This window comes from Argiope bruennichi, chromosome 11 (genome assembly GCF_947563725.1).
Source record: "Argiope bruennichi chromosome 11, qqArgBrue1.1, whole genome shotgun sequence".
NCBI lineage: Eukaryota > Metazoa > Arthropoda > Arachnida > Araneae > Araneidae > Argiope > Argiope bruennichi.
In genome coordinates, this window is record NC_079161.1 from 36,810,577 (window position 1) to 36,882,665 (window position 72,089).

Genomic DNA, 72,089 nt, shown 5'->3' on the forward strand with positions numbered 1-72,089 from the left:
TGCTGACACCTTTGAAATAAAACTGCAAACGCACCTCAAATCTACGGCTAAAGAGTCACATCATTAGAAAAACTGAATATTTTTTTTCTTTCTTTTATCAAAATATTATAATTAAGTAAATAGAAAAAATATGGATCATAAATGTCACGCGCTTAGAATTTCTTGATCCGATTCATACAATCGTTGTACCAGGAAGGTGAATGAGTGAGAAACAGACGAAAGAATTATATATCCCTAAAAATACTACCAGTCGAATATAGCATTTAATATTACGAATAACGTAATAAAATCTGAATAATAACTCCGACAAAAATGGAAGTTCAGAAACACAATTAAATTCTACTTTTTATTTCTTGTGCGCACGCTTTGTAAAAGCAACGCAATTCGAAATCAGATACCGAGACTATAAGATCAACAAATTGGCACATTTCTCTTATATTTAAGAATGCAAAGTTTTGAGAAAATTGCTGGTATTGCAAAATTGTCCTCCATACTCTTTATTTAGTTTTTTCGGTTGTTTGGTTATTAAAATTAAGACAGGAGCCAATGAATATTAAAGGTAATTTAGATGTATTCCGGGGGAAAAGGTCGTCTTATGTAGACAAAATAAATCTCGGCTAATTCTTATGAGTATTTTTTTTCGTTACACACTACAATTTCTATAATGCCGATTGAAAGGTTGTACCCTCATAAACTTCAAATTACCGAAATAATTTTTATCTGAGACTCAAGAGTAACTGATGTTACAATTGTGGTCTCAATTATTATATTTCATATTGCTGTAATGAATCAATATGCAAAAAAATATTCCTGCGAGACAAAATATATAAAATCATGGCAAAAAACGCTATACTCAGCATTAATATTTTATTAACAGCTGCTACTCTTATGTCCTGCTGTGAGTCTCTGCTCTTAGAGCAAGTTAAAATATTTCAAGTTCACTCCTGAATGCCACTTAAGATCACCAAGAGAAATTTTCATTTAAAGGATTAAACTTTAATTCCCAGAAATATCACAAGTTTAAACTGTCAGATTTGACAATCAAATTTTAGTGATCATTTTAACATTGTATGGTGTAATTCAAAGTTCTTAAAACGCACCGCGAATTTATATTAAATAGCAATAGAATTGAGAAATTTCCTTATTTTCTTTTAATTTATATTTATCATTATCTTATCTTTATTTTATTCTTATCATTATCTTTAATTTATCTTTGTTCATTATCTTTTCTTTAATTATCTGTTTAATTATGGTAAACTTCTTATTTAAAGCAATACAGGACGATTTTGGGACGTACCTCGTAATTTTGATCCGCGGTCAGTTGTCGAGGATGACACCTTAGCTGGCATTCCCTCTGCAAAGTTCCAAGCCATGCCATTGGCATTTTGCTGAAGGTATAATTCGCAACAGAAAAAAGAACGAGTTGCGAAAAAAGAAAGAACTGTCTTTCACAATTACGAATTCAAATATATATGTTTCAAACGCAATTCAGACTTCTTTTTATGTATTCGTGTTCATACTTCATAAAAGAAACGCGTTCACAAAACTCTTTGGTCTAAAGACGGCAACAGCGTACTGTCTTTTTGCTACATCTATGATTATAAATTCTTGAAAAAATTATTTGTGTTGAAAAATTGACGTCCTTGTTTTGTTTATCTCTGGATGTCTATAAAATGTGTCTTGGCGCAGCATTACCAACTCTGGTTCTTGTGCTATAAAAATCCAATCTCCAACGAGATATAGAGCAAGATAGCGAGAGCAATCCAATGTTGTCATTATCTTGTACGTCCATGATTTGTTTTGATTTAGTTATCATACCAACTAAGGCAATAATGTAGATTTGCTGTCATAAAACTTTTTAATACAACTGAAATGAATTAAAATTATTGATAAATTCGTTTTTTTTCCCTCTACGATAAACCAATGATCAAAAGGGCAGTGGTGGCCTGGTGGTAAGATCTGAGCTATGTGAGGTTGTTCCAGGGTACTTTTGGCCCAGACTTCATGTTAATGGACGATAACGCGCGTCCACACAGAGCCCAGATCGTTGATGATTTTCTTGAGGAAGACGTTATTCGACGTATGGACTGGCCCTCGAGGTCTCCGGAACACTATCCTATTAAACATGTTTCGGATGGTCTCGGAAGAACCATTGCACAGCGTAACCGCCCTCCTAGTTAAAAGCCGCGCTTTTGGGAGAATGGGCTCCATTGCCCCAAGCATTTATTGACACCCTCATAAACAGTATGAAAGCTCGTTGTGAAGCCTCTATAGCAGTGCACGGTGGTCACACTTCATATTATACAGGCTTTCCCCGAGATAAATGCTTATCTCTGGTTCATAAAGTTACGCTTTTTGATATGCCCTAATTCTTAATTCCCAATTAAAATCTTTTCCGTGTTGTTATGTGTCTATGTTCTTTCTTCCATTATAGTGTACCTATGTGCCACATTTCGTGGCAATACAATGAATAGTTTTCCATTTTTCACAGATTTTATGTTTGTAACTTTAATTTTGGATATGAGTGTATATTTCATATGCAATCAGTCAAGCAGCTTAATTTCTTCCATAAACTAAAATGTAGGAGGGTTGTTTGACACTGTAACGGTTAAATCTTTGTTTGTTTAAAGTTGTATTGCTTTCGTTTTTCTTTCCGATTGAATTTCTCACTTGTTATTACAATTATTTTCAAAATGATTCATTTCATTTTGATTTCAGACAAATGGCCAACAATTTTTGCTGTGCATTAATAGATTTGTGATAAGCAGAATTTCAAAGCATTTAGTAAATATTTTGACAAAAAAAAATATTATCGGCCGGAAAAAAGTGAAATTTTTCTAACAATCCCTATATATGATAATGGGCTTTAATGAGTATAAGAATAATATATATTAATAAAATAATATATTAATAAAATTGTTATCTTAGGATTAACAAATGCCACATTATTGTTCGGAGAAATAACCAGCTTGATATTAGCATTTTTATTACAATTGTTTTTGCGTTGAAAACTTTAAAGCTGTTTAGCTCGGTTTGCTTTTTTTTGCATAAAAATATTTAAAATGTAATATAATTTTTATAAAATTATACTTTAAAGGATTTAAAAAGGAATACACCAAAATTTGGACATACACCAAGTAACAAAGTGATTTCAGTTTTGAAAATGAAATATAATCTTATTCTTTTGATAAAATTTTCCGTTACATAAATTTTTTTATAACGCCAGTAAAATGGTACATTTAAAGTCACCGTCAAAATTACTTACAGAATATACCCTCCAAGACATTAAATGTTTTTCTCAATATTTTAAAGTTATACTATGATAGCTTAGACATTCAGAATTTTGTAATCATTTTATGAAGATTCTGTCTAAAAGAGAAATACTGAAAAACACTTCCAAATATGCGATAAATAGCAATGAGATAAGAATATTTGAACACCATTGCATTTCTACTGCCACATTATTGCTAATTGAGTAAATAGATTAAATATGCATCATTAATGGCAGGTACTTATATTCTCTTAATGATACAAAAAATCTTAGCATCAAGAAAGTGAATGAGTTTGGGTAAAAGAAGAAACAATTCTAATTCTCTTGAGTAACTCCATACTCAAGTAGAACACTTAGAAACACTTAAAAAGCAATTATATAACAACAACAACAAAAATAAAGTGAAAATCATCAAACAACCTTTTTTACATACTTCCGCGCACTTTTCGCTCAAGCGAAAACGGCGCTATTTCAAAATAGTCTGAACATTTACAGCCGTGTTTATTTCTGTTGTGTTTATAAATACAAGTTTTTCAAAAAATTGTTGGTGTTGAACAATTTTCTTGAATACTCCCTTTTTAAGTATTTTTATATGCCCAGTTATTCCAATTAAAGAAAGAACGTATGGTTTAAATCCTAATACTGTTTTGAACTTTTACCGAATGAGAGGTGGATAGAATTAAATTGTTGAGAAATTAAGTTTCTTTCCCCCGTAAGATATCAACATTCAAATATTACATCCACCCTCCTCCTTAAAAAGAAATTTTTCTATAAGATGTTAAAAATAATTGTTTTGTTCTAAAATCCTTGGATTCAGCTATGGCCCGGAACTAAATATATAACATTAATGACATGCGCTTAGAATTTTTTAATTTCAGTCAATCAGTATTTGATACAGGAAGGAGAATGAGTTTGAGCGGCAGACGGAAGAATTTTATTTCACCAGGATGACTCCGACACCAGAGATGTAATATTACTTAAAAATTAATAATAAATCCTCCAATAGTGACACTAAAAAGAAATTCCTGAAAATCATTAAACGCTTTATTTTATATTCTTGAGCGCACCGAAACGCAATCTCGCTGCTGTAGTGTGGAAGTTTAGAAGTGGGTGCCAGCTTAGTTGTCTTCCTCGCCATCTGACCGCGGTTCAACATTATGAGTTCCACCCCAACATAGACCTAGTGTTGCTTTAAAACGGCATGTTAATATAGCTAAACTAAATTAATCCGAAAAAGCAAAAACAGCGATGTTTCTATATAGTGTTCGGGCAAATAGTAACCATAACTGTGCTTGAATTAGATGTGTGAAGAGCCTAAGTGACAGGCCCTTCTACTCTGAGGTAGCTAGAAGCAGAGCTAAAAACAGAAACAATGTACCGTTGGGGTGTAAGTTGACTAGAAAAAGGATGGCTTATATACTAACAAATAAATCAATAATACATACTGATAGATTTTCTAGTTACCCAAAGATGTCAGAATGAAGTAGAGTGGCTACTTTTCTATTAATATGAAAACAATGTTGAGATCAATTAACATTATAAAAGAGTGGTACGTTTTTTAGAATTAAAAATATTATTTTTACGCTATTGAAATAAAGTATACAAAAAGAAAATCTTACAAAGGTCACAACATTCTAGATCTAGATTTTGACGAGTTTGTTCGCTTTAGAATTCTCGGACTTCCATAAATAATTTTTTGACAATACGTGTCTTTACTTGAGAACTTGATGACTTAAAAGTTCTCACGCTAATTGGAAAAAAAATTAGCGTTTTGTTTTTATCAAATTTTGTACATAGTTATACATGTAGAAGCAGTGCTTTCCTAACGCATACATGTAGCAAAAACCAAAAACGGTGCTCCAACTGCTATCACATTTATAAATATAGATTCTTAAAAACTTGTTAGTGTAGAAAAATTTGCTTCCATGCATTTCTTATGTATTACTATTGTTGTAGTGTGTGTATGTTTGTTACAGTGAAAACCCTAAATCACTGAAAAAGCTAATTAACTAGGGAAAACGTGTTTTAACTGACAGCTCTAGGGAGAACCCGATTTCACTAGGAAAAACGCGTTCTTATTGACAGCGTTTGGGAGATCCCGGATTAACATGTTCCTTCCAATTAAGACAACAACCTACAAACTCAGTCATAATACTCTTTTGAGCTTTTGACGGTTGGTAGCTGAATAGAATAAATTTGTTGAGAAATTAAATACTTTTCCCTACGGAAATCCCAAGGGTAATGGCCAAATGTTTCATATAAACTGCCATGAAAATGTAAATATTTGAATAAAAGATAATATTTAAGTGATTTCCCTCAAAATGTTTGGATTAAGCAAACTTAGTTCTGTGGCACCCTGATATAGTTTCTCACACTGTTGTTAGAATGGTATCATTCGAAAGAATGAAATACTTTTGAATAAGAAACTTACAGCAGAAATATTTCCGAGAAATCAAATTTAATTATTTCAATTTTATGTTTTACGAATTTATGAGCTAACAAAATTTATTTTCATAATTTTAAGATAAATATTTGAACTTTTATATTCATCATAAAAAATAATATGACTTGAATTTTTTCATAAGGAAGTATACAATAACACTCGAATAAGAGTGTCCGCCCTAAAGTGACGGAAGGGCAAACAAGATAAAGAAAAAGCGAGATAGGCCTGAACTCTATATACTCATTTCTTTGCCCACCAATACGTGAATACAACGCTTTTGTATGCAACACAACAACTATCAATTTCTTAAGATTGTTTTCCAGTTCCCCACTCATACCAATTCATATCTCCGAGACTTTTATTTTATGCTATTACACCACCGTTTAGTCTCTGTTTAGCGCAAATTTTAGAAATTTTTTTTTTATTTATTACCCATTTTGAAATCTTTACTGTGGTGCATTTAAATAAGAATTAAGCCTACCCCAAGAACAATTGAAGGCTATTGTACTTTATCTGCAAATACAATCTGAAATAGTTGAGCAGTTGTTCCTAATTACACACTAAAGAAACAATGGACAATGCGGTATTCTTTTCTTGTCACAACTTGTATTTCGCACCCGACACGTTCGAGTATCGTAGCAGACACTGGCTTCAAATGCCTTGGCAAGGTTTCCAATACAAAGCATTGTCTTCCTCATTTAATTACGATGAAAAAAATAATAGGCCATAAAGACGCGAACCGGATTACCGGGAGTATAATTTTGAATATCCTACACATTTTTTTTACTCATACACGATAATATAATTATAAAAAAGTAACAATTTATATGTAACATAATTTTACAAAATTAAAGCTTAATGTTCTCTAAATACCAATACATTAAAATTTGAACATAAACCAAATAACATGATTATTTAATGGGGCATGGAAAATAACATATCAGTCCTATGAGTAGTGTTTTTGAAAATGATTATAAAATGATGCATTTCTGATAGCCTAAACAATCATCAAATTACTTTTTTTTGTTTAATACCTCATTTATTACTAATCATAAAATTTATTGTTTAAAACAATGATGCATTTTTCTACACATTATTATTGTTCACTTGATTGTAAAATAAGGAAATGCCAAAGACTTCTGCGGTAGCAAAAAATATACAATCAAGATAAGCTTATCGATGCAGTATTATTTCCTTATTTTTCCTTATTTGGTCCTTATTCTAAACTCTAGGACTAAGTCTGTGTTCCTATCACAAGGATTTTTTTTTCTAGCTGTCTCATTGAATTTCACATACAAATTAAGCCCCCCCCCTAACCAAGAAAAACTTTCCTATACTATGTAAGCGCAGAGAGTCAAATTTTAGCGATCATGCCTTCAATGTGAATGTTTAATACCTGTGAAAAGAAAAAAAGAAAACAGCAAATGCACCTCAAATCTGCGGTTAAAAAGCGGCATGATTTAAAAATTTGTATGATTTTTGGTTCCTCGTTGTGCCAGAGCGGTGAATGAGTTTGAGAAACAAATGAAAGAATTTTATTTAACAAGAATGACTCCGAGTCCAAACGGCACTTAACATTACGCAAATGTAATAATACCTGAAAAATAACTGTAACAAAACTTCATCTGAATAAAAAAAGAGATTATACGAACTTTTATTTCGCGTGCGCACGCTTTGCCAAAGCAAAACCAGCACTTTTACAAATCCATACGCAGGAAATTTATAACAATTAAGGTCCTACTCTTATATTTAAGAATGCAAAGTATTTAAAAAATTGCTGGTATTAAAAAATTACATTCCGTACTCTTTATTTAGTTATTTCGGGTAATTGGCCTTTCCAATTAAAACAAGAACCAATAATTGTTAAAGTTTACTGAGATGTAATCCAATGGAAAAGTTTATTTTACATAGACATAAAAAATTTCAGCTATTTCTTATGGAAAGTTTTCATAAACTTCAAATTATCGACAGCTCTTTATCTGAGATTCAATTCTGGTATGAATTATTATATTCCACAGGGTTGTAATGAAATAATATGGAAAAAATTCCTGCGGGACAGAAAAAGATCAAATCAAAGCAACAAACGCTTAGCGCAGCATTAATATTTTATAAATAGCTTCTAATCTTATCTCCTCGGTGAGTCTCTGCTCTTAGAGCAAGTTAAGAGCAGAGACTCACCATAGATGGATAAAAAAAATGTTAATGACATTCGATTGGATTTTTTTGGGTTGATGAAGGCCTTTTTTAGGGTCAGTTATATTAACGTTCCGTTTTAAAGCAGCACTAATGCTATTTTGGGATGCACCTCGTAATTTTGAACCGAGGTCAGATGACGAGGATGACACCTGAGCTGGGCGCCCCTCACCAAACTTCCACGCCACACCAGCAGCAGTTTGATGTAGGCAAACTTCGCAACAGAAAAAAGGACGAGTTGTGAAAAAAGACGAAATAAACATATTTCACATTATCAAATTCGAACATTTAGGTTGTAACTTTAACATTAAATAAGAGATAACCATTTCTTTACAATAGAAAAAAAAATGCATTGTTTGAAATGCATATTAAACTTTTTTTTATGTATTCGTACGCATGGTTCGCAAAAGCAACGCGCTTTCATAAAATAGTGGAATAAAGTTCCGTGACGGTTTTCTCTCGTTTTTGCTACATTTATGATTATAAAATCTTGAAAAAATAGTTCGTATTGAAAAATTGGCTCAGTTTATTACCATGGTTTATCTACCATGGTTATAAAGGGAGGGTTATCTCTCGTTATCTACCATGTGTCTCGGCATGATATATGCCAAATATGTTTTTATGGCACAAGAGCCAGAGTTGGATCTTGTGCCATAAAAAATACAATCCAATCCAGAGCTCTCGTTACTTTTCACACACATGTTGTTTTTTTTTTGCTTTAGTTATCATATCAACTAAATCAAGAATCTATAAATGAAGTCATAACATTTTTTGGTACAATTTAAATGGATTAAAATTATTGACAAATTCGGTCAATTAAAATTATTGACAAAACGAAAATTGATATATTCGGTATTTTCATCTAAAACAAAACCAATGATCAAAAGGGCCGTGGTTGTCTGGTGGTAAAGTCACGGCTTCGGAGCCAGAGGGTTTCAGGCTCGGGACGCTATTCCACCGATGAACCATCGGTTTTCGTCTAAATCCGTCAGGATCAAAATTACTCCAGCTGGTGTGGTGTGAAATTTTGGTGAGGGAGAAACTTGGAGAGTTGAAATTTTTTTTCCAACCTTCCTTTTTAAGTATTTTTATGTTTTAGGTTTATTCAAATAAAAGAAAGAACTTATAAATTAAATCATAATACTGACTTGAACATTTAACGAACGGGAGGTGAATGGAATTAAATTGTTCAGAAATTAAGTCACTTCCCCCCATAAAATATCAAAATTTAGATATTTCATCATTATCATTCAAAAGAAAATTTTAAACAAAACATTGAAAATTCTGGTTTTCTTTCAAAAACTTGGATTTGAGCTGTATCTGTTCAGAACTAAATATATAACATTAATGACATGCGCTTATGTATTTTTTAATTTGATTCAAGCGATCTTTGTTAGAGAAAGGAGAGTGAGGTTAGGTAACAGATGAAATAATTATATTCAACAAGAAAAATTCTGAAACCACGTGAGCATTTAACATTGCTAAAAAAATTAATAATATTACGACTTTACAGACACAAAAGAGAAATATCCGAAACTCATTAAATATTTCGCGAAATCAAAAGCAGCGATGTTTCTGTACAGTGTACGAGTGTAAACTCAACCACAATGGTGTTTTGAATAAAATGTGTGGAAGATCTTTAGTGCCTAGGGTACTTCTACTTAATTTGAGGTTGCTGCCATCAGTGGAAAAAATTGAAGCAATATACCATTGGTGCGTTAGTTGAGTAGAAAAAGGATTGCTTATATGCTCCTAAGATGAAAACTGAAGCAATTCATTAGATGCAATTTAATCTTCAGAACAAGCAATGCAGGTTTAAGTGGAAAAGTCCATCTAGTAGTAGAGTAAGGAAAGGCGTGTTTTCCATTGCAATAGGCAAAGTTAATTTGCTCCTTGATTGTGGAATTTTAATGAGTTTTGAATTTATTGAAGGTTAGACAGAGTTTGAATTTATTGACTGACAGTGATCAATTTCTTGTCAAAGTTGGTACAAAATTTGATATATGTATACATTTTGGATGTTAAATCTGTGTACCAAATTTTCTTCTTCCAGCTATCTTCGTCTGGAAATTGTCATGTTAATTCAACTAACAGGGTACACGCATTTCCTCTAAATAAATTTCGTTCAGAATTTGATAGAAACATACAAATTGAATGTTAAGGCTATATACAGAATTACATTCGTCTAACGCAAATTATCCAATTCAGACACAGACCTAACTCCATATTTTCTTCGTATTTAGAAAAATCTAAAACTTGGAGATTTGTCAAATTTTCGAGAGCGAGGTATTCTTGCATTACCAATAAGTACTATTTGTGTTTCAGAAACAGTATTATACATTGTGCTTATATATATATATATATATATATATATATATATATATATATTAATATTAATTGCTTATTTTCAAAAATTAATTTGGTAACAGTAAATTATGCCCTATTACTAATATTCATTGCCATCAATATGAAAAAATGGAACGCATTTTAGAACATAGATTACACTAATTAAGAAAAACGAATTAAAAAAAAACTTTTCTTCATAATTTTCTGTGCATGCTCTAAAATCAAAAAAAAAAGGAGCCGCACTTAAATAAAAATGTCAATCTTTTGTTCATAGAACACACAATATTCTGACATGTAAATTAATATAAAAAATTTTTTGAAGGAAATGTTGGTGCGTTTTAGTAATTTTCATCTTCAAAAAATTTTCTTTTTAGTAATTTTATGCGATAGTATTGTTTCTTCTTTTAATTTTACAAATAATATGTCAATGCTACCATGCTAATTTTTCTATATATATTTATACATAAGAATGTCTACTGTTTGAAATTTTACATTTTTTAAACTTTAAAAGGCCAGCTGATAAATGAAATGTAGTTGTAGAAAACTTTATTATTTAGGCACGAAATGCACGAAAGATTAAAGACATGAATTTTGTTTTACAATAAAATATTTAAATATGAAACAATTTTGTAATAATATTCGGAATTCTTATTTCAATTAAGACATTTGAATTTCAACAGCCAGTAGGCGATCCTTTATCTTATAATACTACATTAATGAAGCGACACTAAATTTGATCTCTATGAAATCACAATGTTTAAGATACTTTGATTTGTTAATGCGTTAAATTTTACAATGTTTCCAGTTTGGTAGAAATATTCGCAATTCTATGAATTTTAGTTTTAGAAAATCTTAATTTCGCATCAATGCTGCCGATAAAGTTTTATAATCCCGACAATCAAATTTTAAACATTAAACATTTAGATAGAATGAAAAAAATTTAGCTTGATGAAATTTAATTATCTTGATGAATTTTATTTGATTAAATTTAATCTTGATGAAGCAAGATTAAATTTGATCTCTCTAAAATCACAATGTTTTGGTGTATTAGACATGTTAATGGGTTTAATTTTACAAATATTTCAATTTTATTGAAACTTTCGTAATTCTTTGACTATCACCTTAGAAAAATCTTTAATTTCGCCTCAAAGTTTCCGATAATCTGTTATACTTCCGGGACTCTATCTATAAACATTAGGCAATTAGGATTAATGAATTTAAAATTTGTACATTTAATTAACCAGTATTAATTAACTTGCATGGAACAATACAAAATCCAATTTTAAATGTAGTTCAATTATTTCTACAGTTTCTTAGCAAAATACAGCAGTTTTATGGATTGACTTTATTATTTCTATTTGTTTCATTTCATTAGTTTTTAGGTAATATAAATGTACGAGAGTATTGTAATCTTAGAAATATTATTATTACAGATGTTTCTGAAATGTTTTTTTATGGCTTTTAATGTAATGTGCTTTATAATGTTTTTAATCTGACATAACATAAAATATCTTATTCAATTATTTTAATAGAAAATATTATTATTATTATTTGTTTTTGAAAAGAAATTTAATTTCGTTGTTGATGAGTCAGGGAAATTTATTCATTATAAATTATAACTATCTGAGTGCGTTTGATAATTTTATCGTCGGTCGCATAGAGTTTTCAGCATTTCAATTACCATGCAATTGTTTCAACTGATTCTAATGCGTTTTAATAATTGCATGAAGTGCCATTTATTTTTTGTGCTTAGTTATTTATTAAATTTACCAATCTAAATATTCAATAAACAGTATTGCAGGAAAATGCATCAAAAATTCCTTAGGAAATAAAAAAGAAGAGTTTTGACCTAAAAATTTATGATTATTACATACTAACGTGAATCAGAAAATTTTCAGAATGTAAATGTTATATTTATTCGTCCGATTTTAATTATACTTTTCAGTAAATAAAAATTACTCTAAAGTATTTTATTTTTAACTACCTTTATACAACAATATTACGAGTTGTCAGTAGTATTTACGCCTCCCAAATTCAAGTATACTCCGAGTTCATGTTCTTGTAAAATGTAAACATCTCCTCCCATCTTCTCTCTCACCCTAATTGTATAAATAAGCGCATCCTGGCGCATGCGCAAAAACGTGGAGGATTTTCTAATCCAAGAATGAACAATAGAATTTTTTTATGTTTCTACATTAAAAAAAACCCCTTTAATTTAACAGATACGTTAATTTTTAAAATTTTAAAGAAAAGCTGAAAATTTTGTTTTGATATTAGAAAAGTAAAATTTTGTTAACACGTAATTTCGAAACGAATAGATGGAATTAATGAAATTTTTTTGCGGGTATACTTCTGCTGTAATTTTAAACCGTTGAGTGTTGAACTGAGTGTTAAAAATGAGTGTTGAATTCAAATATTTTAAAATTTGTTCACATTTCAATACCTAGACAGTCCCTTATGAAGGTTATAATTCAAAGTTTTTAACCCATATTGAAACACTCATAAAAACAAACATAGGGTACAAACATTTTTAACGATAAACAAACATTTTTAAAGATATGATCATTGTAAGGATCTTACACACATAAAACAATAATTGTAAATATTTTTTTTAATACAGACTGTTCTATAAATAGGACAACGGTCCAATACACTACTGAAAATTATAAACTTTGAGTTATCTTACCAAAAAGATTTCATAAATGGAATTCCGAAAAACAGTCTCTATATAGTCTAACATTGCACATTTTTCAAATTGTTATACTATTTTTCTTATTTGAAAGTGCACTTATAAGATTTTTTAGTACAATCTGAAAGGTTTAAAATTGTTGAGAAATTCGATTTCTTTCCCCATGCTAGTAAACCAAAGATCAAAGTCTAGATGTTTCATTCTCTGAAATCATTTGGTTAAACTACCTTAAAACAGGTATTCTAATTTTACTTATCAATAATGATCTGTTTAATAAGATCAGATGAGATACGACACATTTTAGTTTAAGGTACTTTAGTCTTATTATTATCCCTGGAAATATATAAAAAAGTTTTTATTTAACTAAAGTAATTTTTTCATCTATTTTAAGATCAATTTTCTACTGAAGCAAAATGAAGTGCTAACATGATATCCCATCTTCCAAATCTAATTCAAATCACTTCAATCCTTCGAGTAAAGTAAATTTGAATTTAAAATAATATATATTTGGAAAATAATGCACTAACACAATTTACAATTCAAAACTCTACTAAAACATTTCGTTAGTTTGAAGTGGTCTCTTCAATAGTTTTTCGTATATTCTCTAATAAATGTACCTGTGTATTACAAAATGCATGCCATTGACGAAGAGTGGCCAAGAAAGAGCCTATCAGCGATGCGATCTTGGGTAACTAATCGTTAGAATGAAGTTTTTAAACAAAGACAAGAAAACCGAATATATGTATTTGTTCTTTATTTTTTAACTAATTGAAACCAAAATTTGAATCTGAATTACAGCGGAAGTCACAAAATCCCATCCTAATCGTATATAATTAAATCATTGTGTTTTCGGTTTATGTCGTTTACATTCTTTTGAAATTGCAGTATAACACTCTATTTACAGTTTGTTGAATTCGATTCGACATTTGATAGGTATCCACAATGTGGATGCAAAATCTGAGTGCCAAATATCATCTACTTACCTCTCTTAATTATGTATTTATTATTAACTCATATTCGCTCGCCCAATCGGACTGGCAAAAAGGTTTCTTCTGAATGTCTAAATAGATTTATTCAACATTCGGTAGAAATCTAATTCGGTAGGAATTCTGCGCAAATCCTATATACTTTCTTATGTCTATCTTAAAGCGTCTTTGAGTTATCATTTTCGCAAACAATAGATTTGCGTATTTTCAAAAATGGGTTTTCCGCTCTCATAAAGGTTTGAAATTCGCAGGTATGTGAAAACCTAAATTAAGGAATTTTGACGACTGCAATGTTTCCATTTTATACAGTTAGTGTACAAGAATGTAAAATTAGGCTTGTTTTATGTGAATTCGAAAAAAAAAATATACCGTTTTATTATGTTAATACTAGCACAAAAAATATTTGTACTTAGTTTTAAAGGCAAAAAATATTTGTACGGTTACCTTCCGGCTTTATTATTCCATTCTTCACTACACAGTCGTAAGAATGTATCACTAGAAAGAATTTGATGTACTTTGAAACATTTTTGAAGTAAAAATTCAATAAAGATTTATCTGTATATTGAAACAGTTCACCTGACGCTTTCGATAACCAACGAAAAATTTTTCAATCAAAATTTAAAATTAAAACAAGATACATTTCCGGAAACTAATTTTCATAAGTTTACCTCTATTGGTTTCCAAACCTTAAGGTAAATAAATTTACCTTTGTAATGTGAAAAGAAAATGTCAGGATTTTTTTTTCATTTTATTAAAGACCAAGATGAGTATTGGTCTGGACTTTTTTGATACGCATATTAAGATATTCTACATAAGTTTCCTATTTAAGAACAAAAAATAATGATAAATATGCAAAATAATTTTACAAAATTGAAGTAAAAAGCTGTAAAATTGCAGTGCATTCGTATTCGGACGTAGGCCGATGGCCAACGTCATTTTATGTAAGCATGAAAAATTTCAGGTCATTCCAATGAGTAGGTACTGTTTTCGATACGTTATATTTTTGCAATGCATATAAAACAAACAGTGTTTTAAAGGGCACCCTCACGAACTTCTAGTTATTAATAACTTTTTTATTTCAGGCATAAATGAGACCGCTGGTATGATTTCAGCCTGAATAAATTTCTCTTGTTCTCATATTATTGCTATAACATAAGAATGTGCGAAAAACTTTGACGGCGGCAAAAAGTATCAGAACAAACTTAAAGAAAGCTTTCCGCAGCACAACTTTCATTAATATTCGTTATACTTCATTCAAACTGAAGGTATCTATCCTTATAGAAAACTAAAATTCTTTCTTTCTGATTCGCTGAATGTCACTTACAAAATACGCTCTCAAAAAATTCAATGAAATATAAAACAATTTTTTACAGTGTAGACATTTAAATTTAATCGATTGGTTTTACATTTTTTTGTTTAATACGAAAACTCTGAAGATGCCCACAAATTTAAATTAAATTGCAAAGAAATTAGACAATTTAAATTATCTACAATTGCTATTATCAAAATATTATAACTAATTAAACGCATTAAATAAATAGCAGTTCTGATGTGAGCTTAGAATATCTTTACATCAAAAAAAGCATTTAATTTGGTAAAAGTACAAAAAAACTATATTTTCAAAAGAAAAATAATATTTAGTTTGCCAATTTCGCATTTTGCGTAACTTAAGAGAAATGCACAAACTTTTAAATTATGGAAGAAATGATACCATACCATCCTGAAGCTTACATGCATACGCTTTGCAAAAGCAGTGCTTTTCCAAGGCATTTAGTGAGCAAAAAAAAAAAAAAAAATGATTTCACACGTACTGCTGACTGTCGAAAAACTGGTTGATGCTGTAAAATTTGCTTCCAAGAATTTCTTTGGCCTTGCTTCTGTTATTGTGTGTGTCTGCTCCTTCCAAATAAGACAAAAACGTGCAAATGCAGTCATGATTCCCATTTCAGCTTTTGACAATTATCATCTAAATGGAAATAATTTTTGTTGAAAAATTACAGATTTCCCTACGAGAAGTAGAACATTAGTAATTAGATGTTTCATTCCAAACGCCATTAAAATATAAATATTTGAATAAACGATTAAAATTAAATGCTTTCCGCCAATATCTTCGGCTTATGCTTTCTTAGTTCTGTGCCACACTCGTACTGTTTCTGTCACAATTGAAAAAAAAAGTATAATTCGAAAGAATGAAATGTTTTTGAATAAATAATTTACAGTTAAAATTCTTCCGGAAAACTAAATACATTAGTTCAATTTTAATAGTACCGTAATCATCATTTAACAAATTTTGCCTTCAAAGTGTTAAAGCAAATGGTTAAACTTTTCTTCAAATAATAAAAAATAATATAACTAAGATTCTGAATTTTTCGATTTAAAAATAAAAGGTATTCTAGACATTTTGCACTCAAACACAGTTTTGTATGCACTTTTAAACATTAAATAATATTTTGTATGTAATACAGTTTCGCAAAATTAAAGTTTAAATATGTATAAATGGAAATACATTATAATTTGAACATAAACCATTAGAAAAGATCATTTTAAAGGGTAATGAAAAAATATTATATTTTTGTATGACTCGTATTTTGTAAAATAATTATAAAAGGGTGTATTCCGAATCAACCCCACTCGAACCAAATTATTCATAACCTTTTATTTAAAACCTGATTATGATACCTGATGTTGAGGTTTTGTATACATTATTATTGCCCATTTTTTGGAAAACAATAATATGAAAATATGTTATTGCGGTATCAAATAAATATAAAATCAAAACAACGCTTACCAATGCAAATAACATTTTATAAAACTATAGCTCTAAATCTGTGTCCTGATAGAAAGATAAAAAAAAAAACATCTCGTTTCCTCATTGAATGTCATTAAGAAAGTAAGCCCTCCAAGTGAAATTTTCAATAAGAGCTGAAGTATTCATTCGGAATGAGTTACATTCTGTAAATAAGACATTCGTACTTTAGAGATCATATTAATAATGTTCTGAGAAACAAAAATCTCTGCAAACAAGCCAATTATATAAGTAAAATAGCAATGATATGAAAAAAGTTCTAGTATTTTTGCTTTCTAAAATAACATTAATGTAATTAAATAAATAGAATAAATATGTATTATTAAAGAAATGTGCTGAGAATTTCTTGATTCGATTTAATAAAATCGTTGCGTCAGAAAAGTGAATGAGCTTGAGAAACAGACGAAAGAACTATGCCAGAAAAATGATTCCGAATCCTAAGAAGCATTTAACACTATGCAAAAAGTAACAACATCTCAACTATAAATGTTACAAAACATAATACTCCGAATATAATTTAGTGCTTCTTTTTTATTTCACATGCGTATGCTTTGTAAAAGCATCGCTAACACAATAAATCGCTCAAGAGTGATTAAACATAAACGAGCTTTGCTTTCTTAAATTTATGAATGAACAGTTTTGAAAAAATTGCTGGTTGTTAAAAGATTTGCTTTAATTCCTTTTTTATTTATTTCATGTTTTTCGTCTTTCCAATCAAAACAAGAACAATGAATGGAAGCATAATTCTTCTTTGAATTTTTAATAAACAGCTGAACGAATGGAATTAACTTGTTGAGAATTATAATTAATTTCGCCCACAAGAAAACGCTGAACAAGATACATCCTCCTCCCCACGGCAAGGGAACAATTTAAAATAAAAGTTTAAAATTCAGGGCTTACTTTCAAAAACTTTGGATTGAGCTACGCTAATACAGATATTCAAATAATAGGTACCTGTTAATACCGTAATAAGATCACTCATATGAAGTGGAACAGGTTTCAGTTAGAAGGCATTAAAATTTTAATAATATCATTGAAGATATATTTTCAGTTGATTTTAAAACATTATATCTCCATAAAATAATTTTTGATGCTACTTCAAATAAAATTTTCTGCGAATTTTATAATTTAAGCCAACATCAGGTGTCAAAAGATATATCTCATCTGCCAATGCTAAGTCTGAACGCACATCTTGGGAGTACAATAAAATAATAATAAGTTGGAGTTTTAATCTATCTATAATTGCATAAATAAAAAAAATACAGCTTTCAGCTCTATAACGTTCTTAAAACTATTTTTTAAGGGCGGTGGAGGGGTTAAACGTGCAAACATCAGAGTTAGTAGACAAAGTTATATTAATTGGAAGTTTGAAATTTTCTATATTTGCATAAATAAAAAATAATACAACTTTCCTCTTAAGAACTTTCTTAAAACTAAACGGTTTTTAAGGAAGGGGGAGGGGTTAAACGTGTAGCCAACATCAGAGTTAGTAAACAAAGCTAAATATACATATATATAGCATAAAAAATAGCACGCCATCATAGAAAACAAATGATCACAAAAAATAACTTGACTAGAAATTAGCTAGAATGGTTTCTCAGAAATATTCTCGTTTAACTTCTGGTAGTTCTGTACCACAGGCAAACAGCAGTTACAAATTAGCATGTATTTAATTTAATATATATATAAGCATGTATTTAATTTTATCATAATTTAAAAATCTGTGCATGCAATTATTACACAAGTATGAGAGTAGCAATTGCTGATTTTTGACTTTTTTTTTCCTACGTGTTTAAACTGAAGTTTAGAAATCGAGCTAGAATTGTAATAATTTAATCACATTCATATTTCTTGTCTGTAAGATTTTTATTTCTCTCATTTACGCAGACAGACAGACAGTCTACTACTTAACGAAACTGATTTGAAATTTCACGGGTACGTAAGCATCAGAATTTAAATTTCAGATCCATGTGTCCCTCCGGTTTGCAGTTATAATGTTCATTTGTTATGAACGGAATTTGTTCTCAATTAGTTAGAAATCAAATACCAAATTCTACTCGTCTAGCTGAAGCACTTTTCAGTTATCGAGTTATTGTAATATCGTGTATCAAATACTATTAATGACATTTTTAGCTCACATGTTTTTAAAAACACATTGATTCTTTTCGAATGACACATTTTCTGATTAATGAAAGATGAAAGAATAAAACTATTCTTTAATTCAAACGATTGTTGTGCTCTTGTTTAACACTTTTGTCTTAAGGCAAACAATTGCTGAGATACATCGACATTTTAAAAGAACGGAACATTTTTTGACAATTAACTCAAAATAAGAATTTTATTTTTACTTTATCGACATGAAGTATGCGAAGGTAAAATATTGTAATAGTGATGAATTTCGAGGTCTAGATCTTGAATAATTTCCTATTTTTTTTTTTTTTTTTTTTTTTTTTTTACTTCTCTGTCGTCGAAAAATAAATTTTTGATATTATGATCATCTATTTGAGCTCTCGATAACTCAAAAGAGCTTCAGCAATTTGGAAGATATTTCGTATTCGATGTTTATCCAATTTGGATAGAATTTAAATCTCAATTTATAATTTAAAATGTAATTAAAATAATTTACATTAAATCCCAGAATTTAATTTTAGCTATAGCATAGGGCTGAAAATTCTTCAAGAAGATAATTTAAAGACAAACAATTTTTTCTTGAAATGAGCATTTTGTATATTCAATTTTTTACTTTGTTGCAAAAACTGAAGCCATTTTATTTTACCATTGTTGCCAATTTTGGTGCCATGATCACTACGATAATTAATTTTTGTCTATGTGAAGAATTAAAAAAAATAATGTTAAAAAGAAATCTTTTGTTCTTCTTTGACATCATGTTTTGATTGCTTTTAACTGGATGTTCTTATATGCCCTATGAGTCATAATAGCCAATGGTTGATCAAGCATTCCACGTGAATTTATAAACATCATATTTTTTGTGTTATTTAATATTACTTCTTTATTAATGGGTATTGTATAAATAATTAAATAGTTTTCCAATCATGTTTTACTTCTCGCGTGCAATCGATTAATAAATGGGAACCTGTTTTAGGTGCAATTTTAATACGGTGTGTTACAAATGGCATTCAAATGCAGCTCAGACATTTTATTAAATTATTCATTAAATATTTCCTATATTGTATGTCTCGCAGTTGTTTTGCTGAAGTGAATTCAATTTTTACAAGACAATTACATTATTCTCTTTGCATTCAATGTTTTTTTTAAAATATATTTGTGTTATATATAATATCTTGAGAATTTAAACGGAACTCCGGCAGTGTCGAAAATTATCAAATCAAAGGTAAACACTTCCCACTGCACTAATATTTGGTTAATGAACGCTGATTTGAAACTTTATCTCATAGATCTCTCCATATAGAAAACTAATATTTTTTTCTTGTTGACTCACAGAATATCAGTTACAAAATATGACCTCCGAAAACAATATATGGTATATGAATGAAATATTTTTTTCGGAATATCTTGAATGCAATGGAATTAAAAATCTTAGTTATCTTTGTTTTCTAATATCAGTGTATTGCAGATAAATTGATATATTAATTAATTAGTATAAAGAACACGTGTTTAGAATTCCTATGATCTGATTAATAGGAATTTGGAACACGAAATAGAATGCTATGGGGAATGGACGAAATTTTACAAAAATTCATTCGAAAATCTTATTTTCAATTTAGAGTCCAATACAATTAGTGAAATAACAGAGAATAGAAAAATTTCTCTACCACCACAAGAATAAAAAAGCCTCTCAATTCCTAAGACAAACGAGGGCAGAAAATAACAATTCTTCACCAATGCACACAAGTGCCCATTAGACAGTTAGCCGCTATTCTCAAGCATTCAGGTAGGCAAGCAATGCGGACTTTCTGTTAATTTATAATTTATTAATATAAATTCTTGAAAAATTTGTTGGTGTTGAAAAATGTTCTTCCACGTGTTTCTTCCGTTGTGTTTTATTTATTTTTTCTGTCTTTTCGTTTCAAATAAAATAAGAACCTGTAAATGCAATCTTAAAAACGTCTCCATCATTTGTTTCATCCCACCATATACATAAAAATATAAATATATAAATATGGAGATAAAATTTACTGCAGTCCTTCTGGATTCTATGGAATACACTGTCTTAAGCTGTGTCGCTATAAACTAGCGTCTTTAAACTTGCATTCGTGAACAATGGTATTTGAAAAGATTTAATGTTTTTATAAACATTTTTGATATAACAATTCATAAACAGATCTCTGTATAAATTTCTATATTTGATAAACATATTTCTATATTTGATATATATATATAAACTGGAACAGATTTCTAAATTTTAGTCCATTTTTTTCATCGAATTTTAATTTATATAACAGAAATATAAATATTTGATTGCAGTCTTCACTTTCTGAATCAATGCTTACGCAATCTTAGTTCAGTGTCCTCGTGGTGTCGTTTCTCACACTTTTGATTAAGTAGTATTATTTGAAAAAGTGCAAGAAATTTACAGCAGAGGTATTTCCGAGAAATCAAATTTCATTTTTAATTTGGAAGTCATGAGCTAACAAAGTTTGCTTTCATAATGTTAAGATAAATGTTTGAGCTTTTATACACATTATAAAAAGTAATATAACTATAGACCTAATATATAGACGTATAATAATTTATTTCATTAAAATATACAGTACACTAGAGTAGGAGTATCCAGCCTAATATGACGGAAAAGAGGGTGGGTTAACAAAAAAAGCATGATAAACAGAATTCTATGTATTTATTTCATTATCCACCAATACAAGAAAACAGTCTTTATATGCAGCACAACACTTTTCAATTGCTGCACAATTTTTTCTCCAGTCCCCCACTCAACTTTTCACGACTCCTAACTCTGAAAGTTATATTTTGTGCTACTTCACCAGAGTTTAGTCGCTATATAAAGTGTAATAAAGTTTGAAATCTTTACTACGGTACATTTAAATAAACATTAAGCATACAGTATGAACAATTTACGAATACCATATGTATTGTGCAGTTATAATCCGAAACTGCAGCAACAATTGATGTCCGTTAAACACTGCGAAACATTGAACAAGGGCCTCTTATTTTCCTGTCCCAACTTGTCTTTCGCACCGGATAGAGGAAGCAGGATGGAGGAACGTAGCAGACACCGTCTTCAAATGTCTTGACATTGTTTCCAATGTATTCCAATTCCTCGCTTTCCTTCTTCAATTAAGATAAAAGAAAAATAGGTCGGGAAATGGGAAGCCAGCTATGTGCGAACCGGATATTCGGGAGTGCACTGTAGAACATTCTAAACATTTTACACTCATGCAAGATATAATTATAAACAAAAAGAAATAATTTATATGTAACATAATTTTCAAACAAGCTTAAAGTTCTTCAAATATCAATATATTAAAATTTAAACATGAACAAGAGAACATTTAATGGGGCATGAAAAACAACATCTCATTATTATGAGTACTGATTTTTAAAATAATTATAAAATGGTGCTTTTCTGATATCCCAAACTATCATCAAATTGCATACATTTATTTAAGATCTTATTTGATACTAATGAAGATTTGTATTTTTTTAAATGAAGATGCGTTTATGTATGCATTATTATTGTTCACTTCATTTTAACATGAGAATATGCCAAAGATTTCTGGGTGTGCAAAAGGTATAAAATCACCGTACGCTTAACGATGCAATAACATTTTATTAATGGTCCTTACTCTTAACTCTAGGACTGAGTCTGTGTCCCTATATTAGGCGAAATTTTTTTTTCCAGCTGCCTCACTGAATTTTGCTTACAAATCAAGCCCTACCCCAATAGAAAATTTTCCTACACTATATAAGAACAGAGAGTCAAATTTTAGTTATCATATCTTCAATAAGAATGCTGACACCCTTGAAATAAAACTGCAAACGCACCTCAAATCTACGGCTAAACAGTCACATCATTAGAAAAATTGAATAATTTTTTCTTTCTTTTATCAAAATATTATAATTAAGTAAATAGATAAAATATGGATCATAAATGTCACGTGCTTAGAATTTCTTGATCCGATTCATACAATCGTTGTACCAGGAAGGTGAATGAGTGAGAAACAGACGAAAGAATTATATATCCCTAGAAATACTACCAGTCGAAGATAGCATTTAATATTAGGAATAACGTAATAAAATCTGAATAATAATTCCGTCAAAAATGGAAGTTCTGAAACACAATTAAATTCTACTTTTTATTTCTGTGCGCACGCTTTGCAAAAGCAACGCTATTCGAAATCAGGTACCGAGACTATAAGATCAACAAATTAGCATATTTCTCTTATATTTAAGAATGCAAAGTTTTGAGAAAATTGCTGGTATTGCAAAATTGTCATCCATACTCTTTATTTAGTTTTTTCGGTTGTTTGGTTATTAAAATTAAGACAGGAGTCAATGAATATTAAAGGTAATTAAGATGTATTCCGGGGGAAAAGGTCGTCTTATGTAGACAAAAAAAAATCTCGGCTAATTCTTATGAGTATTTTTTTTCGTTACACACTACAATTTCTATAATGCCGATTGAAAGGTTGTACCCTCATAAACTTCAAATTACCGAAATAATTTTTATCTGAGACTCAAGAGTAACTGATGATACAATTGTGGTCTCAATTATTATATTTCATATTGCTGTAATGAATCAATATGCAAAAAAATATTAATGCGAGACAAAATATATCAAATCATGGCAAAAAACGCTATACTCAGCATTAATATTTTATTAACAGCTGCTACTCTTATGACCTGCTGTGAGTCTCTGCTCTTAGAGCAAGTTAAAATATTTCAAGTTCACTCCTGAATGCCACTTAAGATCTCCAAGAGAAATTTTCATTTAAAGGATTAAACTTTAATTCCCAGAAATATCACAAGTTTAAACTGTCAGATTTGATAATCAAATTTTAGTGATCATTTTAACATTGTATGGTGTAATTCAAAGTTCTTAAAACGCAGCGCGAATTTATATTAAATAGCAATAGAATCGAGAAATTTCATTATTTTCTTTTAATTTATATTTATCATTATCTTATCTTTATTTTATTTTTATCATTATCTTTAATTTATCTTTGTTCATTATCTTTAATTTATCTTTGTTCATTATCTTATCTTTAATTCTCAGTTTAATCATGGTAAACGTCTTATTTAAACCAATACAGGACGATTTTGGGACGGACCTCGTAATTTTGATCCGCGGTCAGATGTCGAGGACGACACCTTAGCTGGTATTCCCTCTACATACTTCCAAGCCATGCCATTGGCATTTTGCTGAAGGTATAATTCGCAACAGAAAAAAAAAGAGTTGCGAAAAAAGAAAGAACTGTATTTCACAATTACGAATTCGAATATATATGTTTCAAACGCAATTCAGACTTCTTTTTATTTATTCGTGCTCATACTTCATAAAAGCAACGCGTTCACAAAACTCTTTGGTCTAAAGACGCCAACAGTCTACTGTCTTTTTGCTACATCTATGATTATAAATTCTTGAAAAAATTATTTGTGCTGAAAAATTGACGTCCTTGTTTTGTTTATCTCTGGATGTCTATAAAATGTGTCTTGGCGCAGCATTACCAACTCTGGTTCTTGTGCTATAAAAATCCAATTTCCAACGAGATATAGAGCAAGATAGCGAGAGCAATCCAATGTTGTCATTATCTTGTGCGCCCATGATTTGTTTTGATTTAGTTATCATACCAACTAAAGCAATAATGTAGATTTGCTGTCATAAGACTTTTTAATACAACTGAAATGAATTAAAATTATTGATAAATTCGGTTTTTTTCCCTCTACGATAAACCAATGATCAAAAGGGCCGTGGTGGTCTGGTGGTAAGATCTGAGCTATGTGAGGTTGTTCCAGGGTACTTTTGGCCCAGACTTCATGTTAATGGACGATAACGCGCGTCCACACAGAGCCCAGATCGTTGATGATTTTTTTGAGGAAGACGTTATTCGACGTATGGACTGGCCCTCGAGGTCTCCGGAACACCATCCTATTAAACATGTTTCGGATGGTCTCGGAAGAACCATTGCACAGCGTAACCGCCCTCCTAGTACCTTCCAGCCGCCCTTCTAGTTAAAAGCCGCGCTTTTGGGAGAATGGGCTCCATTGCCCCAAGCATTTATTGACACCCTCATAAACAGTATGAAAGCTCGTTGTGAAGCCTCTATAGCAGTGCACGGTGGTCACACTCCATATTATACAGGCTTTCCCCGAGATAAATGCTTATCTCTGGTTCATAAAGTAACGATTTTTGATATGCCCTAATTCTTAATTCCCAATTAAAATCTTTTCCGTGTTGTTATGTATCTATGTTCTTTCTTCCATTATAGTGTACCTCTGTGCCAAATTTCGTGGCAACACAATGAATAGTTTTCCAATTTTCACAGATCTTATGTTTGTAACTTTAATTTTGGATATGAGTGTATATTTCATATGCAATCAGTCAAGCAGCTCAATTTCTTCCATAAACTAAAATGTAGGAGGGTTGTTTGACACTGTAACGGTTAAATCTTTGTTTGTTTAAAGTTTTATTGCTTTCGTTTTTCTTTCCGATTGAATTTCTCACTTGTTATTACAATTATTTTCAAAATGATTCATTTCATTTTGATTTCAGACAAATGGTCAACAATTTTTGCTGTGCATTAATAGATTTGTGATAAGCAGAATTGCAAAGCATTTAGTAAATATTTTGACAAAAAAAATATTACCGGCTGGAAAAAAGTGAAATTTTTCTTACATTTTTCTAACAATCTCTATATATGATAATGGGCTTTAATGAGTATGATAATAATATATATTAATAAAATAATATATTAATAAAATTGTTATCTTAGGATTAACAAATGCCACATTATTGTTCTGAGAAATAACCAGCTTGATATTAGCTTTTTTTATTACAATTGTTTTTGCGTTGAAAACTTTAAAGCTGTTTAGCTCGGTTTGCTTTTTTTTGCATAAAAATATTTAAAATGTAATATAATTTTTATAAAATTATACTTTAAAGGATTTAAAATGGAATACATCAAAATTTGGACATTCACCAAGTAACAAAGTGATTTCAGTTTTGAAAATGAAATATAATCTTATTCTTTTGATAAGATTTTCCGTTACATAAATTTTTTTATAACGCCTATAAAATGGTACATTTAAGGTCACCGTCAAAATTACTTACAGAATATACCCTCCAAGACATTAAATGTTTTTCTCAATATTTTAAAGTTATACTATGATAGCTTAGACATTCAGAATTTTGCGATCATATTATGAAGATTCTGTCTAAAAGAGAAATACTGAAAAACACTTCCAAATATGCGATAAATAGCAATGAGATAAGAATATTTGAACACCATTGCATTTCTACTGCCACATTATTGCTAATTGAGTAAATAGATTAAATATGCATCATTAATGGCAGGTACTTATATTCTCTTAATGATACAAACAATCTTAGCATCAAGAAAGTGAATGAGTTTGGGTAAAAGAAGAAACAATTCTAATTCTCTTCAATAACTCCACACTCAAATAGAACACTTAGGAACACTTAAAAAGAAATAATATATCAACAACAAAAATAAAATAAAATCATCAAATAACCTTTTTTACATACTTCCGCGCACTTTTCGCTAAAGCGAAAACGGTGCTATTTCAAAATAGTCTGAACATTTACAGCCATGTTTCTTTCTGTTGTGTTTATAAATACAAGTTTTTCAAAAAATTGTTGGTGTTGAACAATTTTCTAGAATACTCCCTTTTTAGGTATTTTTATATGCCCGGTTATTCCAATTAAAGAAAGAACGTATGGTTTTAATCCTAATACTGTTTTGAACTTTTACCGAATGAGAGGTAGATAGAATTAAATTGTTGAGAAATTAAGTTTCTTTCCCACGTAAGATATCAACATTCAAATATTACATCCACCCTCCTCCTTAAAAAGAAATTTTTCTATAAGATGTTAAAAATAATTGTTTTGTTCTAAAATCCTTGGATTCAGCTGTAGCCCGGAACTAAATATATAACATTAATGACATGCGCTTAGAATTTTTTAATTTCAGTCAATCAGTATTTGATACAGGAAGGAGAATGAGTTTGAGCGGCAGACAGAAGAATTTTATTTCACCAGGATGACTCCGACACCAGAGATGTAATATTACTTAAAAAATAATAATATATCCTCCGCTAGTGACACTAAAAAGAAATTCCTGAAAATCATTAAACGCTTTATTTTATATTCTTGAGCGCACCGAAACGCAATCCCGCTGCTGTAGTGTGGAAGTTTAGAAGTGGGTGCCAGCTTAGTTGTATTCCTCGCCATCTGACCGCGGTTCAACATTATGAGTTCCACCCCAACATAGACCTAGTGTTGCTTTAAAACGGCATGTTAATATAGCTAAACTAAATTAATCCGAAAAAGCAAAAACAGCGATGTTTCTATATAGTGTTCGGGCAAATAGTAACCATAACTGTGCTTGAATTAGATGTGTGAAGAGCCTAAGTGACAGGCCCTTCTAATCTGAGGTAGCTAGAAGCAGAGCTAAAAACAGAAACAATGTACCGTTGGTGTGTAAGTTGACTAGAAAAAGGATGGCTTATATACTAACAAATAAATCAATAATACATACTGATAGATTTTCCAGTTACCCAAAGATGTCAGAATGAAGTAGAGTGGCTACTTTTCTATTAATATGAAAACAATGTTGAGATCAATTAACATTTTAAAAGAATGGTACGTTTTATAGAATTAAAAATATTATTTTTACGCTATTGAAATAAAGTATACAAAAAGAAAATCTTACAAAGGTCACAACATTCTAGATCTAGATTTTGACGAGTTTGTTCGCTTTAGAATTCTCGGACTTCCATAAATAATTTTTTGACAATACGTGTCTTTACTTGAGAACTTGATGACTTAAAAGTTCTCAACTAATTGAAAAAAAAAATTAGCGTTTTGTTTTTATCAAATTTTGTACATAGTTATACATGTAGAAGCAGTGCTTTCCTAACGCATACATGTAGCAAAAACCAAAAACGGTGCTCCAACTGCTATCACATTTATAAATATAGATTCTTAAAAACTTGTTAGTGTAGAAAAATTTGCTTCCATGCATTTCTTATGTATTACTATTGTTGTAGTGTGTGTATGTTTGTTACAGTGAAAACCCTAAATCACTGAAAAAGCTAATTAACTAGGGAAAACGTGTTTTAACTGACAGCTCTAGGGAGAACCCGATTTCACTAGGAAAAACGCGTTCTTATTGACAGCGTTTGGGAGATCCCGGATTAACATGTTCCTTCCAATTAAGACAACAACCTACAAACTCAGTCATAATACTCTTTTGAGCTTTTGACGGTTGGTAGCTGAATAGAATAAATTTGTTGAGAAATTAAATACTTTTCCCTACGGAAATCCCAAGGGTAATGGCCAAATGTTTCATATAAACTGCCATGAAAATGTAAATATTTGAATAAAAGATAATATTTAAGTGATTTCCCTCAAAATGTTTGGATTAAGCAAACTTAGTTCTGTGGCACCCTGATATAGTTTCTCACACTGTTGTTAGAATGGTATCATTCGAAAGAATGAAATACTTTTGAATAAGAAACTTACAGCAGAAATATTTCCGAGAAATCAAATTTAATTATTTCAATTTTATGTTTTACGAATTTATGAGCTAACAAAATTTATTTTCATAATTTTAAGATAAATATTTGAACTTTTATATTCATCATAAAAAATAATATGACTTGAATTTTTTCATAAGGAAGTATACAATAACACTCGAATAAGAGTGTCCGCCCTAAAGTGACGGAAGGGCAAACAAGATAAAGAAAAAGCGAGATAGGCCTGAACTCTATATACTCATTTCTTTGCCCACCAATACGTGAATACAACGCTTTTGTATGCAACACAACAACTATCAATTTCTTAAGATTGTTTTCCAGTTCCCCACTCATACCAATTCATATCTCCGAGACTTTTATTTTATGCTATTACACCACCGTTTAGTCTCTGTTTAGCGCAAATTTTAGAAATTTTTTTTTTTATTTATTACCCATTTTGAAATCTTTACTGTGGTGCATTTAAATAAGAATTAAGCCTACCCCAAGAACAATTGAAGGCTATTGTACTTTATCTGCAAATACAATCTGAAATAGTTGAGCAGTTGTTCCTAATTACACACTAAAGAAACAATGGACAATGCGGTATTCTTTTCTTGTCACAACTTGTATTTCGCACCCGACACGTTCGAGTATCGTAGCAGACACTGGCTTCAAATGCCTTGGCAAGGTTTCCAATACAAAGCATTGTCTTCCTCATTTAATTACGATGAAAAAAATAATAGGCCATAAAGACGCGAACCGGATTACCGGGAGTATAATTTTGAATATCCTACACATTTTTTTTACTCATACACGATAATATAATTATAAAAAAGTAACAATTTATATGTAACATAATTTTACAAAATTAAAGCTTAATGTTCTCTAAATACCAATACATTAAAATTTGAACATAAACCAAATAACATGATTATTTAATGGGGCATGGAAAATAACATATCAGTCCTATGAGTAGTGTTTTTGAAAATGATTATAAAATGATGCATTTCTGATAGCCTAAACAATCATCAAATTACTTTTTTTTGTTTAATACCTCATTTATTACTAATCATAAAATTTATTGTTTAAAACAATGATGCATTTTTCTACACATTATTATTGTTCACTTGATTGTAAAATAAGGAAATGCCAAAGACTTCTGCGGTAGCAAAAAATATACAATCAAGATAAGCTTATCGATGCAGTATTATTTCCTTATTTTTCCTTATTTGGTCCTTATTCTAAACTCTAGGACTAAGTCTGTGTTCCTATCGCAAGGATTTTTTTTTCTAGCTGTCTCATTGAATTTCACATACAAATTAAGCCCCCCCCCCTAACCAAGAAAAACTTTCCTATACTATGTAAGCGCAGAGAGTCAAATTTTAGCGATCATGCCTTCAATGTGAATGTTTAATACCTGTGAAAAGAAAAAAAGAAAACAGCAAATGCACCTCAAATCTGCGGTTAAAAAGCGGCATGATTTAAAAATTTGTATGATTTTTGGTTCCTCGTTGTGCCAGAGCGGTGAATGAGTTTGAGAAACAAATGAAAGAATTTTATTTAACAAGAATGACTCCGAGTCCAAACGGCACTTAACATTACGCAAATGTAATAATACCTGAAAAATAACTGTAACAAAACTTCATCTGAATAAAAAAAGAGATTATACGAACTTTTATTTCGCGTGCGCACGCTTTGCCAAAGCAAAACCAGCACTTTTACAAATCCATACGCAGGAAATTTATAACAATTAAGGTCCTACTCTTATATTTAAGAATGCAAAGTATTTAAAAAATTGCTGGTATTAAAAAATTACATTCCGTACTCTTTATTTAGTTATTTCGGGTAATTGGCCTTTCCAATTAAAACAAGAACCAATAATTGTTAAAGTTTACTGAGATGTAATCCAATGGAAAAGTTTATTTTACATAGACATAAAAAATTTCAGCTATTTCTTATGGAAAGTTTTCATAAACTTCAAATTATCGACAGCTCTTTATCTGAGATTCAATTCTGGTATGAATTATTATATTCCACAGGGTTGTAATGAAATAATATGGAAAAAATTCCTGCGGGACAGAAAAAGATCAAATCAAAGCAACAAACGCTTAGCGCAGCATTAATATTTTATAAATAGCTTCTAATCTTATCTCCTCGGTGAGTCTCTGCTCTTAGAGCAAGTTAAGAGCAGAGACTCACCATAGATGGATAAAAAAAATGTTAATGACATTCGATTGGATTTTTTTGGGTTGATGAAGGCCTTTTTTAGGGTCAGTTATATTAACGTTCCGTTTTAAAGCAGCACTAATGCTATTTTGGGATGCACCTCGTAATTTTGAACCGAGGTCAGATGACGAGGATGACACCTGAGCTGGGCGCCCCTCACCAAACTTCCACGCCACACCAGCAGCAGTTTGATGTAGGCAAACTTCGCAACAGAAAAAAGGACGAGTTGTGAAAAAAGACGAAATAAACATATTTCACATTATCAAATTCGAACATTTAGGTTGTAACTTTAACATTAAATAAGAGATAACCATTTCTTTACAATAGAAAAAAAAATGCATTGTTTGAAATGCATATTAAACTTTTTTTTATGTATTCGTACGCATGGTTCGCAAAAGCAACGCGCTTTCATAAAATAGTGGAATAAAGTTCCGTGACGGTTTTCTCTCGTTTTTGCTACATTTATGATTATAAAATCTTGAAAAAATAGTTCGTATTGAAAAATTGGCTCAGTTTATTACCATGGTTTATCTACCATGGTTATAAAGGGAGGGTTATCTCTCGTTATCTACCATGTGTCTCGGCATGATATATGCCAAATATGTTTTTATGGCACAAGAGCCAGAGTTGGATCTTGTGCCATAAAAAATACAATCCAATCCAGAGCTCTCGTTACTTTCCACACACATGTTGTTTTTTTTTTGGCTTTAGTTATCATATCAACTAAATCAAGAATCTATAAATGAAGTCATAACATTTTTTGGTACAATTTAAATGGATTAAAATTATTGACAAATTCGGTCAATTAAAATTATTGACAAAACGAAAATTGATATATTCGGTATTTTCATCTAAAACAAAACCAATGATCAAAAGGGCCGTGGTTGTTTGGTGGTAAAGTCACGGCTTCGGAGCCAGAGGGTTTCAGGCTCGGGACGCTATTCCACCGATGAACCATCGGTTTTCGTCTAAATCCGTCAGGATCAAAATTACTCCAGCTGGTGTGGTGTGAAATTTTGGTGAGGGAGAAACTTGGAGAGTTGAAATTTTTTTTCCAACCTTCCTTTTTAAGTATTTTTATGTTTTAGGTTTATTCAAATAAAAGAAAGAACTTATAAATTAAATCATAATACTGACTTGAACATTTAACGAACGGGAGGTGAATGGAATTAAATTGTTCAGAAATTAAGTCACTTCCCCCCATAAAATATCAAAATTTAGATATTTCATCATTATCATTCAAAAGAAAATTTTAAACAAAACATTGAAAATTCTGGTTTTCTTTCAAAAACTTGGATTTGAGCTGTATCTGTTCAGAACTAAATATATAACATTAATGACATGCGCTTATGTATTTTTTAATTTGATTCAAGCGATCTTTGTTAGAGAAAGGAGAGTGAGGTTAGGTAACAGATGAAATAATTATATTCAACAAGAAAAATTCTGAAACCACGTGAGCATTTAACATTGCTAAAAAAATTAATAATATTACGACTTCAACAGACACAAAAGAGAAATATCCGAAACTCATTAAATATTTCGCGAAATCAAAAGCAGCGATGTTTCTGTACAGTGTACGAGTGTAAACTCAACCACAATGGTGTTTTGAATAAAATGTGTGGAAGATCTTTAGTGCCTAGGGTACTTCTACTTAATTTGAGGTTGCTGCCATCAGTGGAAAAAATTGAAGCAATATACCATTGGTGCGTTAGTTGAGTAGAAAAAGGATTGCTTATATGCTCCTAAGATGAAAACTGAAGCAATTCATTAGATGCAATTTAATCTTCAGAACAAGCAATGCAGGTTTAAGTGGAAAAGTCCATCTAGTAGTAGAGTAAGGAAAGGCGTGTTTTCCATTGCAATAGGCAAAGTTAATTTGCTCCTTGATTGTGGAATTTTAATGAGTTTTGAATTTATTGAAGGTTAGACAGAGTTTGAATTTATTGACTGACAGTGATCAATTTCTTGTCAAAGTTGGTACAAAATTTGATATATGTATACATTTTGGATGTTAAATCTGTGTACCAAATTTTCTTCTTCCAGCTATCTTCGTCTGGAAATTGTCATGTTAATTCAACTAACAGGGTACACGCATTTCCTCTAAATAAATTTCGTTCAGAATTTGATAGAAACATACAAATTGAATGTTAAGGCTATATACAGAATTGCATTCGTCTAACGCAAATTATCCAATTCAGACACAGACCTAACTCCATATTTTCTTCGTATTTAGAAAAATCTAAAACTTGGAGATTTGTCAAATTTTCGAGAGCGAGGTATTCTTGCATTACCAATAAGTACTATTTGTGTTTCAGAAACAGTATTATACATTGTGCTTATATATATATATATATATATATATATATATATATATATATATATATATATATATATTAATAATAATTGCTTATTTTCAAAAATTAATTTGGTAACAGTAAATTATGCAGTATTACTAATATTCATTGCCATCAATATGAAAAAATGGAACGCATTTTAGAACATAGATTACACTAATTAAGAAAAACGAATTAAAAAAAAACTTTTCTTCATAATTTTCTGTGCATGCTCTAAAATTAAAAAAAAAGGAGCCGCACTTAAATAAAAATGTCAATCTTTTGTTCATAGAACACACAATCTTCTGACATGTAAATTAATATAAAAAATTTTTTGAAGGAAATGTTGGTGCGTTTTAGTAATTTTCATCTTCAAAAAATTTTCTTTTTAGTAATTTTATGCGATAGTATTGTTTCTTCTTTTAATTTTACAAATAATATGTCAATGCTGCCATGCTAATTTTTTCTATATATATTTATACATAAGAATGTCTACTGTTTGAAATTTTACATTTTTTAAACTTTAAAAGGCCAGCTGATAAATGAAATGTAGTTGTAGAAAACTTTTTTTTTTAGGCGCGAGATGCACCAAAGATTAAAGACATGAATTTTGTTTTACAATAAAAGATTTAAATATGAAACAATTTTGTAATAATATTCGGAATTCTTATTTCAATTAAGACATTTGAATTTCAACAGCCAGTAGGCGATCCTTTATCTTATAATACTACATTAATGAAGCGACACTAAATTTGATCTCTATGAAATCACAATGTTTAAGATACTTTGATTTGTTAATGCGTTAAATTTTACAATGTTTCCAGTTTGGTAGAAATATTCGCAATTCTATGAATTTTAGTTTTAGAAAATCTTAATTTCGCATCAATGCTGCCGATAAAGTTTTATAATCCCGGCAATCAAATTTTAAACATTAAACATTTAGATAGAATGAAAAAAATTTAGCTTGATGAAATTTAATTATCTTGATGAATTTTATTTGATTAAATTTAATCTTGATGAAGCAAGATTAAATTTGATCTCTCTAAAATCACAATGTTTTGGTGTATTAGACATGTTAATGGGTTTAATTTTACAAATATTTCAATTTTATTGAAACTTTCGTAATTCTTTGACTATCACCTTAGAAAAATCTTTAATTTCGCCTCAAAGTTTCCGATAATCTGTTATACTTCCGGGACTCTATCTATAAACATTAGGCAATTAGGATTAATGAATTTAAAATTTGTACATTTAATTAACCAGTATTAATTAACTTGCATGGAACAATACAAAATCCAATTTTAAATGTAGTTCAATTATTTCTACAGTTTCTTAGCAAAATACAGCAGTTTTATGGATTGACTTTATTATTTCTATTTGTTTCATTTCATTAGTTTTTAGGTAATATAAATGTACGAGAGTATTGTAATCTTAGAAATATTATTATTACAGATGTTTCTGAAATGTTTTTTTATGGCTTTTAATGTAATGTGCTTTATAATGTTTTTAATCTGACATAACATAAAATATCTTATTCAATTATTTTAATAGAAAATATTATTATTATTATTTGTTTTTGAAAAGAAATTTAATTTCGTTGTTGATGAGTCAGGGAAATTTATTCATTATAAATTATAACTATCTGAGTGCGTTTGATAATTTTATCGTCGGTCGCATAGAGTTTTCAGCATTTCAATTACCATGCAATTGTTTCAACTGATTCTAATGCGTTTTAATAATTGCATGAAGTGCCATTTATTTTTTGTGCTTAGTTATTTATTAAATTTACCAATCTAAATATTCAATAAACAGTATTGCAGGAAAATGCATCAAAAATTCCTTAGGAAATAAAAAAGAAGAGTTTTGACCTAAAAATTTATGATTATTACATACTAACGTGAATCAGAAAATTTTCAGAATGTAAATGTTATATTTATTCGTCCGATTTTAATTATACTTTTCAGTAAATAAAAATTACTCTAAAGTATTTTATTTTTAACTACCTTTATACAACAATATTACGAGTTGTCAGTAGTATTTACGCCTCCCAAATTCAAGTATACTCCGAGTTCATGTTCTTGTAAAATGTAAACATCTCCTCCCATCTTCTCTCTCACCCTAATTGTATAAATAAGCACATCCTGGCGCATGCGCAAAAACGTGGAGGATTTTCTAATCCAAGAATGAACAATAGAATTTTTTTATGTTTCTACCTAAAAAAAAAACCCTTTAATTTAACAGATACGTTAATTTTTAAAATTTTAAAGAAAAGCTGAAAATTTTGTTTTGATATTAGAAAAGTAAAATTTTGTTAACACGTAATTTCGAAACGAATAGATGGAATTAATGAAATTTTTTTGCTGGTATACTTCTGCTGTAATTTTAAACCGTTGAGTGTTGAACTGAGTGTTAAAAATGAGTGTTGAATTCAAATATTTTAAAATTTGTTCACATTTCAATACCTAGACAGTCCCTTATGAAGGTTATAATTCAAAGTTTTTAACCCATATTGAAACACTCATAAAAACAAACATAGGGTACAAACATTTTTAACGATAAACAAACATTTTTAAAGATATGATCATTGTAAGGATCTTACACACATAAAACAATAATTGTAAATATTTTTTTTAATACAGACTGTTCTATAAATAGGACAACGGTCCAATACACTACTGAAAATTATAAACTTTGAGTTATCTTACCAAAAAGATTTCATAAATGGAATTCCGAAAAACAGTCTCTATATAGTCTAACATTGCACATTTTTCAAATTGTTATACTATTTTTCTTATTTGAAAGTGCACTTATAAGATTTTTTAGTACAATCTGAAAGGTTTAAAATTGTTGAGAAATTCGATTTCTTTCCCCATGCTAGTAAACCAAAGATCAAAGTCTAGATGTTTCATTCTCTGAAATCATTTGGTTAAACTACCTTAAAACAGGTATTCTAATTTTACTTATCAATAATGATCTGTTTAATAAGATCAGATGAGATACGACACATTTTAGTTTAAGGTACTTTAGTCATATTATTATCCCTGGAAATATATAAAAAAGTTTTTATTTAACTAAAGTAATTTTTTCATCTATTTTAAGATCAATTTTCTACTGAAGCAAAATGAAGTGCTAACATGATATCCCATCTTCCAAATCTAATTCAAATCACTTCAATCCTTCGAGTAAAGTAAATTTGAATTTAAAATAATATATATTTGGAAAATAAAGCAGTAACACAATTTACAATTCAAAACTCTACTAAAACATTTCGTTAGTTTGAAGTGGTCTCTTCAATAGTTTTTCGTATATTCTCTAATAAATGTACCTGTGTATTACAAAATGCATGCCATTGACGAAGAGTGGCCAAGAAAGAGCCTATCAGCGATGCGATCTTGGGTAACTAATCGTTAGAATGAAGTTTTTAAACAAAGACAAGAAAACCGAATATATGTATTTGTTCTTTATTTTTTAACTAATTGAAACCAAAATTTGAATCTGAATTACAGCGGAAGTCACAAAATCCCATCCTAATCGTATATAATTAAATCATTGTGTTTTCGGTTTATGTCGTTTACATTCTTTTGAAATTGCAGTATAACACTCTATTTACAGTTTGTTGAATTCGATTCGACATTTGATAGGTATCCACAATGTGGATGCAAAATCTGAGTGCCAAATATCATCTACTTACCTCTCTTAATTATGTATTTATTATTAACTCATATTCGCTCGCCCAATCGGACTGGCAAAAAGGTTTCTTCTGAATGTCTAAATAGATTTATTCAACATTCGGTAGAAATCTAATTCGGTAGAAATTCTGCGCAAATCCTATATACTTTCTTATGTCTATCTTAAAGCGTCTTTGAGTTATCATTTTCGCAAACAATAGATTTGCGTATTTTCAAAAATGGGTTTTCCGCTCTCATAAAGGTTTGAAATTCGCAGGTATGTGAAAACCTAAATTAAGGAATTTTGACGACTGCAATGTTTCCATTTTATACAGTTAGTGTACAAGAATGTAAAATTAGGCTTGTTTTATGTGAATTCGAAAAAAAAAATATACCGTTTTATTATGTTAATACTAGCACAAAAAATATTTGTACTTAGTTTTAAAGGCAAAAAATATTTGTACGGTTACCTTCCGGCTTTATTATTCCATTCTTCACTACACAGTCGTAAGAATGTATCACTAGAAAGAATTTGATGTACTTTGAAACATTTTTGAAGTAAAAATTCAATAAAGATTTATCTGTATATTGAAACAGTTCACCTGACGCTTTCGATAACCAACGAAAAATTTTTCAATCAAAATTTAAAATTAAAACAAGATACATTTCCGGAAACTAATTTTCATAAGTTTACCTCTATTGGTTTCCAAACCTTAAGGTAAATAAATTTACCTTTGTAATGTGAAAAGAAAATGTCAGGATTTTTTTTTCATTTTATTAAAGACCAAGATGAGTATTGGTCTGGACTTTTTTGATACGCATATTAAGATATTCTACATAAGTTTCCTATTTAAGAACAAAAAATAATGATAAATATGCAAAATAATTTTACAAAATTGAAGTAAAAAGCTGTAAAATTGCAGTGCATTCGTATTCGGACGTAGGCCGATGGCCAACGTCATTTTATGTAAGCATGAAAAATTTCAGGTCATTCCAATGAGTAGGTACTGTTTTCGATACGTTATATTTTTGCAATGCATATAAAAAAAACAGTGTTTTAAAGGGCACCCTCACGAACTTCTAGTTATTAATAACTTTTTTTATTTCAGGCATAAATGAGACCGCTGGTATGATTTCAGCCTGAATAAATTTCTCTTGTTCTCATATTATTGCTATAACATAAGAATGTGCGAAAAACTTTGACGGCGGCAAAAAGTATCAGAACAAACTTAAAGAAAGCTTTCCGCAGCACAACTTTCATTAATATTCGTTATACTTCATTCAAACTGAAGGTATCTATCCTTATAGAAAACTAAAATTCTTTCTTTCTGATTCGCTGAATGTCACTTACAAAATACGCTCTCAAAAATTTCAATGAAATATAAAACAATTTTTTACAGTGTAGACATTTAAATTTAATCGATTGGTTTTACATTTTTTTGTTTAATACGAAAACTCTGAAGATGCCCACAAATTTAAATTAAATTGCAAAGAAATTAGACAATTTAAATTATCTACAATTGCTATTATCAAAATATTATAACTAATTAAACGCATTAAATAAATAGCAGTTCTGATGTGCGCTTAGAATATCTTTACATCAAAAAAAGCATTTAATTTGGTAAAAGTACAAAAAAACTATATTTTCAAAAGAAAAATAATATTTAGTTTGCCAATTTCGCATTTTGCGTAACTTAAGAGAAATGCACAAACTTTTAAATTATGGAAGAAATGATACCATACCATCCTGAAGCTTACATGCATACGCTTTGCAAAAGCAGTGCTTTTCCAAGGCATTTAGTGAGCAAAAAAAAAAAAAAAAAAAAATGATTTCACACGTACTGCTGACTGTCGAAAAACTGGTTGATGCTGTAAAATTTGCTTCCAAGATTTTCTTTGGCCTTGCTTCTGTTATTGTGTGTGTCTGCTCCTTCCAAATAAGACAAAAACGTGCAAATGCAGTCATGATTCCCATTTCAGCTTTTGACAATTATCATCTAAATGGAAATAATTTTTGTTGAAAAATTACAGATTTCCCTACGAGAAGTAGAACATTAGTAATTAGATGTTTCATTCCAAACGCCATTAAAATATAAATATTTGAATAAACGATTAAAATTAAATGCTTTCCGCCAATATCTTCGGCTTATGCTTTCTTAGTTCTGTGCCACACTCGTACTGTTTCTGTCACAATTGAAAAAAAAAGTATCATTCGAAAGAATGAAATGTTTTTGAATAAATAATTTACAGTTAAAATTCTTCCGGAAAACTAAATACATTAGTTCAATTTTAATAGTACCGTAATCATCATTTAACAAATTTTGCCTTCAAAGTGTTAAAGCAAATGGTTAAACTTTTCTTCAAATAATAAAAAATAATATAACTAAGATTCTGAATTTTTCGATTTAAAAATAAAAGGTATTCTAGACATTTTGCACTCAAACACAGTTTTGTATACACTTTTAAACATTAAATAATATTTTGTATGTAATACAGTTTCGCAAAATTAAAGTTTAAATATGTATAAATGGAAATACATTATAATTTGAACATAAACCATTAGAAAAGATCATTTTAAAGGGTAATGAAAAAATATTATATTTTCGTATGACTCGTATTTTGTAAAATAATTATAAAAGGGTGTATTCCGAATCAACCCCACTCGAACCAAATTATTCATAACCTTTTATTTAAAACCTGATTATGATACCTGATGTTGAGGTTTTGTATACATTATTATTACCCATTTTTTGGAAAACAATAATATGAAAATATGTTATTGCGGTATCAAATAAATATAAAATCAAAACAACGCTTACCAATGCAAATAACATTTTATAAAACTATAGCTCTAAATCTGTGTCCTGATAGAAAGATAAAAAAAAAACATCTCGTTTCCTCATTGAATGTCATTAAGAAAGTAAGCCCTCCAAGTGAAATTTTCAATAAGAGCTGAAGTATTCATTCGGAATGAGTTACATTCTGTAAATAAGACATTCGTACTTTAGAGATCATATTAATAATGTTCTGAGAAACAAAAATCTCTGCAAACAAGCCAATTATATAAGTAAAATAGCAATGATATGAAAAAAGTTCTAGTATTTTTGCTTTCTAAAATAACATTAATGTAATTAAATAAATAGAATAAATATGTATTATTAAAGAAATGTGCTGAGAATTTCTTGATTCGATTTAATAAAATCGTTGCGTCAGAAAAGTGAATGAGCTTGAGAAACAGACGAAAGAACTATGCCAGAAAAATGATTCCGAATCCTAAGAAGCATTTAACACTATGCAAAAAGTAACAACATCTCAACTATAAATGTTACAAAACATAATACTCCGAATATAATTTAGTGCTTCTTTTTTATTTCACATGCGTATGCTTTGTAAAAGCATCGCTAACACAATAAATCGCTCAAGAGTGATTAAACATAAACGAGCTTTGCTTTCTTAAATTTATGAATGAACAGTTTTGAAAAAATTGCTGGTTGTTAAAAGATTTGCTTTAATTCCTTTTTTATTTATTTCATGTTTTTCGTCTTTCCAATCAAAACAAGAACAATGAATGGAAGCATAATTCTTCTTTGAATTTTTAATAAACAGCTGAACGAATGGAATTAACTTGTTGAGAATTATAATTAATTTCGCCCACAAGAAAACGCTGAACAAGATACATCCTCCTCCCCACGGCAAGGGAACAATTTAAAATAAAAGTTTAAAATTCAGGGCTTACTTTCAAAAACTTTGGATTGAGCTACGCTAATACAGATATTCAAATAATAGGTACCTGTTAATACCGTAATAAGATCACTCATATGAAGTGGAACAGGTTTCAGTTAGAAGGCATTAAAATTTTAATAATATCATTGAAGATATATTTTCAGTTGATTTTAAAACATTATATCTCCATAAAATAATTTTTGATGCTACTTCAAATCAAATTTTCTGCGAATTTTATAATTTAAGCCAACATCAGGTGTCAAAAGATATATCTCATCTGCCAATGCTAAGTCTGAACGCACATCTTGGGAGTACAATAAAATAATAATAAGTTGGAGTTTTAATCTATCTATAATTGCATAAATAAAAAAAATACAGCTTTCAGCTCTATAACGTTCTTAAAACTATTTTTTAAGGGCGGTGGAGGGGTTAAACGTGCAAACATCAGAGTTAGTAGACAAAGTTATATTAATTGGAAATTTGAAATTTTCTATATTTGCATAAATAAAAAATAATACAACTTTCCTCTTAAGAACTTTCTTAAAACTAAACGGTTTTTAAGGGAGGGGGAGGGGTTAAACGTGTAGCCAACATCAGAGTTAGTAAACAAAGCTAAATATACATATATATAGCATAAAAAATAGCACGCCATCATAGAAAACAAATGATCACAAAAAATAACTTGACTAGAAATTAGCTAGAATGGTTTCTCAGAAATATTCTCGTTTAATTTCTGGTAGTTCTGTACCACAGGCAAACAGCAGTTACAAATTAGCATGTATTTAATTTAATATATATATATAAGCATGTATTTAATTTTATCATAATTTAAAAATACGTGCATGTAATTATTACACAAGTATCAGAGTACCAATTGCTGATTTTTGACTTCTTTTTTTCCTACCTGTTTAAACTGAAGTTTAGAAACCGAGCTAGAATTGTAATAATTTAATCACATTCATATTTCTTGTCTGTAAGATTTTTATTTCTCTCATTTACGCAGACAGACAGACAGTCTACTACTTAACGAAACTGATTTGAAATTTCACGGGTACGTAAGCATCAGAATTTAAATTTCAGATCCATGTGTCCCTCCGGTTTGCAGTTATAATGTTCATTTGTTATGAACGGAATTTGTTCTCAATTAGTTAGAAATCAAATACCAAATTCTACTCGTCTAGCTGAAGCACTTTTCAGTTATCGAGTTATTGTAATATCGTGTATCAAATACTATTAATGACATTTTTAGCTCACATGTTTTTAAAAACACATTGATTCTTTTCGAATGACACATTTTCTGATTAATGAAAGATGAAAGAATAAAACTATTCTTTAATTCAAACGATTGTTGTGCTCTTGTTTAACACTTTTGTCTTAAGGCAAACAATTGCTGAGATACATCGACATTTTAAAAGAACGGAACATTTTTTGACAATTAACTCAAAATAAGAATTTTATTTTTACTTTATCGACATGAAGTATGCGAAGGTAAAATATTGTAATAGTGATGAATTTCGAGGTCTAGATCTTGAATAATTTCCTATTTTTTTTTTTTTTTTTTTTTTTTTACTTCTCTGTCGTCGAAAAATAAATTTTTGATATTATGATCATCTATTTGAGCTCTCGATAACTCAAAAGAGCTTCAGCAATTTGGAAGATATTTCGTATTCGATGTTTATCCAATTTGGATAGAATTTAAATCTCAATTTATAATTTAAAATGTAATTAAAATAATTTACATTAAATCCCAGAATTTAATTTTAGCTATAGCATAGGGCTGAAAATTCTTCAAGAAGATAATTTAAAGACAAACAATTTTTTCTTGAAATGAGCATTTTGTATATTCAATTTTTTACTTTGTTGCAAAAACTGAAGCCATTTTATTTTACCATTGTTGCCAATTTTGGTGCCATGATCACTACGATAATTAATTTTTGTCTATGTGAAGAATTAAAAAAAATAATGTTAAAAAGAAATCTTTTGTTCTTCTTTGACATCATGTTTTGATTGCTTTTAACTGGATGTTCTTATATGCCCTATGAGTCATAATAGCCAATGGTTGATCAAGCATTCCACGTGAATTTATAAACATCATATTTTTTGTGTTATTTAATATTACTTCTTTATTAATGGGTATTGTATAAATAATTAAATAGTTTTCCAATCATGTTTTACTTCTCGCGTGCAATCGATTAATAAATGGGAACCTGTTTTAGGTGCAATTTTAATACGGTGTGTTACAAATGGCATTCAAATGCAGCTCAGACATTTTATTAAATTATTCATTAAATATTTCCTATATTGTATGTCTCGCAGTTGTTTTGCTGAAGTGAATTCAATTTTTACAAGACAATTACATTATTCTCTTTGCATTCAATGTTTTTTTTAAAATATATTTGTGTTATATATAATATCTTGAGAATTTAAACGGAACTCCGGCAGTGTCGAAAATTATCAAATCAAAGGTAAACACTTCCCACTGCACTAATATTTGGTTAATGAACGCTGATTTGAAACTTTATCTCATAGATCTCTCCATATAGAAAACTAATATTTTTTTCTTGTTGACTCACAGAATATCAGTTACAAAATATGACCTCCGAAAACAATATATGGTATATGAATGAAATATTTTTTTCGGAATATCTTGAATGCAATGGAATTAAAAATCTTAGTTATCTTTGTTTTCTAATATCAGTGTATTGCAGATAAATTGATATATTAATTAATTAGTATAAAGAACACGTGTTTAGAATTCCTATGATCTGATTAATAGGAATTTGGAACACGAAATAGAATGCTATGGGGAATGGACGAAATTTTACAAAAATTCATTCGAAAATCTTATTTTCAATTTAGAGTCCAATACAATTAGTGAAATAACAGAGAATAGAAAAATTTCTCTACCACCACAAGAATAAAAAAGCCTCTCAATTCCTAAGACAAACGAGGGCAGAAAATAACAATTCTTCACCAATGCACACAAGTGCCCATTAGACAGTTAGCCGCTATTCTCAAGCATTCAGGTAGGCAAGCAATGCGGGCTTTCTGTTAATTTATAATTTATTAATATAAATTCTTGAAAAATTTGTTGGTGTTGAAAAATGTTCTTCCACGTGTTTCTTCCGTTGTGTTTTATTTATTTTTTCTGTCTTTTCGTTTCAAATAAAATAAGAACCTGTGAATGCAATCTTAAAAACGTCTCCATCATTTGTTTCATCCCACCATATACATAAAAATATAAATATATAAATATGGAGATAAAATTTACTGCAGTCCTTCTGGATTCTATGGGATACACTGTCTTAAGCTGTGTCGCTATAAACTAGCGTCTTTAAACTTGCATTCGTGAACAATGGTATTTGAAAAGATTTAATGTTTTTATAAACATTTTTGATATAACAATTCATAAACAGATCTCTGTATAAATTTCTATATTTGATAAACATATTTCTATATTTGATATATATATAAACTGGAACAGATTTCTAAATTTTAGTCCATTTTTTTCATCGAATTTTAATTTATATAACAGAAATATAAATATTTGATTGCAGTCTTCACTTTCTGAATCAATGCTTACGCAATCTTAGTTCAGTGTCCTCGTGGTGTCGTTTCTCACACTTTTGATTAAGTAGTATTATTTGAAAAAGTGCAAGAAATTTACAGCAGAGGTATTTCCGAGAAATCAAATTTCATTTTTAATTTGGAAGTCATGAGCTAACAAAGTTTGCTTTCATAATGTTAAGATAAATGTTTGAGCTTTTATACACATTATAAAAAGTAATATAACTATAGACCTAATATATAGACGTATAATAATTTATTTCATTAAAATATACAGTACACTAGAGTAGGAGTATCCAGCCTAATATGACGGAAAAGAGGGTGGGTTAACAAAAAAAGCATGATAAACAGAATTCTATGTATTTATTTCATTATCCACCAATACAAGAAAACAGTCTTTATATGCAGCACAACACTTTTCAATTGCTGCACAATTTTTTCTCCAGTCCCCCACTCAACTTTTCACGACTCCTAACTCTGAAAGTTATATTTTGTGCTACTTCACCAGAGTTTAGTCGCTATATAAAGTGTAATAAAGTTTGAAATCTTTACTACGGTACATTTAAATAAACATTAAGCATACAGTATGAACAATTTACGAATACCATATGTATTGTGCAGTTATAATCCGAAACTGCAGCAACAATTGATGTCCGTTAAACACTGCGAAACATTGAACAAGGGCCTCTTATTTTCCTGTCCCAACTTGTCTTTCGCACCGGATAGAGGAAGCAGGATGGAGGAACGTAGCAGACACCGTCTTCAAATGTCTTGACATTGTTTCCAGTGTATTCCAATTCCTCGCTTTCCTTCTTCAATTAAGATAAAAGAAAAATAGGTCGGGAAATGGGAAGCCAGCTATGTGCGAACCGGATATTCGGGAGTGCACTGTAGAATATTCTAAACATTTTACACTCATGCAAGATATAATTATAAACAAAAAGAAATAATTTATATGTAACATAATTTTCAAACATAAAGCTTAAAGTTCTTCAAATATCAATATATTAATATTTAAACATGAACAAGGGAACATTTAATGGGGCATGAAAAACAACATCTCATTATTATGAGTACTGATTTTTAAAATAATTATAAAATGGTGCTTTTCTGATATCCCAAACTATCATCAAATTGCATACATTTATTTAAGATCTTATTTGATACTAATGAAGATTTGTATTTTTTTAAATGAAGATGCGTTTATGTATGCATTATTATTGTTCACTTCATTTTAACATGAGAATATGTCAAAGATTTCTGGGTGTGCAAAAGGTATAAAATCACCGTACGCTTAACGATGCAATAACATTTTATTAATGGTCCTTACTCTTAACTCTAGGACTGAGTCTGTGTCCCTATATTAGGCAAAAAAAAATTTTCCAGCTGCCTCACTGAATTTTGCTTACAAATCAAGCCCTACCCCAATAGAAAATTTTCCTACACTATATAAGTATAGAGAGTCAAATTTTAGTTATCATATCTTCAATAAGAATGCTGACACCTTTGAAATAAAACTGCAAACGCACCTCAAATCTACGGCTAAAGAGTCACATCATTAGAAAAACTGAATATTTTTTTTCTTTCTTTTATCAAAATATTATAATTAAGTAAATAGAAAAAATATGGATCATAAATGTCACGCGCTTAGAATTTCTTGATCCGATTCATACAATCGTTGTACCAGGAAGGTGAATGAGTGAGAAACAGACGAAAGAATTATATATCCCTAAAAATACTACCAGTCGAAGATAGCATTTAATATTACGAATAACGTAATAAAATCTGAATAATAACTCCGACAAAAATGGAAGTTCAGAAACACAATTAAATTCTACTTTTTATTTCTTGTGCGCACGCTTTGTAAAAGCAACGCAATTCGAAATCAGATACCGAGACTATAAGATCAACAAATTGGCACATTTCTCTTATATTTAAGAATGCAAAGTTTTGAGAAAATTGCTGGTATTGCAAAATTGTCCTCCATACTCTTTATTTAGTTTTTTCGGTTGTTTGGTTATTAAAATTAAGACAGGAGCCAATGAATATTAAAGGTAATTTAGATGTATTCCGGGGGAAAAGGTCGTCTTATGTAGACAAAATAAATCTCGGCTAATTCTTATGAGTATTTTTTTTCGTTACACACTACAATTTCTATAATGCCGATTGAAAGGTTGTACCCTCATAAACTTCAAATTACCGAAATAATTTTTATCTGAGACTCAAGAGTAACTGATGTTACAATTGTGGTCTCAATTATTATATTTCATATTGCTGTAATGAATCAATATGCAAAAAAATATTCCTGCGAGACAAAATATATAAAATCATGGCAAAAAACGCTATACTCAGCATTAATATTTTATTAACAGCTGCTACTCTTATGTCCTGCTGTGAGTCTCTGCTCTTAGAGCAAGTTAAAATATTTCAAGTTCACTCCTGAATGCCACTTAAGATCACCAAGAGAAATTTTCATTTAAAGGATTAAACTTTAATTCCCAGAAATATCACAAGTTTAAACTGTCAGATTTGACAATCAAATTTTAGTGATCATTTTAACATTGTATGGTGTAATTCAAAGTTCTTAAAACGCACCGCGAATTTATATTAAATAGCAATAGAATTGAGAAATTTCCTTATTTTCTTTTAATTTATATTTATCGTTATCTTATCTTTATTTTATTCTTATCATTATCTTTAATTTATCTTTGTTCATTATCTTTTCTTTAATTATCTGTTTAATTATGGTAAACTTCTTATTTAAAGCAATACAGGACGATTTTGGGACGTACCTCGTAATTTTGATCCGCGGTCAGTTGTCGAGGATGACACCTTAGCTGGCATTCCCTCTGCAAAGTTCCAAGCCATGCCATTGGCATTTTGCTGAAGGTATAATTCGCAACAGAAAAAAGAACGAGTTGCGAAAAAAGAAAGAACTGTCTTTCACAATTACGAATTCAAATATATATGTTTCAAACGCAATTCAGACTTCTTTTTATGTATTCGTGTTCATACTTCATAAAAGAAACGCGTTCACAAAACTCTTTGGTCTAAAGACGGCAACAGCGTACTGTCTTTTTGCTACATCTATGATTATAAATTCTTGAAAAAATTATTTGTGTTGAAAAATTGACGTCCTTGTTTTGTTTATCTCTGGATGTCTATAAAATGTGTCTTGGCGCAGCATTACCAACTCTGGTTCTTGTGCTATAAAAATCCAATCTCCAACGAGATATAGAGCAAGATAGCGAGAGCAATCCAATGTTGTCATTATCTTGTACGTCCATGATTTGTTTTGATTTAGTTATCATACCAACTAAGGCAATAATGTAGATTTGCTGTCATAAAACTTTTTAATACAACTGAAATGAATTAAAATTATTGATAAATTCGTTTTTTTTCCCTCTACGATAAACCAATGATCAAAAGGGCAGTGGTGGCCTGGTGGTAAGATCTGAGCTATGTGAGGTTGTTCCAGGGTACTTTTGGCCCAGACTTCATGTTAATGGACGATAACGCGCGTCCACACAGAGCCCAGATCGTTGATGATTTTCTTGAGGAAGACGTTATTCGACGTATGGACTGGCCCTCGAGGTCTCCGGAACACTATCCTATTAAACATGTTTCGGATGGTCTCGGAAGAACCATTGCACAGCGTAACCGCCCTCCTAGTTAAAAGCCGCGCTTTTGGGAGAATGGGCTCCATTGCCCCAAGCATTTATTGACACCCTCATAAACAGTATGAAAGCTCGTTGTGAAGCCTCTATAGCAGTGCACGGTGGTCACACTTCATATTATACAGGCTTTCCCCGAGATAAATGCTTATCTCTGGTTCATAAAGTTACGCTTTTTGATATGCCCTAATTCTTAATTCCCAATTAAAATCTTTTCCGTGTTGTTATGTGTCTATGTTCTTTCTTCCATTATAGTGTACCTATGTGCCACATTTCGTGGCAATACAATGAATAGTTTTCCATTTTTCACAGATTTTATGTTTGTAACTTTAATTTTGGATATGAGTGTATATTTCATATGCAATCAGTCAAGCAGCTTAATTTCTTCCATAAACTAAAATGTAGGAGGGTTGTTTGACACTGTAACGGTTAAATCTTTGTTTGTTTAAAGTTGTATTGCTTTCGTTTTTCTTTCCGATTGAATTTCTCACTTGTTATTACAATTATTTTCAAAATGATTCATTTCATTTTGATTTCAGACAAATGGCCAACAATTTTTGCTGTGCATTAATAGATTTGTGATAAGCAGAATTTCAAAGCATTTAGTAAATATTTTGACAAAAAAAAATATTATCGGCCGGAAAAAAGTGAAATTTTTCTAACAATCCCTATATATGATAATGGGCTTTAATGAGTATAAGAATAATATATATTAATAAAATAATATATTAATAAAATTGTTATCTTAGGATTAACAAATGCCACATTATTGTTCTGAGAAATAACCAGCTTGATATTAGCATTTTTATTACAATTGTTTTTGCGTTGAAAACTTTAAAGCTGTTTAGCTCGGTTTGCTTTTTTTTGCATAAAAATATTTAAAATGTAATATAATTTTTATAAAATTATACTTTAAAGGATTTAAAAAGGAATACACCAAAATTTGGACATACACCAAGTAACAAAGTGATTTCAGTTTTGAAAATGAAATATAATCTTATTCTTTTGATAAAATTTTCCGTTACATAAATTTTTTTATAACGCCAGTAAAATGGTACATTTAAAGTCACCGTCAAAATTACTTACAGAATATACCCTCCAAGACATTAAATGTTTTTCTCAATATTTTAAAGTTATACTATGATAGCTTAGACATTCAGAATTTTGTAATCATTTTATGAAGATTCTGTCTAAAAGAGAAATACTGAAAAACACTTCCAAATATGCGATAAATAGCAATGAGATAAGAATATTTGAACACCATTGCATTTCTACTGCCACATTATTGCTAATTGAGTAAATAGATTAAATATGCATCATTAATGGCAGGTACTTATATTCTCTTAATGATACAAAAAATCTTAGCATCAAGAAAGTGAATGAGTTTGGGTAAAAGAAGAAACAATTCTAATTCTCTTGAGTAACTCCATACTCAAGTAGAACACTTAGAAACACTTAAAAAGCAATTATATAACAACAACAACAAAAATAAAGTGAAAATCATCAAACAACCTTTTTTACATACTTCCGCGCACTTTTCGCTCAAGCGAAAACGGCGCTATTTCAAAATAGTCTGAACATTTACAGCCGTGTTTATTTCTGTTGTGTTTATAAATACAAGTTTTTCAAAAAATTGTTGGTGTTGAACAATTTTCTTGAATACTCCCTTTTTAAGTATTTTTATATGCCCAGTTATTCCAATTAAAGAAAGAACGTATGGTTTAAATCCTAATACTGTTTTGAACTTTTACCGAATGAGAGGTGGATAGAATTAAATTGTTGAGAAATTAAGTTTCTTTCCCCCGTAAGATATCAACATTCAAATATTACATCCACCCTCCTCCTTAAAAAGAAATTTTTCTATAAGATGTTAAAAATAATTGTTTTGTTCTAAAATCCTTGGATTCAGCTATGGCCCGGAACTAAATATATAACATTAATGACATGCGCTTAGAATTTTTTAATTTCAGTCAATCAGTATTTGATACAGGAAGGAGAATGAGTTTGAGCGGCAGACGGAAGAATTTTATTTCACCAGGATGACTCCGACACCAGAGATGTAATATTACTTAAAAATTAATAATAAATCCTCCAATAGTGACACTAAAAAGAAATTCCTGAAAATCATTAAACGCTTTATTTTATATTCTTGAGTGCACCGAAACGCAATCTCGCAGCTGTAGTGTGGAAGTTTAGAAATGGGTGCCAGCTTAGTTGTCTTCCTCGCCATCTGACCGCGGTTCAACATTATGAGTTCCACCCCAACATAGACCTAGTGTTGCTTTAAAACGGCATGTTAATATAGCTAAACTAAATTAATCCGAAAAAGCAAAAACAGCGATGTTTCTATATAGTGTTCGGGCAAATAGTAACCATAACTGTGCTTGAATTAGATGTGTGAAGAGCCTAAGTGACAGGCCCTTCTACTCTGAGGTAGCTAGAAGCAGAGCTAAAAACAGAAACAATGTACCGTTGGGGTGTAAGTTGACTAGAAAAAGGATGGCTTATATACTAACAAATAAATCAATAATACATACTGATAGATTTTCTAGTTACCCAAAGATGTCAGAATGAAGTAGAGTGGCTACTTTTCTATTAATATGAAAACAATGTTGAGATCAATTAACATTATAAAAGAGTGGTACGTTTTTTAGAATTAAAAATATTATTTTTACACTATTGAAATAAAGTATACAAAAAGAAAATCTTACAAAGGTCACAACATTCTAGATCTAGATTTTGATAAGTTTGTTCGCTTTAGAATTCTCGGACTTCCATAAATAATTTTTTGACAATACGTGTCTTTACTTGAGAACTTGAGAACTTAAAAGTTCTCAACTAATTGAAAAAAAAAATTAGCGTTTTGTTTTTATCAAATTTTGTACATAGTTATACATGTAGAAGCAGTGCTTTCCTAACGCATACATGTAGCAAAAACCAAAAACGGTGCTCCAACTGCTATCACATTTATAAATATAGATTCTTAAAAACTTGTTAGTGTAGAAAAATTTGCTTCCATGCATTTCTTATGTATTACTATTGTTGTAGTGTGTGTATGTTTGTTACAGTGAAAACCCTAAATCAGTCAAAACGTGAATTAACTAGGGAAAACGCGTTTTAACTGACAGCTCTAGGGAGAACCCGAATTCACTAGGAAAAACGCGTTCTTATTGACAGCGTTTGGGAGATCCCGGATTAACAGGTTCATTCCAATTAAGCCAACAACCTACAAACTCAGTCATAATACTCTTTTGAGCTTTTAACGGTTGGTAGCTGAATAGAATAAATTTGTTGAGAAATTAAATACTTTTCAATACGGAAAACCCAAGGTTAATGGCCAAATGTTTCATATAAACTGCCATGAAAATGTAAATATTTGAATCAAAGATGAAAGTTAAGAGATTTCCCTCAAAATGTTTGGATTATGCAAACTTAGTTCTGTGGCACCCTGATATAGTTTCTCACAATGCTGATAGAATGGTATCATTCCAAAGAATGAAATATTTTTGAATAAGAAACGCGAACCGGATTACCGGGAGTATACTTTTGAATATCCTACACATTTTTTTTTAATCATACACGATAATATAATCATAAAAAAGTAACAGTTTATATGTAACATAATTTTAAAAAATTAAAACGTAATGTTTTCTAAATGCCAATACATTAAAATTTGAACATAAACCAAATAACAAGATCATTTAATGGGGCATGGAAAATAACATATCAGTCCTATGAGTAGTGTTTTTGAAAATGATTATAAAATGATGCATTTCTGATAGCCTAAACAATCGTCGAATTTTATTTAACAAGAATGACTCCGAGTACAAATGTTCATTTAACATTTCACGAAACATAATAACATCTAAAAAAAATGTGACAAAACTTCTCCTGAAAGAAAAATAATAAGTGATTATGCTAATTTTTATTTCGCGTGCGCACGCTTTGCAAAAGCAAAACCAGCACTTTTTCCAAATCAATACGTGCGAAGTCTATACCATCTAAGGTCCTACTCTTATATTTAAGAATGCAAAGTATTTAAAAAATTGCTGGTATTAAAAAATTACCTTCCGTACTCTTTATTTAGTTGTTTCGGGTAATTGGTCATTCTAATTAAAACAAGAACCAATAATTGTTAAAGTTTGCTTAGATGTAATCCGAAGGAAAAGTTTATTTTACGTAGACATAAAAAATGTCAGCTATTTCTTATGAAAAGTTTTTCCGTTACACATTACAATTTCTGTAATGCCGATTGAAAGGTGTTAGCCTCATAAACTTCAAATTATCGACATCTTTTTATGTGAGATTCAAGTGTAACTGATGATGCAATTCTGGTATTAATTATTATATTACACATGGTTGTAATCAAATAATATGCAAAAAGTTCCTGCGGGACAGAAAAAGATCAAATCAAAGCAAAAAACGTTTTGTGCAGCATTAATATTTTATTAATAGTAGTGACTCTTATGTCCAGCTGTGAGTCTTTGCTCTTAGAGCAAGTTAAAATGTTTCTAGTTCACTCGCTGAATGCCTCAAATTTTCAGTAAAAGAACTAAACATTATTTTCGAGAAGCATCACAAGATTACACTGTCAGATTTGACAATCAAATTTCAGGGATCAGTTTAACAATGGACAGTCTAATTCGAAAGCTCTGAAGACGCACTGCGAATTTATATTATATAGCAATGGAATCCAAAAATTTAATTATCTTCTTTTAATTAATGTATAATTTAATTATATTTATCTTTAATTTAATTTTATATCTTTTTTACTTTCAGGGGTAATAACATTACTTTGTATAGCAACACTAGGTACATTTTGGGACGGTCATCGTAATTTTGAAAAGCGGCAGATGACGAAGACGACACCTGACTGGACACTCCCTCTCCAAAATCCCACGCCACACCAGTGGTAGTTCGATGAAGGCAAACTTCGCAACAGAAAAAAGAACGAGTTTTTTATCAAAAGGACGAAAAAAACAACAACATATATTTCACAACAATGATTTCGAATATTTAGGTTGAAATTTTTAACAATAGGCAAAAAGACAACAATTTTTTACAAATATTACAAAATATATGTTTCAAATAGATTTTAGTTTTATTTTCATACATTTGTGCACATGCTTCATAAAAGCAAAGGTTTCTTAAAATGATTACATCAAAACCTAGCAACCCAAAGCTTTCTTAAAATGATTACATCAAAATCTAGCAACCAGGCTTTTTACTTTTTGTTACAATTATGATTATAAATTCTTGGAAGAATTGTTGGTGTTGAAAAATGTGCATCCTTGTTTTCTTTGCTCTCGTTATCTTGTGCACCCATATTTTATTTTGCTTTACTTGTCATACAACTAAAGAAGGAATCTATAAATCCATTTATGAGACTTTTCGATACAATTTGAATGGATTAAAGTTGTTGAGAAATTCGGTTTCTTCCTTGTGTGACAAAACCAATGATCAAAAGCTAAATGTTTCCTTCTCTCATGAAATTGGATATTAAAAAAAAAGATTAAAATCTAGGGTTTTATTTCCAAAATCCATTGGTTAATCAACTATTATAATATTCGGGGTGATTGAAAACTTATCGTTCAAATTTTGTGGGGAGGTAGGGAATATCTCAGAAACTTGATTTCACATAAGAAAAGTATATCCTCAAACTGCATCTGCATGCACAAAACAAGTGAAGTAAACACAAGGAAACAGTGGTTACGAATGTGACCTTTATTCCAACAAAAAAAGATACATTCGTTACTAGAAGGTGCTGCACAATAGGTGCTCAAAACTGCGACCATTTACACGAACATGAGATAATTTTCAAAACCGCTTGCCAGATCACGGACAATGCCTGCGTACACATACGTCGACATATATAGTATCAACATGCGGACTTCCAGACCAAAGTACAATTGTTGAGTGTGATTACCTGAACAGAGCTCAATGGATCGACATAGGTGAACCGATCACTTGGCCACCTGATTTATCGGCCATAGGTTTCTTTTTGTGCTGGGTCATGAGATATCATTTGTAGACCCTCTTCGACAGTGAAATGGACCCTGTATCACGAATAGTGGCCGCCATAGGCATTGTCCATGATATATCAAGCGTTTTTGAAAATGTTCGGTGCTCAATGCAACGGTACTGTGAATCCTATGTTCATGTTTATGGTCACATTTTTTAGTACTCATTGTGAACTTGTACTTTACCTTGTAGGAATAAGAGTCACATTTGTCGCCAGGTAACTATACTTTTTCCTTGTGTTCACTTCTCTTGTATATTTTGCTCATGCAGATGAAGTTTGCAGACATACTTTCCTATGTGAAACCGATTTTCTGACGTATTGACTACCTCCCCACGAAATTTGAACGATAAGTTTCGAATCATCCTGTAAATTCCTATTTTACCTTTCAATGATGATCTCCGTAATAAGATCACTCTGTTGATTTGCGGAAAATTTCGGTTAGAATGCCCTGAAATCGAAAAATAATCGTTGAAAACACATAACTGTGGGGGGAAAAATGATTTGTGCGTTAATTTCCAAGCCCCTTTACAAATACGTAAAAAGCAATAATATATCAACAACAACAAAAATTAAGTGAAAATCATCAAATAACCTTTTTTACAAACTTCCGCGCACTTTTCGCTAAAGCAAAAACGGCGCTATTTCAAAATAGTCTGAACATTTACAGCCATGTTTCTTTCTGTTGTGTTTATAAATACAAGTTTTTCAAAAAATTGTTGGTGTTGAACATTTTTCTTGAATACTCCCTTTTTAAGTATTTTTATATGTCCGGTTATTCCAATTAAAGAAAGAACGTATGGTTTAAATCGTAATACTGTTTTGAACTTTTACGGAATTAGAGGTGGATAGATTTAAATTGTTGAGAAATTAAGTTTCTTTCCCCCGTAAGATATCAACATTCAAATATTACATCCACCCTCCTCCTTAAAAATAATTTTTTCTATAAGATGTTAAAAATAATTGTTTTGTTCTAAAATCCTTGGATTCAGCTATAGCCCGGAACTAAATATATAACATTAATGACATGCGTTTAGAATTTTTAATTTCAGTCAATCAGTATTTGATACAGGAAGGAGAATGAGTTTGAGCGGCAGACGGAAGAATTTTATTTCACCAGGATGACTCCGACATTATGATTATCCTCCGCTAGTGACACTAAAAAGAAATTCCTGAAAATCATTAAACGCTTTATTTTATATTCTTGAGCGCACCGAAACGCAATCCCGCTGCTGTAGTGTGGAAGTTTTGGAAAGTGGTGCCAGCTTAGTTGTATTCCTCGCCATCTGACCGCGGTTCAACATTATGAGTTCCACCCCAACATAGACCTAGTGTTGCTTTAAAACGGCATGTTAATATAGCTAAACTAAATTAATCCGAAAAAGCAAAAACAGCGATGTTTCTATATAGTGTTCGGGCAAATAGTAACCATAACTGTGCTTGAATTAGATGTGTGAAGAGCCTAAGTGACAGGCCCTTCTACTCTGAGGTAGCTAGAAGCAGAGCTAAAAACAGAAACAATGTACCGCTGGTGTGTAAGTTGACTAGAAAAAGGATGGCTTATATACTAACAAATAAATCAATAATACATACTGATAGATTTTCTAGTTACCCAAAGATGTCAGAATGAAGTAGAGTGGCTACTTTTCTATTAATATGAAAACAATGTTGAGATCAATTAACATTTTAAAAGAATGGTACGTTTTTTAGAATTAAAAATATTATTTTTACACTATTGAAATAAAGTATACAAAAAGAAAATCTTAGAAAGGTCACAACATTCTAGATCTAGATTTTGACGAGTTTGTTCGCTTTATAATTCTCGGACTTCCATAAATAATTTTTTGACACGTGTCTTTACTTGAGAACTTGATAACTTAAAAGTTCTCACGCTAATTGGAAAAAAAATTAGCATTTTGTTTTTATCAAATTTTGTACATAGTTATACATGTAGAAGCAGTGCTTTCCTTGTATCTGTCTTTACAACAAGTTAAACTATATTCTTGTTGACTCACTGAATGTTCTTTATAGAATAAGCCTCAAAAGGAAAAAGGAAATAAAGCATTTTTTTTTTCGGAATATTACTTGCTTAAATTATACTATGTACACATTTTGCAATTAGTGTAACAATGTTCTGCTTAATTCTGAAACTCTGAAAATGCACCATAAATTTACGTTAAATAGTCATGGTATCCAAAAGCTTTTAGTTAGCTTCGCTTTCTAATATCAGAATATTGTAATTAAGAAAATAGACAAAATATGTATCATGAATTACAGAACATAACATAACGTCATCCTGTGCCCCCGACGTCTATAACACTAAGCTATTTAACCAGTTGGATGAGCACAAGATAGAAGGGGAAAAATGAAAGAACAAACCATCCAGGGATGTCCGGAGAGAAACACATCGTTGTCAAATCCTTCACGACTGCATTTTATGTTTTGGCGAAGTAATAATTAAATAAAAGGAACAAAAAAACCTAAAAAAATGTTGACAATGGGCTGAACTAACGGAGAAAAGAGGTTACTAATTGAAAAGGGAAAAAATTGATAAATTGTATTGTGGGAATCTGTATGACATGTATAAACATATAAGCAAACTTTGTAGAATTAGAAATCTGTAGCGACCATATTGCTCCTGACAGATGCTTAAAATTCCTTAGTTTGATTCTAGCAATCTTTGTGGCAGAGAGATGAGTGAGTTTGGTTACCAGAAATAAAATTATATTCCTCAAGAGTGATTCCGAAATCAGGTGGAACATTTAGCAATACGTTAATAAAACAATATCTCCACAACGTCTTAGACTTAAAATAACTCTGAAAAGCATAAAATAGCTCTTTTTATAAACACGCACGCTTCGCTAGAGCTAAAGCTGTGCTTTTTATAAAAACTCTGGAAGAAAGTTTGAAACAGTACTGGTCTTTTCTGTTATTTTTATGAATGCTATCTGTTTAAAAAATTCCTGGTATTGAAAACTTTTAAACCAAGCACGTTTTTTTAAGTAGTTTTATATGCCTGATCATTTTAATAAAGGCAAGAACTTATAAATGCCGTCAAACAAATCTTTTATACTTTTAACGAACGAGAAGTGAACGCAATTAAACTGCTGAGGAATTAAGTTTCATCCTTCCATAAATTGTCAAACCTTAGGTACATCATCTTTCTCAATAAAATAAAATATTTAAATAAAAGATTAAAAATTCTGGTTTTCTTTTAACCCTTAACTGGGGAGATGAAATTTTAGGACTTAACTGGGGAGGTGCGGTCTACGAAACCACATTTCATTTACATTGAAATTGAATTTTCTATTGAATGTATTAGTATGAAAAACTGCCAATATATTTTGCAGATATTTTTCTTGATATATAGATATGTTTTAGAAATTTTTCAAAATATATTATCATTGAAAAGGGTAAATGCGTTGGAACATACATCTTCTTCTCAAATGACATGTTACAATAAATAATATTCTTGAAAAAACATAATACTTTTTACTTTTTAAATCATATTTATTTTTATAGTATATGAAGGTATATAGAAGACAATATAATGCAAAATTCAACAATTATATGAAAAAAAAATGACAATGGGTAAAATTGGCCCTTATTTTAACTGCTTGTGTGACTTTCAAAGCACGGTTTTCTAGAGCATTTTAAACATACAGGTTAAGAACAAGTATAAAAATCAACCTATAAATTCTGTATATATATCTCTTGGTATATTAATATATTTTATAAATTTTACGAAATACATTATCACTAGAAAAAATCATTGTGTTTGAACATACATATCAGAATCAGCTGAATGCGAATCTTCATTGAAAAACCTTCTTTACAATTACCCTTACCACTAAAATCACTTTCTGCTTCATTTAAAAGTGTCTGGCATACTGCTTCATAATAGAATCAGCAAATTGGATGATCTTTCGGGGCCCAAAAGGGAGGTGAGGTCTTAGACCCCGCGCTTAAGGAATTAACTGAATTATTTTAATACGCATCTGCTGAAATCGGTTGAAAAAATGCGCGTGTATTGAAGAAGATCACAAAACAGGAAGCTACAGGATCAATCCATTCAATTGAGCTAAAAATAGAATAGGGGTGACCGAAAATCCATCGTCAGCGGTCTCACAGACCGCACGTCCCGAGTTAAGGGTTAAAAACTTTGAATTGAGCTCTGTTTGTGCAGAACAAAATATATAATATTAATTACATGTGCTTATAATTTTTTAATTTGATTCGAGCGATCTTTACTGTAGAAAGGAGAATGAGTTAGGGTAACAGATGAAATAATTATATTTCACAAGAAGGATTCCGAATCCAGGGGAGCATTTAACATTACGTAAAAATTAGTAATATTTCCATCACGGCAAACACCAAAAAGAAATTCCTGAAAATCATCAAATGCTTTTATTTTATTTTCTGGAGCACATCCTTCGAAAAAGCAATCCTGCTGTTGTGGCGTTGAAGTTTAGTTGTGGGATGTGGTTGTCGCTCTTGTCATCTGACCATGTTTCAAAATGACGATGTCCGTCCCAACATAATCCTAGTGCTGCATTAAAACGATATATTAATATATCTAAATTAAAGTATTCCGAAAAAGCAAAAGCAGCGATGCTTTTATACAGTACTTCAGGGGAAAAAGAAAAGATGGTGCTTCAATTAGATGCGTGAAGAGCTTAATTGAATAGGTTCTTCTCTTTCTGAGGTAGCTTGTAGCAGTGGGAAAAACAGAAGTAATGTTCTTAGTACTTGTGTGTACGTTGAGCAGAAAAAGGATTGCTTATATAGTATCAAATAAATTAATAATAAATAATTATAAATTTTATTTTCTAGTTACTGAAAGATGTCAGAGTGAAGCGAAGTGGCTACGTTTCATTTAACATGAAAAACTAATGAGATCAATCAACATTAAAAAAAAAATAGTACATTTTTGAGAATTAACACTTTAAAGGACGATTTATTTCGAGTCATATTACGTTAAAATATTTTGAGGCTTGAAATTATAATAAGAAAAGGGATTCATATATCTAATAAGATAAATTTAATTTGATTAATTTATTAATTTGGTTAATTAATAATTAAGTAACAAATCAAGGCACATCAATTTGATTGAGATAAAGAAATGAAGCATCTAAATTTCTGTCTTCCTAAAAAAAAAATGTCAGAACTTATGCCAACCTACAAAATTTCATACAAAGATTAATAAATTTGGTGGGAAGCACACTTCCCACGACCCTAGAAAGGGTTAACTTAAAATAAAAACTTTATTTTAACACCATCGACATAAAGTACGCAAAAACAAAGTAGTGTAATAAGCACAATATTCGAGATTTAGAATTGCTATAGAATTCTCTTCGCTATAAAATGCTCCGACTTCAATATATACATTTTTATCAAAGAGTCTTTTCTTTCCATCTCGATAATTTACAAACGCTTCGGGCGTTTATACAAAATTTCAAATAGTTGACATTTGGTTTGGAAAGTGCTTCTCTAATGCATTCATGCAACAAAAACTAAGATACCCACGCGCGCTGCTATCACATTTATAAATATAGATTCTTGAAAAACTTGTTGGTATTGAAAAATTTGCTACCAAGCATTTCCTTTGTTTTGCTTTTATTATAGCGTGTGTCTGACCATTCTAATTAAGAAAAGAATCTGAAAATTCAGTCATAAAACTCTTTTGAGCTTTTGATGATCAGACGCTGAATAGATTAAATTTGTTGAGAAATTAAATACATTTCCCTACGGAAAATTCAAGATAAATGTTCAGATGGTTCATACCAGCTACCACGGAAATATAAATATTTGAATGCATAAATTTCTGAATCAATGCTTACGCAATTTTAGTTCAGCGCCCTCGCTGTGTCGTTTCTGACAATGTTGATAAAGTAGTATCATTTGAAAGAGTGCAACACTTTTTAGTGAGAAACTAACAGCAGAGGTAATTCCAAGAAATCCAAGTTTAATTTTTTCGAAATCATAAGCTAACACAGTTTTCTTTCAGAATGTTAAGATAAATGTTTGAACGTTCATTCACATTATAAAAAGTAATATATCTATAAACCTGAATTTATTTCATAAAAAACATATATAGTACGCTAGAGTAGAAGTTTCTGGCCTAATATGACGGAAGGGAAGGTTTGATAACAATAAATGCCTGATAAGCAGAATTCTAAGTACTCATTTCATTATCCACCAATACAAGAAGACAGAGTTTCTATATGCAACACAACACTCTTTAATTGCTGCACAATTTTTTCTCCAGTCCTCCACTGAACTTTATCGAACTCCTAACTCCGAAAGTCATATTTTGTGCTATTTCACCAGAGTTTAGTCTTTGTATAAAGTGTAATTTCTAGTCCTAAGTCAATACAATATTTTTTGGTTTTTCACAAATTTTGAAATATTTATTGCGGTACATGAACTAAACATTAAGCATACCTTAAGAGCAATTTACGAATATCATATGTACTGTGCAGTTATAATCCGAAACAGCAGCAACAATTGATGTCCGTTAATCATTACGAAACATTGAACAAGGGCCTCTTATTTTCCTGTCACTACTTGTGTTTCGCACCGGGTACATTGGAGGAACGTAGCAGACACCGGCTTCAAATACCTTGACATTCTTTCCAATCCAAGACCTGTCTTCCAATTCCTTAGCATTGTTTCCATTTCAATAACCTGTATTCCAATTCTTTACATTTCTCCTTTGATTACATTAAAAGAAAAATAAATCGGATAATACGGAAGTCAGATAGCCGCAAACCTCTGTAGAATCCGGAGTGCACTGTAGAATAGTCTACACATTTTACACTGATACACTAAAATATGCCGGCGTCCTGAAATAAGAGTAGTGCGTCTTCCCTGTGATCTGGGCGTCCCGGGTTCGAGTCCCAGTTTGTGCATGGTTGTTCTCCTACTTCTGTGTTCTATTTGTGAAGTGTGTGAATGTGCAATCCTGTAAAAAGGAATTGTGCAAGTGAATGAGTGATGCGTAAGGCAACTAGGGCCAAGTCGTAATCTTGGCCCTAGTTGGCTCTATGATAAAAACAAGAGGTGCTCCTCCTTAGGCTTAAATCGGCTGTCTTCGAACAGCGGGCTTGTCCGTGAAAAGTGCCATAAGAAATAACAACACTAATATATAATTATAAATAAAATGTAATAATTTGTATGTAATATAATTTTCAAAATTAAAGCTTAAAATTCTTTAAATGTCAATATATTAACATTCGAACATGAAACGAAGAACATTTAAGGCGGCATAAAAAAATAACATCTCATTATCATGAGTAGTGTTTTTGAAAATAATTATAAAATGACGCATTTCTGACAGCCCAAACTATCTTCAAATTACACCCTTTTATTTAAGATCTTATGTGATACTTATGGTGATTTGTATTTTTTTAAAATGAAGATGCGTTTATGTATACATTATTATTGTTCACTTCGTTGTAACATAAGAATATGCCAAAAATTTCTGGGAGTGCAAAAGGTATAAAATTAATGTAAGCTTGACGATGCAATAACATTTTATTAATGGTCCTGACTCTTAACTCTGGGACTGAGTCGGTGTCCCTATAGTAAGTAATACATTTTTTTTCTAGCTGCCTCACTGAATTTCGCTTACAAATCAAACCCCCCCCAAGCCAAATTTTCCTACACAATGTAAACGCAGAGAGTCAAATTTTAGAGATCATACCTTCAATATAAATGCTCAACACCTGTGAAAAAAAAATGCAAACACACCTGAAATCTAAGCTAAAGAGCGGCATGATTAGAAAATTTGAATTATCTTTGGTTCCTATTATCAAACTATTGTAATTAAATAAATATACAAAATATGGATCATTAATGTCACGTGCGTATAATTTCTTGATCCGATTCATACAATCGTTGTGCCATTAAGGTGAATGAGTTTGAGAAACAGACGAAAGAATTTTATGCCACACGAAGAATTCCGAATCCAAGGGCGTATTTCACATTACACAAAATATAATAATAACGGAATAATAACTGCGACAAAACTGAGAGTTCTGAAAACCAATTAAAGGCAACTTTTTATTTCATGTGCGCACGCTTTGCAAAAGCAGCGCTATTCCAAACTAAAAAAAAATGTTGGATGGCATGTGTGTAATGACAAAGAGACTTTATTCTCTTATATTTAAAAATGCAAAGTTTTGAAAAAATTATTGGTACTGAAAAATTATCAGTACTCTTTATTTAGTTGTTTTGAGTGTTTAATTATTCCAATTAAAACAAGAGCCAATAAATGTTAAAGATAACTTGGATGTAACCAGATGGAAAAGTTCGTTTTACGCAGACTTAAAAAGTTTAAGCTATTTCTTATGAAAAGTTTTTCGGTTACTCATTACAATTTCTGTAGTGCAGATTGAACGGTGGTACCCTCATAAACTTCAAATTACCTATAGATTCTTATCTGAAACTCAGGAGCAACTGATGATGCAATTTTGGTACCAGTTATAATATAATCCACATTGCTGTAATAAAATAATCTGCAAAAATCTCCAATGGCGACAATAACACATCAATATGTAAAAGCCCTCTTCACTGCATTAATATTCTATTAAAAGCTACTACTCTTATATCTTGCAGCGTGTGACTGCTGTTAGAGCAAGTTAAAAATTTTCTATTTCATTCGCTGAATGCAACTTAAGACCACCAAGAGAAATTTTCAGTAAAAGGATTAAACAATTCTTTTCAGGAAATACCAGAAGCTTGCACTGAAAGATTAGACAATCAAATATTAATAATCAGTTTAACAATGTACGGTCAATAACCAAAGCTCTTAAGGTGCACCGTGAATTTATATTAAATAGCAATGGAATCTAAAAATTTAATTATCTCTTTTAATTTATCTTTAATTTAATTATCTTATGTTTTTCAGTTTAGTTTTATAGTAACTTCCTGTTTTAAAGCAATAATAAATAATGTAATAAAATAATATGTAAATGTAATAAAATAATCTGCAAAAATCTCCAATGGCGACAATAACACATCAATATGTAAAAGCCCTCTTCACTGCATTAATATTCTATTAAAAGCTACTACTCTTATATCTTGCAGCGTGTGACTGCTGTTAGAGCAAGTTAAAAATTTTCTATTTCATTCGCTGAATGCAACTTAAGACCACCAAGAGAAATTTTCAGTAAAAGGATTAAACAATTCTTTTCAGGAAATACCAGAAGCTTGCACTGAAAGATTAGACAATCAAATATTAATAATCAGTTTAACAATGTACGGTCAATAACCAAAGCTCTTAAGGTGCACCGTGAATTTATATTAAATAGCAATGGAATCTAAAAATTTAATTATCTCTTTTAATTTATCTTTAATTTAATTATCTTATGTTTTTCAGTTTAGTTTTATAGTAACTTCCTGTTTTAAAGCAAAACTAGGACGATTTTAGGACGGACCTCGTAATTTAGAACCGCTTTCAGATGACGAGAAAGACACCCGAGATGGCACCACCTCTCCAGACTTCCCCGCCACTCTAACGGTAATTTGATGAAGGCAAACTTCCCAACAGAAAAATGAACGAGTTGTAAAAAAAGACCAAGGAGCCATATATCACAATAACGAATTCGAATATGTAAGTTGCAAATTTTACATAAAGTGAAAATTAGCAATTTTTCTACAAACGCTTTTTAAACTTCGTGTTGCGTATTCATGCGTATACTTCATAAAAGCAACGCGTTCTCAAAAACCTGAAAAATAAAAGAGATGAACAGTTCCTTTACTTTTTACTGCATTTATGATTATAAATTCTTAAAAAAATTGTTGGTGTTGAAAAAATGGCGTGTTTGTTTTGTTTTGCTTTCGTTATCTATACCATGTGTCTTTGCACAAGAGCAAACTGTGGCTCTTGTGCCATAAAAATCCATTCCAGTGCTCTCGTTTTCTTGCTCTCCCTTGTTTTGTTTTGTTTTAACTATCGTACCAACTAATGAAAGAATCTATAAATGGAGTCATAAAACATTTTGATACAACTTAAAGGGATTAAAAGTATTCACAAATTCGGTTTCTTCCCATTACTAAAAAAACAATGATCAAAAGGACCTTGGTGGCCTGGTGGTAAGGTCTCGGCTTCGGAGCCGTATAGTTTCAGGCTCGAGACTCGATTCCACCAAAGGACCGTCGTGTAAGTTTGTCTGTTAAATCCGTCAGGGTCAAACATCCTCCCACTGGTGTGGTGTGGAAGTTTGTGGAAGATGTGCCAGATCAGATGTCAACCTTGCCATCTGACCGCATGTAATCTAACCAAATTCAAGATTTGGAAAGCAAAATACTTCGTATCTTTATCAAATATTCCTGGTTTATCCGGAATGTTATTCTGCACATAGATCTTAAGACTCCAAAGCTCGATGATTTCTTCGAAGAACATTCATGAAAAAATTTTAATCAACTTAAAACTCATGAAAATCTTGCAATAAATGAACAAATTAACTTACCCACCGCAATTAAAAATACGCCTTTTCCACTTCTAAATGGACTTTGCCACTTAAACCTTCATAGCTTCTTCCGAAATTTAAATTGTATCGAATCAAATGCTTCAATCTGCACTTTAAAACGCTTTTAAGCAATCCATTTTATTACCCAATAAACGCATCAATGCCCACCACAATGAAAAATACGCCTTTTCCACTTCTAAACGGGCATTCTTTTTACTTAAACCTCCAACGCTGCTTCCGCAATTTAAATTGCATCGAAACAACTGCTTCAATCTGCATTTTAAGATCATACCAGCAACCCTTTTTTCTACCAAACTGACTCACTTACTTTTGTTGTTCCCTCTGCTACTAACTACCTCAAACTGAATAGAAACCTATGCACTGAGGCTTTCATACAACAAATTCAAGTAAAATGTACAATTTTGAATTCTAGGAAAATCTCAACACATTCCTTTTGTTTAGAGAATATTTTATTTTCAGGATATTTTAGTGAAAAAGATCTAAATTTCGAAAATTTGGCAAAATATAAAATTTGGATTTTTGCCAATTACAATTCATTCGACGATTTCAGTTCTTATATTTTGTAACTTATTTTTGTTATGTAAATTGTGAAAAATAAATCGTTTTTCAAAGCTTTTGATGAATATAAGATTTTATATGAGGGGAAAAAAAACTTTATTACGGCATAGCTCCTCCTACAATCATATAAATGTTTAATTAGAAAAAAAAATTACCATAATCTTAAATATTTTTAAATTAAAAAATTCATAAGTTATCGTCCATATCACGAAATTAGAAAAGCTTGAGAATTTTCAAAGTCAACATCCAATTTTCTTAAAGAATTTCAGATTTGCAATAAAAAAGTTTTCGGGAAACCAAACTTCATTAGTTTAGTTTCAATGGTTTTGCAGTCGTGAACTTTTTGTCTTCCTAAAGTTAATATTTTATTACTAGTTGCTACTCTTAAATCTATATGAAGTTCCCGATCCTCACAACAAATTTTAAAAAAAACGTTCTTGTTGATTCACATAATGTCACTTATAGAAGGCACTTTAAGGGAAATTAAAAAAAAAATGCTTACAAAATGACAGTTTTTAAAGGGTGTTCCAAAATTAACACAAGAATTACATTTGCTACCATTCGTGCAGCAAAGTGGGGCCAAACTTATTAAAAAAAACATTTGACAGCTGATTGTTCAGGGCTATTAAAAACGGAACATTACACGATAAAATAAAGTGTTTTCACTGTTGAACAATATTTCAAAAATATTGAAAGTCTTGAGGTCAAAGTTCGAAAATTTAAAAAAAATCCCTCTAGATCGCATGATTTAATAATATTTGGTTATTTGAAATCAAAGGCGTATGTCAACAAGCCCACAAGAACGCGTACATTGAAGGAGGAAATTCAACGCTGCATCAACAAAATTCTGACACTTTTATGCAAAATAGTCATGGAAAATTTCGACAAAAGAGTATGTATGGCCCATCAAAACTCTGGAGGCCATTTACCCTATGTGTTATTCCATACATAATATTATACTGCGTATTTTACGATTATATAAAAACATAAAAGGTAAAAGATAAAACCCTTTTGTACTTAATTCAAACCTTTCGTTAACACGTCTTTCTATGGGTGACGCTGCATTTTTACTAACACTAAACTATCAGTTATTAAAAGCTTTCTTAATAGGTTTGTCTAACAATCTACTGCATGAAAGGTGGTAAATTCAAATCATGTGTTAATTTTCATTATTAGTTTAATAATAATCTGTTTAATAGCCAAATTCTGAAGACGCCTCAAAAATCTATATTAAATATCATTGGAAGGAAGATTTTTCAGTTTTCGTCATTCCTATTAAAAAATATTGCAATTAAATATATAACATTAATGGCATATACGTAGAATATTTTTTGTTTTAATTTTGAAAGCAACCTCTGCTAAAAGAAGGAGAAAGTAAGTGGTAAACAGATTTAAAAGCACATTAATCAGCAATAAGAATACGTATTAATGTCTCAACTATCAGAGCGATGAAGAAAAAAACCATTTAAAACGATTAATACTTTTTTCCCAAGCACACTAAAGAAAAAGCAGCACTATCTCAACACAATGAAGATCTAGTGTTATTAGCGAGGAGAAGGTCTTTCTCTTACATTTATGAATACTTGCTCTTGAAATAATTGCTGGTGTTGAAAGATTTAGTTCCTGGCTCTATTTTTTAAAATTCTTTCGTGTATTTGGTCATTCCAGTTAAAACTATAACTCATAAATGCAAGCACTTTTGAACTTTTAACGGATAACAAATGAATGACGTTAAATTGTTGAGGCATTCAATTTCTTTCAGCCACACACACACACACAAAATAAAATCGAAGACTAGATACATTATCATACCTACAAAAAAAATTGGAATATTTAAATAAAAAATTGAAAATCGGAGGCTTTTTTTTTTCAAAATTTTTGGTTTGAGCTAATTTAAAACAAATATTCGAATTGTACTTGCCAATACCACAATATTCTTTAGAAAGAAAAATAACTCTGCAGAAACACAATTATCTCAATAACACGCCATTGAAATCGCAATACTAATATTGAAATCACAGATGAGTGAATTTTAAAAGATTTTTTTAAAGCTACCTCGAGATTAATTTCATAGATATTTCATATTTTTAAACAAAGATCAGGTGCTAAACAAGATATTACTTTTGCCAGCAATAATTCTGAACTTCACAATCAGGTGAATATAGCAAATCTGGAGTTTACAATAATATAATTTTATTTAGAGGGTGATAATAAAATTTTCAACTCAAGAAAATCTGAAATTGATTTTTAATTTCAAAAGTATCTTTCATACAACAGTGTTAGTTGATAAGAATAAATATATGAATCTAGAAAAATACTATGGCTCCACTATAAATAAATATCACGAAAAGTCTAAACTAAAGGGTGCCCCAAAATTAGCGCAAGATTTGAATTTGCTACTATTCGTGCAGTAAAATATTTGTAACACTATCAAAAAATTATTTGACGGCTGGCAGTTTAGAATTAGTAAAAATGGAGCCTTACATGATAGAACAACCTTTTAACGCAAAATTTGAATTAAATAAAAAAACACTGTTTTTGTTCCTTTAAATTGTTGTATTTTCATGGAAACTTAAAGTACACAGTAGAAGATTATGTATAGAAAAGCACATAGGGAAAATGGCCTCCACGGCTTATTTGGCACATAAGCACTCTTTTGCTGAAATTTTCCATGGCTATTTTGCATACAATGTAGCTGGATATTTTTGATGCGGCTTTGAATTCCCTCCTTCAATTCATGCTTGCTTGTGGTCTTCTTGGCATAGACCAAAGACCTTTGTAACCCATTGTTAAATCACTCTATCTTACGGGTCAATTCTCAAATTTTCGAAATGTGTCCGCTAACTTTAGAAAGAATTCTCAACTGTGAAAGCACGTTGCTTTGACATATAAAGTTCCATTTTTACTAGAAAGATTATAATTTCTCAACTACCACTGAAGAAAAAAAAATCCAAAAAATAAAGTATAATTCTTTTTTTTTTAAATTCAGTAACGTATTTTGTAAAACTACTTCGACATTAATTTGCAATTCATTTCATATTTTTAAAGAACTAACAATGACTAAACGAGATTTACGACAGGGATTTGTTTTTGCTTTACATTGATGAATACTTGTTCTTAAAAAAATTGCTTATGTTGAAAAATTTGATTCCTAGCACTATTTTTTAATTATTTTAGTGTTTGGTCATTCCAGTTAAAACGATAACCTATATATGCAATCATAGTATTCTTTTGAACTTTTAAAGGATAACAAAAGATTGGAATTCAGTTGTTGAAAAATTCAATTTCATTCCGCCCCACCCACACACACACGCACACAAAATAATCGAGGAGTAGACACATCATCCTCCTTACGAAAAAAATGGAATAGTTAAAAGAAAACGATTTAAAAAATAAGTTTTTTTTTTAATTTTTGTTTTGAGTTAAATTAAAACAAGGTAACTGAAATATTCGAAATGTAATTTGAAAGATCAGATTGACAGATGGTCAACTATTACGCGGAATTGAATCCAAATTTGACAGATGTATATGCTTTAGATTTAAAATCTGCACATCAACTATTATCTATATATATCCTTAAAACACTAAGTGCCTTTGTTCAGAATCCAAATTTGACAAATATATAGGCTTTAGATTTAAAATCTGCACATCAACTATTATCTATCTATATCCTTAAAACACTAAATGCCTTTGTTCAAGAACACGCGCTGAGCTTCGCTGAAGCGAAAGCAGCGCTTTTTCAATAGATAAAAAAGCAGACGAATATGTGTTTTTGTTTTACATTTATGCATACTTGTTCTTGAAAAAATTGCTGGCGTTCAAAGATTTAATTCTTAGGACTATTTTTTAATTCTTTCGTGTGTGTGATCATTTTAGTTAAAACATTCTTAGCTTACCAGCTGAAAAAAAATAGCTAATTGCGTTTTACTCCTTTCTCCTTTTATTGCGTCATTGCTTCATCTGCATCCTTAACAGGCTAAATACGTTTGTTGACGGACACACGCGCAAGCTTCGCTGAAGTCGAAGCAGCGCTTTTTCAATGCATAAAAGAAAAGACATACAACATAAGACACAAAACGACATTCATATTTTGAGTTATCACGTTCATATGCTTGTGAAATTACAGATTGACAGATGGTCAACTATTACACGGAATGGATTCCAAATTTGACAGATATATAAGATTTAGAATTAAAATCTGATAATCCACTTTTACCTATCTATCTCAATTTGCTATGTTAAAAAAACGCAGACACTCAAATATATTCTGATATCGTTCATTCATCAAAGATATTATTGAGAGATATTATTTTTCATTAATGTTAATTAATGAAATAAAAAAAATTAACTTAAAACTCTTTAAACTGAAAACTTCATAAGAGGTCGTATGTATATTGAAATAAGATCAAATTTTATAAAGTCTGAAGTCAACATCCATTCTTCTTAACAATATATGTTTAATAATGTCTGAAATCACATTTAAAAATTAAGCAGAAATTAACCCCTGCGCCAAATTTCATTAGTTTAACTCTTTTGATTTATAAATTATGTGCTAACATAATTTTGCCTTTTTAATGTCAAATAAAATGTTGAGCTTTTCTTTAAACATGGAAAATTGATATTTTTATTCATCAGAACAAGAAATTCTAAGTTTCTTCAGCATTCACCAAATACTTTATCTCCATAAAGTTTTTTAATTCATCCAATTTGATTTTCATTATTCTGTGTTTGTACCATGCACACAGAAACGAGAATTTCGAATAGTTTCGATAATTCTTTAGATTATCTTTTTATGTAACTACTGTTTTTGGCATAATAAAACTGTATTTTTTAAATAAAGACAAGAGCCAATATACATAAAATTTTTCTTGGAAAACAAATTTTTGTGAAATTAAATTTTACTCTAAAGTATTACTTACGAAAATATTCGAAAGAATTTCATTTTTATACTAATAATTTCTAAAGATATGTAGCACAGATATCAGGAGATTAAAAATGATGTTTCAAAATTATTTGTTGCTATTTTATTTGTTCTCATTTGAACGAACATATGGGAATTCCCCCTTATTTCAGTTCCAGGTTAAAATGCTATTTATTCGTCGTTATGAAAAATTTTTTAAATTCTTTGATAAGGATGAATAAGGACGAATTCCAAAATTAAAACTATCCCCGAATTTTTAAATTTAGCTATGTTTGTAAATTGTATTTAGCTATATTCCTATGATTCTGAACACTTATTTATTACTTTTATTACTATATTTTCAAAACCAATTTGAAAATTATTTGCTTTATGATATCAAAAAAATTTTGAGTGTGATGGTCAAGCAATAACAAGTTGGAGTTAAATGATATTTGAAAATTTTAAAAAAGGATAACATAGTTACGTTACGTTAATGATGATGCACCAATTATAATGACAAATTTGCAAGATGAGACTATAATTTTCACGTTCCGACCTAATATAAATGTTCGTCGTTTAAAGAACACTTCGTAATAGTTCGTCTTCAAATTGTTCTTTTGAAACAACACATAATAATTCGTCTTCACCTACCCAAGTTTGGGCACCAACTGACAGCAACTCTCGTTTCCTTCTTCAAATGCTCTGCTTAGTGGCTGGAAGTGAGGTACCTGGCACCACAATATGTTACCAAAGAGTTCTTATCATTATACTGATGTCTTCTGCATGACATTCTTAGGAGACGGACGCAGCGAGAGCAGATGCTCAATTTTTAGCCAATTTTAACAATTATTAGCAATGCTTCAACAATTAGCGATACAGCCATTAGGTTCCCTAAACATTGCATGTTGTTAGAACGCATCAGCGAAAAATTAGATAGTTTGGATACGGATATTGAACACGCGAAAACCCGTATTGTTTCATACCGTGACCCTAGATCACGTAAGGAAGGGGAAAAAGCCTTGAGGATGCTCCAAAAAAAACGGGATGCTGAATTGGAAGCTTTTAATAAACTAGACCCCTGCACTTTTCTACACTGCGACGTGCACCCCGACCATAAACAAAACATCTGCCAGCGGATACAAAGACATTCTGAAAGTAAAAAATATCTGCAGGAACAAACTGAATCCTTTGACATGACTGGCATGACATTATAACATTGGACGCATCTCATGGTGTCACAGATGACTGAGGACAACCAGGATCATACAAAGCAATACCTAGATGATCTCAACAAGCAAAAGGAACTTAGATTACAATTGGAATATATAGAGGAAGAGCTTGCATTTTTAAATCACTGCCCATTAAAAAATTGCAATTTACACGAAATCACAGCTGAAAATAATAGTATGGAAATAGAACAACCCTTCCTGACGGCAGACAAAAAAAAACACGGCAAAAAAAGGAGATCAATAGAAAGCACTACAATAGAAACAACCAATAAATTCCAAATTCTTGAAAACGAAGCCCAACAACCCACGACAGAAGCCCCCCCCCATACATCTAAAATTGACAGATGACTACAATTTAATCTTACAAGAAATATGTAGGAAATTTCCAGACACTGAAAATCAACTTTCCAACGGATACATCAAAATCTTAACTGCCTCTGAGAGTGATAGACTTGGTGTCATAGAAATCCTCAACAATAAGAAAAAAGAATACATCTTATCCGAAGACCCCTCCAATAGACCCATCAAAATAATCATCAAGGGACTTCCAGGAAATAAAGACAAGGAGGAAATCAAAAAAGAATTAGAAGAGCTTAATTACAACATTGGACGCATCTCGCAATGAAGAAATTTCAGAACCCAGACCTTCCATCCCATCTTTTTAGTTGAAATCAAAAAAACTGGAAACTACAAAGATATCTACAATCTTAGAAATCTGTCATGCATGAGAATTAGGATCGAGTCGTACCGGAAACCACCCAAAGCCACGATGTGTTTCAGATGCTCAGGCTTCTTCCATAGCGCAATAAATTGCAGATGTAAGCTGCGCTGCATTAAATGTAATGGAGAGCACACTACAGCTGAATGCAACATTAAGGAAAAAATCCCTGAACCGACATGCATTAACTGCAAAGAAAAAGGACACCTGGCTTCGTGGAAGGGGTGCCCTGCTTATCCGTCTACAACACCAGCTATCAGACCCAGAAAATCATATGCTGAGACACTCAGAAAAGGAGCTCAGGAAGGAAATCCCAGCCCAAATCCAGAAATAGTGAGAAGAAATCAAGACCCCTAACACATCCCCACACCTCGAAAACAGAACGCGGAGCCTACTTTGACAGTAAATGAAGAACTCCCCTCCCTCCAAGAAACCATGGAATTACTAAGAGAACTTAGAGATATATTCAAAGAATTCCCCAAATTAATAGGAGCGGCCAAACTCGCAAGAAAAACTAATAGTAAAGAAGAGAAAAAGATGATTATCCTCA